The following is a 72089-nucleotide window of genomic DNA, read 5'->3' on the forward strand; positions in this document are numbered from 1 at the left end:
TACAGGTCATTATTTCAGTCTTCTAGAAAGAAAACAGGAAGAAACTATAGATTGGATATACTTGAAATGATTGGAAGGAAGAAGAGAAATATCCTGCAAGGTATACTTAAACTCTATTAAGCTCGAGCAACTCCAGGAAGAAAAAGCAGGGGTGATAGCAGGAGACTGGAAATCTTTGTGCCATTTAAAGCTCTGATTAGCTATTTCTCTTCTGGTAACCCTGAGCTCTTTGTCATCTTTGTGTCAGTATAACATATACGCTGTAGCATTTTCTTCACCAAAATATGATATATACATTGCAATTCCAAAACACCATTGTGATAAAGCTAGTGTAAAAGTAGAGTGATTGGGTGAAACATTCAATAGGTCCTATGCTAAAGATTTGTTTACTTTAAAATAATCTTAAGAGATGATATTCATTACAGTCTAGAAATGCTTTTAAATAATTGCCATGGATTAAATCTTTCCCTTAATAAGTACATGTCAATTACTTCAGTCAATAACAATAGTCAATCAAGCTTTAAATTAGCTTTATTTATGAGATGTAGTAAATTTTAATAACATGTCATAAGAAGCTTTAATTTTTATGCAAAAAAGTTATATAATGTTCATGAAGTTATTTCAAAACAATAAAAGTAAACAAAATTATTTTAATAATTTCTACAATAATTCCAACAGTATATTCAAGAAACTATGGACTATAGAATACAAATCATTTAGCAAATATTTTCTTGCTAAACTTCACCCATGTACTTTAAAGTAAATGGTCTTCATGGACTAGTTCCAATAATTTCAAAATATAACAGGTAAATCATAAAAGGCAACTTAGAACTTCGTTAACACTATTAACATGTAAGACTTCTGCAGAATAACTGTAGATTATTTACCTTCTGTTATCTGCATATATGCATCTTATTATACATTATAAAGTGTCACATACTCTCCCATTTTCTTTATCTAGCAATGTAGATTCACTTATGTCAGTAGTAGTTACAGGAACCAATGGATGAGTGATTTCTTGGTTTAAACATTCTTCCAGGATGGTATCGACATGTTCCAGATTATTTATAACAAGATGCTGAAACAACAGATGGCAAAAATGCATTGCTGTTACAGTAACAGCTCCAGAGAGAATTAAACTTAAATAGCCCTTTTGACTAAAACTATGTATCACAGGCAACTGTCGTATGCAATAGTTTTCTTAGAATGGGATTTTTTTTTTAAAAAAGTCACTGGGAAAAAATAACTTTTATTCAGAAATTTGGTTATGCATAATGTATGCTTGCCCTATCCCCAACCTCTGATACTTCTGTGTTCTATCCTGATCTTGTAATGCTAGATATAAACATTCATTTGGATCTGAATTTTCATTATTAATAGGGCTTAGGGCAGTGATGGCGAACCTTTTAGACACTGAATGCCCAAACTGTGTGCATGTACATGACCAAATTGAGAGGTGCATGCACAAAAATGAACATGCACAAGCATGCAGCAGAGACCCAAAGATCAGCTGCCCGGCAGGAAGCGGGGCATCCCAACGCCGGGCAGTGCAGCAAGAAGTAAGACCTTTTTCTTTCATGAACTTCTGTTTAGTCATTTGCAAGGAAATAGAAGGTCAAGAAAGAAATGCCACAGAGATCTGACCTGGGGCGACGGTGTACATGCCAGCGGAGAGGGCTCTGTGTGCCACCTCTGGCACACATACCATAGGTTCACCATCACGGGCTTAGGGGATAGCAGCTTCATAAATTGTTTCAACTATGTACACAGAATTTACAGAGCGGGACATCACATTCATTTGCATCATGGATTGCATATTTTATTCAGTCTTAAAGTGTAAATAAGGCTAATCTCCATCAGAAAAATAGCAGCAAGGGAAAATATTTTCATCCTCAGCCTCCGTCCTGTTTTGCAAATTATTATTCCTTTTTAGCATAGTATATTGGCCTATATTTGGAGACATATATGTTAAGACCTGTACGTATAGATGTGTTGCATATAATTTATATTGACATTATATAATTTTATATCTTATATTATTATTATTTTATCTTCTAAACAAATATATTAAAATAATTTGTTGTATAATGTCTGTTGTTTCTGTGAAATAATGATGCAGCTTTGGAGCAAAGACTGAATCACCTGTATTAAAAATTCTTATAGAATCAATAGTAATATTCAAATTAAAAGAATTGACTAATCTAGGATTCCATTTTATTTTGTTATACTGTTATATAAAAATAACTATTTAAGTAAGAATTTTAAGGATCAGCTTGTCTAGTGTTTTAAAAATCACTCTATGGATCAATTAATACATAAAGATGGGCATTAGAAGTATCTGCCAATAATTTGGGCAATCATTTAAGTTTTAATTTATATCTCATTGGTTAAATTAAAGTATCCCGCTGATTAGTAAAAAACATTCCTTCTTACTTTAATATTTCAAAGGAAACGGCATTTTCCAAATAAATGGCATCTTTAATATTTTCATTTTCCATTGCTTATAATTCTAAAACATAAATAGTCCATAAACCTTAAAAAAATTTGCTTGGGTTCCTACAAGCCTCATTTGGATTGCAGTCCTGTTGGAAATACTGAAATAAACCATATTTTCTGTGACATTGAATGATAATACTGAAATATAACTTTTGCAGAAATAGAATGAGTTTAATTGCATATAATATTGTACTTACGGGATTCATTCTTGATAGCAATAGGGCTATTTTTTTCCGAAGATGTTCAAGCTTTTTTTGGGTTGCTTTTACTTGTTCTTTGCGTAGATGCATTTTTCTTTCAATGGCATAGACTTTTTGAAAGCAATGTTCCTCTTGACGCTGGAGTTTTTCGGAAAGTTGTCTTTCATACTGTGAGAAATACTGAAATATATGCTTAAATGTTTGCAATTTACTACAAATTCTAAGCAAAATTTTACATTCTACTATGCAACATTCCTCCATCTATTAAGGCAGGGCTGTCAAATTCACAGCCCACAGGCTGGATGCGTCACACGTTGGCCATGCTCACGCCCACGCCCACTTTAGCGAAAGGGGAAATAAGCCTAAAACTGAACAAAGTTAAAATTAAAAGCAGAGATTGTAGCTCTACTTTTGTGTTAAAATGTGTTTTTCATTTTCCATTTTCATACAGTCACATACATATATACTGTGCCTAACCGGGGCCATGCAACATTAAACAATAAACACAGCAATTCCTCTTGTCAACAATACCCCCACAAATAGAAACCCAATATAGCTCTTCGACCATCCATACACCTCTTTCTTTCGCCCCCCTCCAACTTTCCATCTTCCCTCCATCATTCCCCTCTATCCTACTTCTCCTCCCCCTCTACCACTCCTCTCTCCCAGTCCACTCCCTCCCTTCCTTCTCACCCTCCCTCCAATCCTCTCTCCCGCCCTCTCTCCCCCTCTTTCTTCTATCCCGCTACTCCTCCCTTCGGTGTATTTCTACTATATGTCAATATATTCAGCTTGTAGCTCTACTTTTAAGTGAGAATAGGCGGCCATAAATTCTAAGGCTAATGCCCTTACATTAAAAATAAGGAATCCCCAAATGGTTCCAAAAGTTCTTATTGAATTAAATGTTATTAAATTTTGTCCTTAGCCCAGACCTTACCCAACAATATTCAAAAGCCTATAAAATATGCATCCCTGCTTCATGTGATTAGGTTTGAGTGAAATACTACTCTTTGTTCTGTTGTTTGCCTCAATGTCTCAAAAAGATATCTTGCTGCTGAATCTGGAGATTTGATTTATAGCATAATTAGCCTGGCTATATTTTAAAGCCAACTTACTATGTGTCTCTTCATGCTCTGCTCCTGAAGTTAAGCATATACAGAGAATAAAGATATGGGTATTTACTTTCATAAATCTGAAAAACTTTGTTTTAGATTACAAAAATATTATCTGTATTTATAAAACAAGGATCAGTACAAATAAAAGAAGATGGTTTTCAATGGCAAGACTAAGGGAGTAAGAGTTGCACATAATTCCAACAGAATTTGTAACAATTCTAGCAGCTGAATAATAGTCTTACATTGTAATGAGGGCCATTCTTTTTGTATTAATTAAGCATAATATGAAGCAATGCAATCTTATGATTTGCATTTCACTATTTTTTTCAAGAATATATATCTATTACCAATGCTCAATGATGAAAATCAGTTCAGAAAATATTTGTCACATTTTGTTTTACCTGATCAATGGATAAAATGACAGTCTTACTGTGATCCCAATGTCTTTTTAACTATTTCAACAAAAACGAACAAAAAGAAAAATCAGTATAAGAAAATGTTATCAGATAGATTAATCATATAAAGAATCAAATTACAGTGACTTTAATCGTATAGCCTTTCAAAAGTAGAAATATTTCATAAAGAATTAAATTCATATTAGATCCTAATATAGAACGTTTGGTATAGTGATTAAGGTATTAGACTACGAGCTGGGAAACCCAAGTTCTTATCTTGCAGTATCCACAAAAGCCAGAAGATTTTTGGCATCCTTAGAAAGAGATAATGGTAAATCACTTCTAAAAATATTTTCAAGCAAATTGCGTGGATTCCTCTATGTAGTTACCAAGAATCAAAACTTTCTCAAAGTCACCAAATCACGTACAAACAAAAGAAGAAAGATCTAAAAAAGTCTTAGACAAACATGGAACGGAAATAAAATAATAAATGAAATAAAAGTCGGCTTCAAATACTACAGTTACACACATCTTGGTCCCAATCTGAGATCATATCTCCAACCCTGCAATTTGCATTGTTAAGAAGATCCTAGGTATGGTGGGGTACTTAAGATAAGCAAAAAGACAGCTGGGGAATGATATTGCATTGTCTATTAAAGCAATACAAAATAAAACTTAGTATAGGAATCTGAGTTTAGTTAATTTGTCCACATTTTTTAAAATATAAAATCAACATTTGGTTATTACATCAAAAAGAGAGATCAGTATTTCTGTTAAAAGCAAACAACATGGATTTTCAATGACCATGCAACTAAGATTTATCTTTATTTACTGATTTAAATGTAATAAATACACAAGGAGACTTAGAAAAAATTGAAAATTACAATAAAATTAATTATCTTGTTTTAATTACTTGTATTAGGTCTTTATACTTTTTAATACTTTTATATTCTAACCTATACCAAGTATAGTGAATTTGTGGCATATACATTTTTACAAACAAAACAGTTTAGCATTGTTAATTGCTCAATTTCAGCCCCAATTTTGAAGAGACAAATAATTATGTAAAATAAATTATATATGCAACTATTTATGCTCACTAAGCTACCAAACATTTGCCAGTGGAAATTTGCAAGGCAGTCTAAGGAGGGATCCGTAACTAATTTTCCTTCTAAGGTAAGAGTCTAAATTGGAGGGCCTAAGAATGGAAGAAGTATAAGCCTTCCTGACGCCTGGTGCCTTTAGAAACAAAAATGAAGATGATGAAATCTGCAGTTGTGACATGCAATACCCGTAGCAGGTTTGTTCTGCCAAAGAACCTGGCATATATTTGCAGAATCTACAAACTTTGTAGCAATCCTTGAAGAATATGTGAAAGGATGCAGCATAACCAACGTAATGAGAGAATGATTAGTTGAGACAAAGGAGATATTAGAACATAATCTCATAGTGAAAGAAAGGAACTGAGTAAATCAGGAAGCCCAAAGGACAACGGTAACAATTGGAAGGGAAAGGTGCAGATGATTTTCTGCAGTACTAGAATTCAGAAACAATTTTCAGATTCTCTTAAGGCTGTGAATTTTCAGAAGGAGAATAGAAGCAAAACAGGACAGTGAATATCTCGATAAAGGAGTTGTGATAGTGAATTTGAAACCGAAACAAGCATGTTTGAAGCATAAGTCAATTTGACTAGGCTTAGGAGGGCTTTAAATGAATGACTAGCTATGCGCATGATAGGGTCTGTTTCTGAGATAAATGTCTGAGTTTCCTGGTAAGTACTAGCAGGAGATACACTTAAGCCCCTCAGAAAAAAGGAAGAAAAGGCAAAAATGTATTTGGGGAAAGCATAGTGACTGATTAGGGTTAGCAGTACTTTAAATTTAATCTGCATGGATTGGAGATGAAAACCCTGAATTAAGAACTTTAGATAAAGGCTTAAGTGCTAGAAAAAAAGTGGAAATGGAAATAGTGACTATTTAAATATTGAATTAAAAATAAGAAAGAAAATTGGGTCCTAAGGTTCAGGGCATCTGCTGGCTGTGCATTAACTCTTGGAATACAAAACAAGATGAGTCTGAACTCTTTTAAGACAACAAAGCGAATATGATTTTCTAGGTATAATAGAAACTTGGTGCGATGTCAGTGAAATACGGCAGCTCAAGGACATTTGCTTCAAAGGTAGAAGCAATAGAAGAGGAGGTCTTGAACTATATTATGCTAAAAGTACTTACTATGTTAAAAAAAAAACTCAGAATGAATGAACAAGGCAGTGCTGTAAACATATAGATAAAAATGAGGACAAATAAAACTGTTGCTGATGTCTACTTTTAGCTGCCTAATGAAAGTAAAGGTGCGTATGATATGTCTTCCAATAACAAATTATAAATCTTCAAAGAAAAACGGAAAGTTATAGCTATAATCCAGTCTGTATCAGGTCCCTGAACCTTCAGTTTGCACTGTCCAAAACAGTCTTATTCATTTCAACAATGAAGTATGTCTAATTACATTCAAAACTGAAATATACTGGTGTTACCCTCACTGGTCTTACTGACAACTTTCTCCTTTGGAAGGTTGAGGAAAGAAAATAAGACCACATCTTTTACATGATGCTCATTAGAATGGAAGACTTAACTGAAGATGTGGAAATAGCAGGAACACTAGTGGAAATGACCGTGTAATGCTAGCAAAAGCAGCTACTAAGAAAATAAATTTGATAGGTGGAGAAATTAAAAGCATAATTATGAATAATTCCAATGAGAAAAACTGAAAACTAGAAAAAGTCTATAAAAACCTCATTGAACAAAAATTATGGGTCTTGGCTAGAGTTCTTCACAGGTGCCTCATCAAATTAGACAGAGTATCAAATGAAGTCGAATACTTAGTGACATGTTCTTCAATATTTCTATTAAGGATTTGGATGAAAAGATAGCACACTGCTTACCCAATGAGTAGATGGTTCCAAACTTGGTGGGATATCTTAATACAGATAGTCCTTGCGGTACAATGGCAATTGGGACCAGAATTGTTATCAGTGAGCAATATTGTTATAAAGCATTGCATCATATGACTAAATGACCAAGTCAAGGCAATACTGGAAATCCCAGTTCCACTGCAACCCCATGATGTGTGGGTCATTAAGCCAAAGTTCCAGCAAACCCAGTTGCTGCCATTGAATGAATTTCGTGTTGCTATCAAGTAAGAAACACCCAGATCCAAACTATTCTTGTAAAAATGTAAGGGACTGTTTACTTCAACTCTCCTCATCTATCTATTTCCACATCTCTGTCCTTTTGGCTTTCTTTTGCACACTGGCCAAGGCCTCTTTCTCCTTTCATGCGGTAAACACGTTCTTCTAGATAGGGGTCTTCTTTTGTGCCAGCACAGCCAGGGTCTTCTTTTTTATACAGCCAGGTTCTCCTTTCACAAACGGGGGCCTTAGCCAACACGTGGAGGCCCTGGTCAGTTCATCACTGGCTGTGCCAGTGCAAAAGACAGGGTGAATGAAGGCCCCAGCTGATATAGTAGTGGCAAGAGCAGACAATGGCAGCAAGTAGGCAAAAAGTGTTTATGAATGCCTGAATTTTGTTCAGATGTCTACAGTGGTTCTGCAATAGAACTTCAAACTCATAAGCCCTTCATTCATCATCATTGTAACTTTGAATGGTTGCTGAATAAATGATGTTGAGTGAGACTACCAGTAACTATAGGATATTGGCATAGACGTGTTGACACATTTATTTTAATGTAATTTAAATGTTCACTCACATTGAACATAGATAAAACATCTTCCGGGCACATGGATGCAATATGTTCTCTTGATTTATCACATTCAGGTAAAAAATAGAGCAATATTTCTCTGAAAAAACAAACAAACGAAGCATTGCAGCAAAATAAACAGCCATACATAGTTCTAGAAGGTCCATGAAGGGGAAAACCTCATGCACTTTTTAAAGGGAAAATATGTACATACATGCTTTCTTCTTTTTAATGGTAAGAATGGTATTCCGAGGGACTTGATACCATTCATTTTAACTTACAAGAGTCTATTTTATGCAATTGATAAAATAAAAACATTCACAAATGGCGATACCATACAAATCTGTTAGCCTTAAGGAGCTACAGGGTTCTTTATTGAAACATGGATGATAAACATCTACTATATATTTTACTGCCGAGCTTATTCAACTGAAAATATTGCCATTTTTACAACATTCCCAATCCTTAAAACTATACTTCCATGAATTAACATATTAAAGTAATAATGAATTGCTTTTAGAAATCCATTTAACCAATTTGTTTTCTTACTTAAAAGAGTACAAAAATGAATTTCTGAGTTTCTATTCCTGTCCCAAAGAAATTCTGTGTGGTAATTAGCACCTCTGGGAGCAATTAACAGTTCAGGAGGATTTTTTCTCCTAGGAGAAAGATGAATAAGCTCTTAATATTACATTGTGACTGGCTGTATCATAATGCAGTGATGCCTCGTTTGTATGATAGGTTTAAAATAGAGTGGGTAATGCAACAGAGTTTAACAAAAAAGTACAATTGTACTTTTTCAAAAATGTGCTGTTCAAATTATCATGTCTGTCTGAAATATAATTCTTTTGATTACCTACTCAGTAAAATACAAAGGTACAATACCTCCCTCTATCCCAATTTTAATTGTGGTTTTTACTGAAACAAGTCATTGGAGAATTTTATATAGGCTATTCTTCAACACTGATTCCACAGAATGCAACTATACTTATAAGTGGTCATTTTAACTGATGTGAAATGCAGCCTAAAATATGACTTTACACTGTTTACAAGGACACACACTGACTAAAGTAAATTTACATTCCTTTATATGCTTTATAAACTTGAGTCTTTATGACCACTCACTTGATATGAGATGTTAATGTCTGAATCATCTTGGTTTTAGTGATGCTCTGGGAATGTTGAGTTAGGTGCGAAACTTCAACTGACTTCTCTTCCACAATAAAGACTTGATCTTGATCTTCTTTTGCAGCTTCTGTGGATCTACAGAATAGAAACACCATTACAAATATTACATTATAACATTACACCCAATGGAAGCAGATAAGAGCCACATTGAAAACCCAACATTAAATTCTAATTAAAAAGGATCAGATTGTGCAGTTTTAAACCATCTCTATTTAATACTCCAGACAGCTCCTGTTATTCAATGAACACTAAGCCAAAGTAACAAATAATCTGATTGGGTTTAAGTTGCTATATTTATCTCAGTAGGATACTAGGTCTTAAAACAAACCCTGCACTATTCTTTACATTTCTGAGAACTCTGTGAAGATTGTTAGGTCACTTGGATTGGCATTGTGTTGCCTGTTCAAGATTTCTCAGTGAGCTTTGCAACTGCAATTTACAAATCCAGATCATTTTCTCAATCTGTTTACATTTTCAATGCACAATATTTCTTGTCTATATGATGCCAGGTAAATCACAAAAATTTAGCTCTCTATAAAACCAAGCAGGGCATAATAGAAGTTTTCAATTTTTGGGGTACTACTGTTACTAAAAAACCCCCAAAGAAATATCTATATTTTATTGTGCCTCTTATATCGAGAATTAAATTTTTCATTACTTTCAGGCAAGCAGTACAAAAGATCAGGGAGTTTCAACCTCAGCTCTTCGGAGCTTTTCAAAACTGGCTGAAGAATTGTAAGAGTGGAAGATATTTTTTGTTTAAAATTGCCTATAATTATAGTAACTGTGCTGTAATTAAAATTCAATTTAAACTAAAAGGAAAACCAGGTTTTTGCTATGTTTTACCCACTTTGTCTTTTTTTGATCTGACCAATTTTGGGGTCAGTATGGCCTCCAGCCCAGAAAAGCTACACTCTATGACTTTTTAAATAAACAACAACCATCAAAAAGATATCATGTGGGAGGCAAAATAAAATAAAAATTGGAATTAAAATTATTTGAAGAAAAAAATGACTTCATTTATGGTGATGAAATTACTTTTGGTGCCTGGAAGTGAGGAAGACTTAAGGAATTGAAGGTAAAAGAACATAATGCAAAACTGGTTCGCTATAAAACCAACAAACCAAACCCCAAGATTATATCTATATCTAGATTATATCTAATGTCAGACCAAAGCAAGCAAGTAGAGAAGGAGTTATTATTTTATTATATTTTTTAATCTCACATTTATTCCTTTTATAAATAACTCATGATGGCAAACATCTAGTACCATTTCTTCCTCCTATTTTCTCCCGCAAGTACAACCCTGTGAGTTGGGCTGAGAGTGACTAGCCCAAAATAACTAATTTTATCTTTCTAGACTCAAAAATTCATAGATATCATGACTGCAGCCACGAAGAGATATATTTACTGCTTGGGAGAAAGTAAAACTAGACCACAGATGTATTGATAATGAAGCATTAATTAATGAAGCACTAATAATAACTTAGATGTTTTTGATACATCTTTGGAAAAGATTCACTTTTATCTTTTTGGAGTTAGAGTTTGTTATGTGAGGCCTTCACTGTGGCATGAACAGACTTTATATATATATGTATGTATGTATGTATGTATGTATGTATGTATGTATGTATGTATGTATGTATGTAAAGAAAATTATTTTAACCATGTTTATTATATGTAATTAAAACAATGCCTTCACTTTGTTTGGTCTTCCTTGTCATTAAAAATATTGCAATGTTATATATAGAGTATGTATTTCACATTGCATTACATTCTCCTGGTTCCTCCCCCACCCCTCAACAATTCCCTCTATGCAGTAGATTTGGCTGAGTAACAAAAACTATATAGTACAGTTCTATGGCTGAGTTGGACTAGATTGATTCTCCTGAATCCTAGGCTTACACTGAACAGTGCTAATCGCCAGTAATTCAGAATTTGACTACCAAGTGTTCCAGTACACTCACCTTTTTGAGTTTGCTGATGTCATATGTCTTTTTTTAGATTTTCCATGCTTGTTTAGATCAAGGAAACTGTCAGCTGTTTCTTCACACTGTTCTTGTTTTTCTACATGTGGTTTAAACATTTAAGGCAATAATAATAAAGTTATTAATCATGGATTTAACCAGATGAGCAGGATAAGAAAACTGGAGAACTTCCTGGAAGCTGGGGTTTTGAAAAAAAAATGACTGGAAAATATAGTTACATGTTAATTGGCTATATTAGCCAATAAGTGGTACAAGAATTTGGACTTGGTCATGGCTTGACCAACATGAGCTCATTATGATTTCCAGTTATTTAGAACATGAAAAGTCGCATGTGGAAATTCACCTTTTGAAAGAGATTCCATAGTACAATTACAGAATATGCAAACCCCTCCCCCACCCAATTAAATATTACACTACGAGTAGTGTTTAACTGCTGCAGGGCAGAGATTACTGGAAACCCTTTAGCGACGTCTTTCATTCCTGATCACTCACTATTATTAGACAGTAAGAAAAACTTTTCCTTCCTCCTTTAATACCATACAGCAATACTATTTTAAATGCAATGCATATAATATTGGAATATGCCTATAATACCATATATATTATAAGTGTGGTTGCCATATACAATACAGGCATAAAGAGTTCTCTCCAGTTTATTCAGTAAACACATTCTAATGGCCATTTTGATTTTTTTTTAAATTATACAGTATCCTAGCACTTCAATTCTTTTTACCTTTTACTCAGAGAGCATATATTAGCAATGAAACAAAAAAGTGAAAATTCCCAAGTTCATCCTACAACCCCTCTCCCCCTTTCAGTGCGTTTGAAATGTAAAACAATATCTGGAGGTACCTTTAATCCACATACAACAAATTCAGAATTCAACATCAACATTACCTTTTTTCATTAAAACACTTCCTGCAAATAATTCATCCTTTGGCAGATCTTCAGTTTCACTATCAGATGATATCTGCAGTAAAACACTTTGGTTATTATTCATACACTTTAATTTTTGCATTGAAGGAATAACTATATATTTCTTTATCTACTCTCTTGGAGACTATTACAGGTTAGAAACAACTGTTTGCTCCATTTATAAAAACAAGTAAGAGGTGACATATTCATTATACTACAAAAATGTGCTTCCCCGATGCAAGGAACTTTTATGCTTGTAAGCTATTAGTTATTAAGAAGTATTGTAAAAAAAAGAATTTCCCTCCTAATTTGATGCGAGCCAATAAAGAATTGTAATTCTTTCTTCAAGGTTTCCTGGGTGTACTATAAGTAGAAAAACAACAAAGATTTACTATCACATTTACATTTCAAATGGACTCTGGGAATGCAAACATTTATTTTAATCTCTGGTTATTATACATTTTATGATACAAATGATTCTCAAGTTATTCTAAAACGTTTGTTTTGCATTATTTGCCAGTTGTTTTCTTTTTCATAATGCTACTTAACATCAGTCTCCAAAGTGACACTAAAATAGTACCTTCAAATGCTAATATTCTTTTTCCCCCAGTTTGACTAGTTAGCGTAAGTGCAGTAACATAATTATCTGGCAATGGTTAATTCTTTTGAGCATGTGCTAATTACACCAGTGTAATTGTTTAGGGACTGCCTTTTTCTTCATTAGAGACAGAATATACAGTATTTCTGATAAACCAAGCATCAAGACAAATGAGTCATAAGTAATAAAAATAAAGAACATTCCAAAGCAGAATTTTAAAAAGTTGGATGTACCCAACTGAATAACATGCTATATTATCTGTAATGAAAACTTTTTTTGTTGAAAAGATGTAATAAAGACAAGTGACTGAAATGTTTACTTCCAAGTATGTTAAATAAATCTTTAGTAGTATTAAAAACAACAGATCAGTTGTAACTGGCTAGATGCTACCAACCACTATAACATTCTAGAAATTGATAGCATCTAGCCAGTTACTACTGATCTCTTGTTTCTTTCCCCAGAAGTGAAGTGGGACCTTGTCAGTTCTCTAGTGAGGAAAGAGGAAATTCTTTGTTGTAGGCCACTCTGGAAGGTGAACAACAAACATCCAGAGGAAGACAATCATATACAACTTTTGTGTACAAGAAAACTATAAGGACAGTCCAGTTATCAAAATCAAGCTCAGTTTGAGTCTTCATTTATTTGTCAGGGAGTCAATTTATTGCGGCCAATTACCAGTATACAATGAAGCAATTAATAACTATTTAAACATAAAAGAGCAGGACAAACTATAAAACACAAGCTAAAGGAAAAATACACAATCTAACACCTGATTAATCATCTCAAACTGCTCAAATTGTTCACAACACATAATGGCATGTTCTCTGTTCTTTTTGCTATTTAGCTTTTTGCAACAATTCCACTGTGTTCTGGTCTCATTTTATTCAAGTCTGATGTAACTCCAGTGGTCTGTCAGGACACTTCAGATTTTCCCACCACCATCAAAGTTAGCACACAGCAGTGGTCGGTTTCAAAAATTGTTGGAAACTACTCTGTGGGTGTGGCCTCCTTTGTGGGAGTGGCTTGCCACCCATGTGACCAGATGGGAGTGGTTTGCTGCCCATGTGACCGGATATGAAATTATGAATTAGTACTTAGGTCGGTCCAAGTAGCTATTCAGAAACTCTGGCACTGAAGCATGCAAGTCTTAAAGCTGTCAAGTTACAAGATCCTTGCCAGTGGTGGGTTTCAAAAATTTTTGGAACCTCTTCTGTAGGTGTGGCCTGCTTTCCGAGTCCACTAGTGGAACCTCTTCTAACCGGTTCAGTAGATTTGACGAACCGGTTCTACCGAATAGGTGCGAACTGGTAGGAACCCACCTCTGGCACACAGACATCTCCCAATGGTACTTTATGCGGATAATAAAGTCATTCTGTCCCAGACTAGCCTAGGCAAGATCATTCACCACCAACTGCACAGATTATGAAGTAACAATACATAATGAAAACAACCCTGCTATTTCCTAAGTGCCTCAAAAATTACAGGTGACAATAAAATGAGCACAAGTTCAATAGGTCAAAGTTTTCAGATGTCTTGAAATTGAATTTCAGGCTTCAGGTTGGAGAAATGCACATCTGGATTATGTAACTCAGAAGACCCAAAGATCAGCCTCAGCAACTGAAACTTTTTACAGAACAAAAATATCTTTTTATTAGAGCTGTCATAAATATATGCCCAGTTTTGGTACAGAACATAGCTTGGCCTTTATGGTAATTGTTAAAATTAGAAATTGTGCAATCCAAATTTTTAAAAAATATCCTCCAAGTACCATGCTGGCTCTCTAATGTTATCCTGTGCTGTGAAACAGGATCAATTAGAATGAGTTAAAAAATCTGGCTAATCTTCAAGTACTGCTGAAGTTAAATTTTTTCCCTATAGGATTGACGCTTCTGATATAAACAGATTATTTTAGTGTCATGTGAAAGTGAAAGCTTCTTGATAAAATGTACTTTATGGCTTTTCATAGGAAGCTATCCTTCCTCTGAGATATGAACAGACCAAGAGAATTCTAACACAAGTTCTGGATATGGAAAGACAAGACCATCTCTACTGCTAATATTCTCCTAAGCAGCCAGTTATGTTATGTTTAGCCTGGTGAGATACTTACAGTAAACCACATTATACTATCCAAGCTGACAAGGGGCCTTAACACTGGTTAACTGTTTGAGTTACACTCAGTTCAATGTTCTTCAGACAGACACAATATAATGTAACTGGCTAACTTCTGGACAACATTAAATAAGTATATATAGCTAAATAGAAAAGAATTTATATAACTCATATGTAACATAATTCGGAATTGAACTGTGGAGAACTGGTGCTCTCTAAATTTGGTCATTTGCATGCAGATATTTCGTTACCCAATCAAACAGAAAATACCATTCTAATCAAAGAACTACCATGGCAAAAACCATATCTCACTAAATAATACATAAGCTACTGCATATAAAAAGGGAGCAAATCCCAAGCAAACAACCAAGCTAAGGGAGGACAAAAAACTCCACAATTAACACTCTGTTTTTTGGTTCTACAGACACAATTTACACTAGTAACAATAGTGATAATATTTCTATTATAGCAGTTATATACCGCTTCATAGGGCTTTCAGCCCTCTCTAAGCGGTTTACAGAGTCAGCATATCGCCCCCACACAATCTGGGTCCTCATTTTACCCATCTCGGAAGGATGGAAGGCTGAGTCAACCTTGAGCCGGTGAGATTTGAACCGCCGAGCTGCAGATAACAGTCAGCTGAAGTGGCCTGCAGTACAGCACTCTAACCACTGCACCACCTCGCCTTATTTCTCAGCTTATGTTTTATATTAAACTTTGACTAACTGAAGATAATAAGAATAATCATTTGATTATTCAAGAAGTGTGACAGTGGAGTATGTAGATTTTTGTGCACGTTACAAAAATAGTGATTGATTTGTTTCAACCTGGATCTATACAAAGCATACATCAAGATTTAGAGGGGGGGGGGAAGGGGACCCAGAAAATGAACATGATATACTCTTCCGCTCAAGGAGATTCCCTCCCAGTTTTGTTCAGACCAGCTTAATTTAGCTATCAGTATCAATGCAAAGTTATTTCAGGTAGATTCACTAAATCCTCAAATGCCCTCCCGGCATTTGAAAACATCTCTCATTCCTCCTTTGAAACATATTTAAAAGTACTTGTATAGGGTCAGACTGAGGAAAATCAAATCAAATCAAATCAAACAGGTTCTTACATAAATGACTTCTGGCTTGTTCTCTGATTCAATTTTCAATTCAGGCTCTTCAGAATACAACCTTTCAAAATGTACTGAAGGTGGCATCTGTATGAGAATTATTAACAATAATTAATGAAAACCGAAAGACTAAGTATTGGACTCATAAAATAAGAACTGCCTTGCTCAAATTATTCACTAATTTAAATCAATTAAAAACACTAAATAAACAACCTCAACATTTAAGAAAGCTTCCTATGCTAATCTTTTAGGGCATAAACACATTCTTGTTCTGTTAATGAACTCTCCTGCTTTATTTAAAATTAGTAATTTTGTTATTTATTAGCAAATAATAAGATAATACAACAAAAGTATGTTCTCAAATAAGCTTTGAATTTACCAACACCATCCATCGCCCTAGGCATTCCTATGGTCATTGGAGTTGTTTACCCATATTTAAAAATGTAAACAATACAATGTGACATGACAAAAACTATTTGGATATATGATGTTGTCTAACCTGTCACAACTAAATAATTCCCACATATGTGGGACAGAATCACGATGGCACAAAATTAGGATTAGCATGCTACCTATTACCAAAACTAGGTAAATGCATGTTTGCAACTGTATAATGCACAGTATGAGCAGGCTATCCAGACCCAGCAAAAGTAGTTTGAGAGTGAGATGGAAAGCAGGGGGGGAGATGAAAGGAGATATGGAGAGAGAAAGGAGGAAGGAATGAAGAAAGGAAAAACAAGAGTATGATCTACTCAACAGTCTTTGAATCCCAAGAGGAAGGAAAGGTGTGCAACATCTGAAATGCTTGTACCTCTCCTCCATCTCTCACTTCCCATAAGCCACTTCCCTTTGAAGTTTAAAAAAATCTGAAGTTTAAAAAAAGTTATTTTAAAATACTGTTTCAGATAGGTTTATGTTCCATACGACTGCATATTAGATTGGATATAGAATGTGAATTAATTGCACTGAAAAAGCATGAGTTGCAATTGTATATGTAATTTGTAGCTAACTTGCAAGTAAGTGTATAAAGAAATATACCAGTATGTATCTTTAGATCTGGGAAAGCATATCAAACTTGATTTCATTCTAACATTTCCTCTCCCTGTTACCATATTTTTGGAGTATAAAGCGTACCTTTTTCCCTGAAAAAGAGGCTGAAAACCTGGGTGCGTCTTATACACCGAATACAGTATTTTTTTTTGCCTCCTGAAGCTCCGCCCCTTCACCAAAATGGCCATGCATACCCTTATGGAGGCTTTCAGAGAGCTCCTAGGGGCTGGGGAGGGCAGAAATGAGTGAAAAACGGGCCATTTTTTGCTCCCCAGCTCCCAGCAGCACTCTATAAGCCTCCATAAGGTTATGCATGCAATTTTTTTGACAAAAACCAGGCCCGTTTTTGCAAACAACGGGCCGTTTTTTGCTTGTTTTTGCCCCCCCCCATCCTCCAGGAGCACTCTGCAAGCCCCCCAAGGTTATTCATGCCTTTTTTTTAAAAAAATGGGCCCGTTTTTGTGAAAAACAGGCCATTTTTGGGAGGTTTGCAGAGTGTAAAAACTTTTTTTCCCCTTTTGGAAAGCTCTTTAACTGGTTGATGAGAATTTCATTGATCAAGTACTGTGCCAGCCGAAACACCTACCTATCTACTGTATTTCTATCTCTCTCTCTATTTCTCTCTCTCTCCTTACCTATATACTGTATTTCTCTATCTCTTTTTATTTCTCTTTCTCTATCCCTTTACCTGGCTACACACATTCTTTCTCCCTACCTACCTACTGTATTTCTCTCTCTTTCTCACCCTCTCTATCCCTCTATCTACCTACCTACTTAAAAAAAAATTGCTTCTTCTTGGTGCGTCTTATACTCCAGCGCGTCTTATACTCCGAAAAATATGATGTGTTTACACAAGCAGTCTATTGAACAGATTCCCATAATGAAAACAAAAACTCACATTGTATTACAATACAAATGATTAAGCTTATGTTAACTATTGTCAGGCTTTTCTTTTCAGCGTTCTGAAATATATTGTACCTTTGGCATATTGTGATCCTTTCTGTCTGCCACTGAGGATTTTTTTTCATCTTGATAAAAATAATGCCTCCTTTGTGAGCAAGCTGTTTGCCTTGCCAATGCTTTCTTTCGATAATTTGACTGCTGCATATATCCTTTACTTGCATTTTTCATAGCCAGGTTTCTGTGAGCTTGAGGTGAATCTTTATAAAGAGTCTTCTGGCAGACATTCTTCCAGTCATTTATTTATTTATTTTTGAAAACAACAAAACAACAATCCAATATCATCTTTAAACCTGGATATGGCTATTTTCCTCCAAATTTTCAATTCTGTCAGTTCCTTAGCCTGCTTTTTGGGGGAAAATGACCCTAAAATTACATATCTTGCTGGGTTATTTAATGAAGGGTTTCCAAACCCCCAGCCTGCAAATCACTACTGGGCCTTGAGCCATTCAGAACTAGACTGAGGAACTGGTGGGCGAGCATGCACAGGCATGCATCCCCCACTTGTGTGAGTGATGGGCAAACACATGCAATGCATGTGTGAGCCCACTGTTTGTGATGACCTGTCCCCTCTCCCTCCCTGATGGTCTGCAACTCTGATTTAATACACTGAATAGTCTTCTAATTCTATGTTTCTACTGGTTATATTTGCATAGGATGAACATAATCAATTCTTTCCAATTGGATAATTGCTTGTCTAAGTAGAAATTAAAATGTGGATATTCTATTTTTTTGCTTGATTTACCAACTAGGACTGCAAAATGAGGTTCACTCTTGGTTACTAAATTCCAATTTAACTTTGTAGTCCTCAAAAAAGTAAGTTTTCTAACAGATGATTCCTCTTGTGGCTGATGCAGTTTTAGTTACAGGTGAAACTCGAAAAATTAGAATATCGTGCAAAAGTTCATTTATTTCAGTAATGCAACTTAAAAGGTGAAACTAATATATGAGGTAGACTCATTACATGCAAAGATAGTTCAAGCTGTGATTTGTCATAATTGTGATGATTATGGCTTTCAGCTCATGAGAACCCCAATCTCATAAAATTAGAATATTGTGAAAAGGTGCAATATTCTAGGCTCAAAGTGTCCCGCTCTAATCAGCTAATTAAGCCATAACACCTGCAAAGGGTTCCTGAGCCTTTAAATGGTCTCTCAGTCTGGTTCAGTAGGAATCACAATCATGGGAAAGAGTGCTGACCTGACAGTTGTTCAGAAAACCATCATTGACACTCTCCATAAGAAGGGAAAGCCTCAAAAGGTAATTGCAAAAGAAGTTGGATGTTCTCAAAGTGCTGTATCAAAGCACATTAGTAGCAAGTTATGTGGAAGATAAAGTGTGGAAGAAAAAGGTGCACAAGCAGCAGGGATAACCGCAGCCTGGAGAAGATTGTCAGGAAAAGGCCATTGAAAAGTGTTGGGAACTTTCACAAGGAATGGACTGAGGCTGGAGTCAGTGCATCAAGAGCCAGCACACACAGACGGATTCTGGAATGGGCTTCAAATATCGTATTCCTTTTGTCAAGCCGCTCCTGAACAACAAACGTCAGAAGCGTCTTACCTGGGCTAAAGAAAAACAGACCTGGTTTGTTGCTCAGTGGTCCAAAGTCCTCTTTTCTGATTAGAGCAACTTTTGCATCTCATTTGGAAACCAAGGACCCAGAGTATGGAGGACGAATGGAGAGACGCACACTGCAAGATGCTTGCAGTCCAGTTTGGTTTCCACAGTCTGTGTTGATTTGGGGAGCCATGTCATCTGCTGGTGTTGGTCCACTGTGCTTCATTAAGTCCAGGGTCAACGCAGCTGTCTACCAGGAGATTTTGGAGCACTTCATGCTTCCTTCCGCAGATGAGTTTTATGGGGATGCTGACTTCATTTTTCAGCAGGACCTGGCACCTGCCCACACTGCCAAAAGCACCAAAACCTGGTTCAATGACCATGGGATTACTGTGCTTTATTGGCCAGCAAACGTGCCTGACCTGAACCCCATAGAGAATCTAGTTTCACCTTTTAAGTTGCATTAATGAAATAAATGAAATAAATGAACTTTTGCATGATATTCTAATTCTTTGAGTTTCACCTGTACATGAAGACAAAATACATCATTATAGCATACTTTAAATATGTAGAGTAGATCTTGCATTTTCATATGTATATTTGAATTTATGCATACATAAATGAAGGTATCAGTTTTGTTGACTACAGAGTATTTGTTGCACAGGATTGAACTGTGGAATTCTTAGTGTTGTCTGAGCTAAATTGTTGATAGTTGAAAATATTTCTGAAACCCAGTTAATTTTTTTCTACAGCATATTTTTTAATTATTTCCACTTTTAACAACTATCTAATATTTGACTAAGAAATACTGAAATAGATTTATCAAATGGAATATAAAGTGAATAATTATGTATTTTGTACATATTAATATTTATTTTTGTTTTACTTTTTTCCTTCTGAGTTTAATCTAAATAAGGTTTAGATTTTCATTCTCAGCTGCTCTGTTAAATTTTTTAAAAGCATAGGGATGTATTTCCATACAAGATTAAACCATGCATTAGGTTCAGTCCTGAAACCTATCTCTGATTTCCATTGATAGTAATGACATATATTCCCAAGAAAGTTATATATAGAATTGTAGTCCAAATTACTCACATCCTTAGCAGTAGTTTTGCTATCATCTGTATGCTTACAAAGTTTATGTGGTTGAATCAAACGAAGTTGCTGTAAAAATGACACAAAAGTAAGATATCTGTTTTTACTTTTTATTCTTTCAAATAAGAACTTTATTATGAATGGGGAAACTCAGGAGGAAAAGTTCTATTATTTGCCACCTATTATTTGTCATGCTGCCTCGTAGGAAGAGAATGTGTTGTCTAGTTTTTTTGATTTGTGTGAAGTGGGTTAGATCAGTGATCCCAAATCTTTCCGACTTTCTGGACCAGGTGATGGAGCGTGAATGGTTATGTGCAAGCACAAACGGGACTGCGCATGAATTCTCTGTCACAACTTGTGCAAGTGGAGCTATGCACATACATGTGCTCACCTGCCACTTCTGCAGCCTGTTCTGAACAAGCTAAGGCCAGGGGCTGGGGATCCCTGGGTCAGATAATTTTTAGATGATCCTGGCAAATGATCCTTTCTAGCACTTTGATGCATTTGGGATAATACTTCAATTTTGCTTTCAAAATCATCTATCTTCCAAAATACCAAAATTTTAATTATTCAAGATGTATGTAGAGGATTCTATACGATATAATAAAAAATGGTATTATTTAATTCTGCCCAGATAAATTCTTGGAACAAAACATATTCATCTCTGTGATAATTTATATAATAGCTCACCAGTTTTTCTACTTTTCTTTTATTTCTCTGAATGGAATCAATTAGTAGCTGTTCTTTGTCATTCAAATAATGAGTTGGGTTGAATGTGCCCAAAGGGATTCTGGGCAAATTCTCTGGTATACTGCACCTATCAAATTCCAAGAAAAATACATTATTTATAGAAATAATTATGGTCTTCTCTTTATGTTTTATCTTGGAGCTCCTGATTTTGCAAATGACTTGGACACTGATAGCTGAATAGCTTTGCACATGGTTTCATGCTACTCAAAACAAACCCGCAGTCACTGAACATGGTCATTTGTGTTTAGTTTTTTTATATGTGCGTATATATAGTAACAAACAAATGAAAATACAAGTCAAATACGTACTTTACACAGTATTCTGTGTAAAATGTTTCGTACTAATATTTTGTTGTTCTGACCTAGAGTTCCATGAGCTATGTACAATATGGTTCACTTAATATCTTAATGTTGTCTTTCCATGATTTCTAAATCCCCTTGTATTATTACTGTTTGAACAAATATTACGCCAAATATTTTGCTCTACCTTTTCTGGTGGTAGTTAAACATTCAATCAAGAATATTTACTCAATAAAAGGTAAATATTTTGCTAATTACAAAGAATGGAAGCTTCTTTGAACACTTGCTCTTCACCACAATTCCTATAAACTATGTTTATAATAGTAATATTCTTTATCAAAATGACTTTAAGGCATATTTTAAGTGGTTTGCTAGTTGAGTACTGCTTTTGACTTTAGGAACATGCCTATTGTGGACTTAAATAGCTGTGTATTATAAACTATTTATAAATACAACAATCTTGGGAAACATAAAATATAGTTGGTATGAATATAAAAATAATTACAAGTCTGATGTCTTATTAGGATCATGTATACTTAATGGAACAGTGAAGAGGAAAGGAACTCTGCTGCTGGTGAGAATGCAGATTTACTGTAATATCACTACTTACTTATTTTCTAGAGAGTTGGAACTTCTTCCACAGTTCCAGATGTCATGATTAACTTCATTATTTATATCAGTATTAAGTGACAAGAATCTCCATTTGAGGCAAAGATCTAATGAATTAACAGAATTTATCCAAAATTAATTATAAAGTTGATTTTACATGGAGCGTTAAAACTGTATCATTTATTTTATTAGGAACTTAATACCTATATCGCAAATCAGAAAATATTACTTAACAAATAGGTTTTTCCTTCAGAATATTTTTATTATCTGAAATTAGCTTAGAAACATTTGAGTGCATAAAGTATTTTCCTTCAAGTTGAAATCAATACCTGGTAATCACACCTGTGTAATTTCCCTGAAGTCAATACGGAAGCAGTTGTCCTTTTTTTATCTAGCTTCAGCCTGGGATTTCCATCCAAATATTAATCAAAACCTAAGCTGACTAAGTACTATCAAATATGCAATACTACTCACAGCTGAAATCCATATTTAAAGAGCATATTTTCCCAGATCTCTGGATTTCACTTAGTCTTTGAATGACATGCTCTGAGTTACCTCCAATAAAAGTCAGTGGGGAAAAGACCAAAAGAAGGTTAGGACAACCAGAATAAAAACTGCATTCAATTTAAATTTAGATTTTATTAAAAGAAGATTAGAGGTAAACTAAAAGTAGATTAAAAGTAGATTAACTAAATACATTTAATTTAATTAATTACTTCCTCACTTCGTGCTTGTTTATAGACTACAATTGGAACTGATAATATTTTCCCAGATCTGTGGAATGAGCCCACAAACAAACTGGTAACCCTGAAGAGAGATACTATATAACATGTATTATTTTAGAGACACACATAGCTACTTATGCAACTGCATTTGGCATCATCTGAAGTTTCCAGAAATTCTTCAAAACAGCCACATTTAGAGAATATTAGAATAGTCTAATTGGGAGGGGACAAGGTAACTTTGAGCAGAGTTGTCCAATCTAGGATTGGATGCAACTGGTGCACAATGTGAAGTTGTGCAAAGCCTGTTGTAACCACGATTGCCACTTGCTCTTTGAAAAGGAGATGAGAGTACAGGAGGACCCAGCTTCTGTATAATGTCTATTTGGAGCCGCACAACCCTGTCTATCACCAAGGATGGCATATTGCTAGAACTGGCAAGCCCCCAAATCAAAAAACAATCAGTCCTGCCAGGGTTTATCTGAAGCCCATTGTTCATTATCCAGATCCTCATAGCCTCCAGACTCTGGGATGACGTCTAGGGCATAGTTTACTTTGTCAATGGAACTAATATGTAATTGGATATCATCAGCAAACTGATGACATCTTATCCTGTGGTGATAGATGGGGATCACACAATGGCCTATTGTAAAAGTCAAATAGGACCAGAGAGAACATCTAACACTATGACTCCCCACATAGCAGGGAGTGAAAGTGGGACTCTTTTCCCCAATTACCACTGACTTGAATTGACTCCAGAGAAAAGAAGCAAACTAGCCCAATATTGTGTGCTCACTCCCAATCCCTTGAGTTAATCCAGAAGGATACCATGGTTGATGGTATCAAAAACTGCAGAGAGGTCAAGTAGGGCAACAACAGATTTAAAACATACATCCCGCTCTCTTCAGGCATCATCCTTAAGTATGACAGTGTTGCTTCATCCCATATCCAGATATGAATGTTGACTGAAAGAGATTCAGATAATTCACTTCATCCATTCCAAAATTCTCAACCACTTTCTCACTGGCAGCAGTTGACAGGGTCAAATTCCATCCACAATTGGGTTCCCTCAGCTCAGAAAAAATGAAACCACCACTGCCCCTGTTCACTAGCTAAGCCTGGCAGCCAATCAAAACCACTTCTCTGTCTCTCCAACACAACTACTGACAAATCTCACCAAACAGAAAATCCATAGAGAAAAATGCCAGTTGCAAAGAAAACACAATACATATAAGGGCTGCAGGTCCACTACATTACATCTGCACAGCCAGGTTAACACACAAGGACCATCCTATAGCCTGCTCTTCCTGGAATGTAAGAACAGAGCCCGAACAACTGTAATACATTCAAATCCAGGCCCAAACCAAACCCAGCCTTAGTCCAGACCTAAACATTCATTAGCCGCAGTGGCATAATGGTTAGAGTGCAGTACTGTAGGCTACTTCTGCTAATCACTGGCTGCCAGCAATTTGGCAGATCGAATCTCACCAGGCTCAAGGTTGACTCAGCCTTCCATCCTTCCGAGGTTGGTAAAATGAGGACCCAAATTGTTTGGGGCAATATGCGGACTCTGTAAACTGCTCAGAGAGGGCTGTAAAGCACTATGAAACAATATATAAGTCTATGTGCTATTGCTATTAGAAATGCTGTAAATCCTATGACGACAATCCCTCTGTGACTCCTATCTCTGCCACCTTCCAGAAGCAAAGTCTTTTCTTCTAATTCTTCCAGGATATCTTAGTGCTTTGTAACTTTGAATAGTTGCTAAATGAAACAGTTGTTAGGCAAGGTTTACATGCAATGATTTTGCCCTTCTACAGCCTTAAATATTATAATCTTTTGTTGTAATATTTATTTATTTGACTTATATACCGCTTCATAGGACTTTCAGCCCTCTCTAAGTGGTTTACAGATTTTTAGCAAATTGAGTCAGCAAATTGCCCCCCAGTCTGGGTCCTCATTTCACCCACCTTGGAAGGATGGAAGGCTGAGTCAACCTTGAGCCAGTGAGATTTGAACCGCTGAACTGCAGATAACAGTCAGCTGAAGTGGCCTGCAGTACTGCACTCTAACCACTGCGCCACCTCGGCTCTGGGAGTGGTAATACTCTGGGAGTGGAACCCAAGATATTCAAAAGGGATATATGTAATTCTCAGTAGCAATCACATAAATCTCTGTGATACCAAGATCATGTTATGGCACTTCTGATTTCTTTACTGAAGTTTAGTGACCATATCTATATAGTACCCTCCACATGGAAATCAGGAAGGATAATCCTTCTCTACAACAAAATTTCTTGAACTAATTCACAATCCCAGCCAATTAAAATTGTGTTTGTGCCCCCTCCCTCCCCACACAGATGTACTCTAGGGATGTTCCTCCCCCCCCACAAGAGAAGGTAGGATCTAGAGATCTAGATTGCTAAAATATAGGCACATATAAAAATCAGAACCCAAATAAAAATCAGAAGTTGGCAGCAAAACATAAATCTCATGAATTACATAGACTTTAGGTAGGAAAATGAATAGTAAAAAAATCTCAAGCTGCACTTTGAAAAAAATAGAAGACTGAACAAGATCCTGTCAAAATAGATCAAACATTTTTAAAAAAATTCAATTTGTTTGTATATCTCTCTTCCATCTCAACATCCCCAGGAATGCTACCACATGAAGAGATTAAAAGGAAAAAAAAAGGTTTTTTATCTGAGCAGTTCTCAACAAATAGTACACTTGCCTATAATCCTTTTTATTCTACTGTGAGGCCAACAAAGACATTTGTTATATGCTGCTAACTTCACAATAAAACATGAAGGGAATCTTTTACATCTGCTGTCTCATAGTTTGCTTTAAAAGGCAGCAAAAATGAAACAAAGGAAGTGTTTCACAAGAGGACCTTTTAGTGAAAGAGGAAGTGAAAAACACAGCTGTATGCGGCACCTGTGAAAAGGAGAGCTCAAACTCTCTTCTTTGAAGTAAAAGGGAAAAAGAGGCTGTTTAGAAACATTCACTGAATTCTATCTTTACTCCTTTTTTCTCCTTTCAAACTGCCTAGCTATAGAAACTCACCACATTGCACAATGTAAGGAATTTCTGCTGCTCGTCTTCTTTTATATTGAACTGTCTCAGAAGGTCTTTCATTCCATTTATCACCTAGGTATCCAAAATCAATCCAGAACTTTTGTCCTTTTTGACCTTAGAAAATAAATAGTTTCAATATTACATTATATGTTGCAGTGAGAGAACAATCATAATCTCTATCAGATCAATTTGAGTTGGAAAACTATGAAGATTGCTGAGGTTATACTCCGGAACAAGGACAAGAACAGGTCAAAAAGCAGTTTCTCCCAAACACAGTAGTGTAATGGCAACTGGGCAGTTAAATAGAGTTCAAGTTCATAATTTTGCTTTTCTTGAAGATAGTCTTGTTTAGACTAGAAAAAAAAAGCATTTTGAAATTGTTTAACAATGGTTAAAGGGAATCAACATAACTTAACATTTCAATCATACGTATTCTGCTATTTCTTACTTGATCTCACTAATTCTAAACTCTCTTACACAACAAACAAAATGACCACAATCTATCTGTGTTTTATTTATAAATTTCATAGGTATACCAACTTTCCTCTAGAGGCTTAACATGAAATAAGTAAAGGTCTTCTATAATTGCATCTTCACAACAACAATAATCCTGTCACTACAATGAGCTCTTGTTAAGTTAAACCCTGGATCTATCACACTGAATTTACAATGCAAGCCATAAAAAAATGGTGGGGAAGAAGATTGTGCCTTCAAGTCAATTTTGATTCCTGGTGATGGCCAAGGTAAGTCTGGACAGCATTTCTTAGCAGTATTTTTGGAAGTGGTTTTCCAGTGCCTTTTCCTAGTGATGAGAGAAAATGACTAAACCAAGGTCAGCTAGCTAGTTTTATGCCTAAATTTATAGAAGCTTTGTGCCCTTTAACCATTACATCAAATTGTAACTCCATTTCTCTCTTTCTCTATTTCTCTCTCTCTCAAAAATTCTAATTTTTGCCTCTGTTCTTTCTCCCACAGTATACTTCATCCTACACTGATCTTGTAAATTACTGAGAGATCGGTGAATCAAATCTTGGCAGTGTTATGTCTCACTGGTTTCACCAGAAAGGGAACAATATTGCTTGCTTAGCATTATAGGAAACATCTACTGCATGTTAGGACCCAGTGCACTGGATGAGGACGGGGAATGGGGTATGTTAAAACAGGCATTGTGGTGACTGACAGTGTCATCCAAAAGGATAGACACCAGATCCTTTATTTGTGACTCACCTATCTCAATACTATCTAGCAATCACCAAAAGTGTTTCCTATTTTTATCATAACCAGTTATGATATTAACAGTTCAGCCTAATAGAAATAGTGGAGCCACAGACTACTGGCTGTAAAGGAGCCAAAATAAGTGATCTTTTGGAAGAAACGTTATTCTACCCCTGCCTATTCCACATAACTGAGTAATATAAGTCTGAATAATACTAACAAAATAGATATTCCACGAAGTAATTTTTATATTACATTACTGGTATACTGTATTATCTACATTCAAGGAGACATTATATATGCATATTACCTGAATATTACTTACATATCATTTCTGCCTTGCCCACCCTTCATTTCCCCACACCGAGGGGGCAAAATCAGAAATAGTTTTTCTTTTCTGCCTTATTCATTTTCCCCATCCTTTAAGGGTTCCTACTTGCCTTCGAGTGAATTACAAGTAAAAGTGCTCTTTGATAAATGTGGAAAAGGAGTGAAAAGTTGTCATCAGGGCGTGTGTGCATGACTGTTTCATTCAGGCCCTCAGGTGTGTCACTGAGGCAGAATGTCTTAACAGAAATAACATGAGGCTATGGTGTGCAAATCATCTTCAATCTGACTACTTACCCATCCCCATGTCTTTCCAGTATTGAAAAAGATAATTTTCCATTGATTTCAGCAAGTGCCTGTATTCCTTAATGTTAGCAAAAGCCTGCTTGTTGTGGGTGGGTTCCATAACGTCTAATGGTACATCTATAATTCCCACAGCTCCAGCACCAAAACTGCGGAGATGAAAATGGGTTTTAAATATGAAACAATGGATCATGACTTTATCCCTAAATGCTTTTCTTTATAAAAAATTTCAGAAATTATGTGCTCAGTTTTTTTTAAAAAAAAATACTTTCTAATTTTTATTTATAATCAGAATTTTGTATATAAACTATCCAATGAAATCAAATAAATGCATTTGATTTTTTAAAATCAAATTTAAAAAAGTATTTTTAGCAATAATACAGGAAAGTGATTCTTACATGTTAAAGAAGAAAACTTACAATTGTCCTATGTTTTTCTGTGATCCCAATTTCTCGAACATTCTGATCAAGCGATTATTGCTATAAATAAGCATTCCATCTTGACTTCTGTTTTGAATGTTCATTCCAAATATTATAAATAGTCTTTTTGGTCTTTTCAGATTTCTAAAGAGAAACAAAATAAAGAAGGGGGGGGGATTCTCCTTTTAATACACACCCATGGACTTGCACCCCCTCTTTCTTTCTATATACATACATACATACATACATACATACATACATACATACATACATACATACATACAATATATATAGTGAAACATCAATGGCAGAGAATCTAGCTTGGCCCAGGAGTCTCTTGCTATCTTCAGCAGTATTGGAAACACTGGAATTAAGACGTGTGAAGCCATAGATTAACGATGGATTAACTGGTATACTAGTTCTCTACCATTTGGAAAGAGTGCTGGAATACTGTACCAATGTGTCAACTGTAGGAATGGAGGAAAACCAAACACTAGGTAAATGACATTTAAGAAACTGAGGAGTCTAGTCCAGCTTTAGGCATGAAAGCCGGCTGCTCACGAAAGTCATTTTGCTCCACTAATGTCACAGAGTTGTTGTTGTTGTAGGAAAAATAGAAGGAAGGAGTACTACAAAGGTTCAATGCCTTGAGTTATTTATAAAAATAATAAAGACTTAATTAAAAATAATCTGAAAAATATGCTGAACAGGCAGGTCCCATATCTAGATGGTGTGGAACACATAATGATTGTGCTCCCATCAATTACAATTGTGTAAACTAAAAGATTTCAAACAGGTGCTAAAAAGTCACATTATCGATGTGTGAATTACAAAAACTGAAATAAAGAAATTGAGGCTATTTTTAACACTTAATCCGAATAATTATTGGTCTCAGATGTACTGCAATATCTGCAAAATTATGAAAATTCAATAAAGCTATGATAACTAGTTCGGCTCTAAGAACTAATTTTTACTCTAATTTGTGATATAAGGTAAACTATTTTGATTTTCTTCAGTTGCAATCAATACCTTTTCAAAAAAGTAAATTATTATGTTTCTTAACTTGCCTTTTTTTCTCTTCATTTTTTTCTCTTACTCTCTTTTCTTCCTCCAGAGCTTCTCGTAATGCAACTTGCAAATACTTTCCCCCACAATATCAGAAAGGAAAAAGAAGTTATTCCATTGTTTATGACTGAATGTGGTTATTTTGAAGAACATTTTGAGGATAAAGAAGGGATAGGAAAGCTACAGCCGTCAGTCATACATCGATGATCCAGTTCCTGTCTTTTGTGGTTTGGATATACATAAAAAATAAAATCCAAAACCTAAAATAAACAGACCTAGTCCCTCAAATTCTACCAGCAAACCGTTGTTGTCTCTTTAGTTTGTCAGCTTCAAAAAGGTTTTCTGCTCTGGGCTACACTAAAGGACATATAGATAACATTTCGTTCTACTTTAGCATGTAAGTTAAGGAACAAATTAGGGAAATTTCATTCTTAGATGTTGCCTTGAATTTGTAGAATGCAACCTATAAATTAAATTAGAACCTCATTCTATTTTGGAGGAAGCATACACAATATATAGTCTATAACAATCAATGAAGAAAAATAGCAATTTTTTAGGACTTAAGAATTCTCATGCACTTCACCCCTTTTTGGGATGCAAGAGTGACTGACGGTAGTTTTATGGCTGGGGATGCATAGGACTTTAAAAAATTGCTAGAGAGAGATCTTGAAAGCTGCTGTTTTGTTTTTCATGTGTAGAGAAATTAGGAAAAAATCCAGATACAACAATGTAGCCAAAGTTTCTTCCTCTGTCCTACCTCTCAAAGGGCTTCGTTTATTTCCTATTTCTCTTCTAAAGCTACGGCATTTGGTAGCAACCACTTACCGTATTTTTCGGAGTATGATGCACCTTTTTCCCTCAAAAAAGAGGCTGAAAATCTGAGTGCATCTTATACACTAAATACAGCATTTTTTACCTCCTGAAACCCCGCCCCTTCACCAAAATGGCCGTGCATAGCTTGTAGGAAGCTTTTAGAGAGCTCTTGGGGGCTGGGGAGGGTAGAAATGAGCAAAAAACAGCCCGTTTTTACTCAATTTTATACCCCCCCCCCGGAGCACTCTGCAAGCTCCCTAAAGGCTATTCGTGCCATTTTGGGTGGGGGGGGGGGAAACAGGCTCGTTTTTGGGAGGTTTGCAGAGTGCAAAAACTTTTTTTAAATTTGCCTCTTCAAAACCTTGGTGAGTCTTATACTCCAAAAAATATGGTACTCTGCTTTTTACCTACCAATTTTCCATCTCCTCTTTCCCCATTTTCCCCACCCTCTTCCAGCTTTTGACAATGGGTAGTCCTTGACTTACAACTACAAATGAGCCCAGAATTTTGGTCATAAAACATTGTGATTGTAATGTGACTGGACTTGATTTTATGACTGTTTTATGATAGTTAAGTAAGTCACCATGGCTGTTAAGTGAACATGGTGGTCATAAATGAGAATCCAACTTATCCAGTGGGTACTTTTTAACTGCAAAGTGGCAAAAAATAATAATAAGCAAAGGTAATCACATGACTGTGGAATGCTGTAACTTGTCATAAGTGTGAACTGATTACCAAGGGCCCAAAATTCAATCATGTGACTGTGGGGGGAGGAGAGGTAGGAGAGGCAATTGAAACTTCAAGGAAAGGTCGTAAATAACATTTTTCAAGTCTATAGTAACTTTAAATAATCACTGAGCAATTGGTTGTAAGTCTTGGGCTTAAACCTTTATCTATCCCTTTTTAAATCTCAACAGCTTGTTGCTGGACATACTTCCCTCCATGTCTTCTTCCCTGACCATTTTTGGTTCAAGGTTTCCTGGAGGGCTCCAGCATCTCTCTGTTCGCTTCTACCTTGGTTTTGGGGTAAAGTACATTCCTCTGTCTGGTTCTTCATTTATCTTCTCCCTGGGAAGCCTTCAGCTAAAATATTCTGCTTCTTGGATCAGGAAACAGCAATTGCCCTCTCAGTGACCCAGCATAATCACACAATGTCTTTCCAGCCACCAATTTCCCTCATAGTCACTTCAAAGCACTTAACTGCCTTCAGAGTAGCACAGGTTCAAATGTAGCAACATGTATTTCCATCTTTCCCCTCTTTCTGGCTCATACCAGTCTCATTTCCTTCAGTAATAAAGGAGGAAAACTAGCCCACACTTTTAAATTCCAAAGTCTGTTGAGAATGCTGCCTGCATCTATTCTACAAAAATCTTGGCTAGCATAGTTGTCCTCCAAGGCTGTACCTGAGCTTGTTCTTCAGAATCCTTTCCTCTATCCTACCCAGGGGTGGGATCCTACCGGTTTAATAACCGGTTTGCTGAACTGAATGTGCACTTTGTGCAGTTTACAGAGAAATCACCTTCTGCATTTCACCTTCAGCTGAGGTACGGCAATTACTCTGCCACCCATCAGCTGAGCTTCAGAAAAGGGAATCTAGGTGAGTATAGCACAGGGGTGGGGCAGGCTGAAAGTTGGAGAGAAACGGTTCGCTCCTAGCCGATAGTCAGAGCTACCGGTTTGCCCGAAGCAGTAGAATCCCACCCCTGATCCTACTCTATCTGGCTGGGAGAAGATGTTGTCAGTACTCATCCCTAAAGAGACTAGAAGAAGGGCAATTTTGAAAATTACATTCTCAGAAGTAGCTTCCTCACAAGGAACAGCTTATCCTGTTTTCTATTTTCCACAATGCTTTGGAAAGCTGAATTTGGAAAAACTACAGAAATTTTTTGAAAATACTAGGATGCAACGTTTTAAGGCATTATAACTAATATTTTAAGGATTTGGAGTTGCTTAAGTAGATTACGTACATATAATTGCTACGAATGCATAAATACAAAATCAATCCATGCTGCAAATGGATGTATGATGTTAGCACTAATAATCTAGCTAAAGAATCCCTTTATCCTTTTAATTGAAGATGAAAGGGACTGTATTTGGCATTTCCTCATATAAAACTGTCAAAGAGCAATGGAAATTCCACTATATTAAAATAATATTTCTAATAGACTGGCCACCAGAAAGGTTCATAAGACATTTTAGTTGTTAATTAACAGAAGTATTTTATTTTCTTGGCTTGGAATATTTAAGACTATTTAAGTATAGCACCCAGTACATGGTGAACACTACATATATTTAGCTGAAAGCTTTGAATTATTAGAAGTCATAGCCCTTTAAGCATAAAAATTCAGCACAGTAGGGATTAATAACAGGATTATTCCCAAAGAATATAAATAATGAGTTAGAGAGGTATAATTAGGCTTCAATTACCATGATGAAATCCAAAATGAAAACTGATTTCTTAACATTGTTTAAAAATAAATGAACTTAAAGCTAAGATAGGTTAGTGAAAACTTGGCAGTAGTAAAAAGGTAATTAACAAGATGTGAAAGATTTTCCTACTGTTTAAAGGTCATGCCAGGCACACTTTCAATAAACTAGAATTAACAATGTTAATAGCCTTTATTTTTCAGCAACTAACCTATCTAACTATCTTAACTAACCCGATCAGGAAGCGAGGATGAATGTAGTTTATGTTGATGTTTTACACTGTTTTAAAGTTTTGGCCCTATTTCTCTTAGAATTTGTATTACATAATGTTTTTAATGCAAACAGAAATTGTGTTAGATATTGTAGGGCCATGATGGCGAACCTATGACATAGGTGCCAGAGGTGGCACGCAGAGCTCTTTCTGCTAGCTCGCGAGCAGTCTCCCCAGGTCAGATCTCCGTGGCATTTCTTTTGTGAGCTTCTGTTTCCCTGCAAACGACGAAACAGAAGCTCACAAAAGAAAAAGATCTTACCTCTTGCCACACTGCCGGTGTTGGGATGCCCCGCCTCCCACCAGCCAGCTGATTTTTGGGTCTCTGCTGCACATGCACACATCTACGTGAGCACATCTGCGCATGCCCATGTGCACGTCTATGCATGTGCTTGTACCTCAGCAATGCGCACATTTGTGCATGTGTGCACCTTTCAGTTTGGCCATGGCAAACAGTTTGGGCACTCAGTGTTGAAAAGGTTCACCATCACTGTTGTAGGGCATAGATTAAAAACTAATCCAAGTCCTGCCATATTTTGAAAGGTAGTTGCAACAATACTGATTCAGAATATCAAGCCCTTTAATTAGATGCATATAGTTTTAAAAATAATGCTTCCCCCCAACCCATTCCATCCTCTGCTTTCTATTCAAACTGCTGGCTTCTTAGATTGTGTAACAAGCATGGTGGAGAAATCAGTTATGTATTACTTGTAAAGAGAAATCTGCTCCAGTGACACACATATAATTCCTCCAAAATTGGATTACTGCAACATGGTGTTTGCGCACAGCCTTTGCACCGGAGCTAAACATAGCAGACCTATATAGTGAATAAAACTGCTCAGAGATGTCATTTGTAGAGTACTACTACATTGAACTGATTATTTCCCAAGCAAATCAAAGTATTTACTTTAGTGTAAACTTCCTTATATGATTTAATTACCTGGAGCCATATAATCTGCTCCATGCCTCAAGTCTTCAAAAGAGTAACTTTTCTATACCTCATGCACCTAATATTGATAGTAAATTCTCTTTTATATTTCAGGGTAGTCTTCTCTAGTAAATATAAAATCTCCTTATCACCACTTTACTTTATCTAGGCCTTTTTGAGTTTATAGAAAGTTAGAGGTTTATGCATTATTATTATTATTTTATTTATGTGATCAGCTGCCCAAAACCATTCGGGAATTAGCAGCATATTTGTAAATAAAAGGTAAATATAAAATTAAAAAAATATATAGAATCATTTAATTATACCTTTTTGACTGAAACTCAATTAAACCCTTAAATTCATAGTTCTATTAAGTTTGCAATACAGTTTTTCAAATAAAAATTTATACATTTTATAGATAACATATATGTATCCGCATATATGATGGTCGGATTCCGAAAGGTCTCCTGTATGGAGAATTAGTGCAGGGAAAGCACCCCAGAGGGAAACCACAGCTGAGATATAAGGATATCTGCAAGAGGGATCTAAAGGCCTTGGGAATGGACATTAACAGCTGGGAAACCTTGACCTCTGATTGTTCAGCTTAGAGGCTAAAGACGCAGCATAGCCTTCTCCAATTCAAAGAGACACTTGTTCAGCAGGCTGAGGCAAAGAGGCAGTCCCGGAACCAGCGAAATCTGGGGGCTGGGCAGGGGACAGAATGTATCTGACCTTGGTGTGGAAGGGATTGCCACTCCTAAATTGGACTTTTTAGCCACACCAGATGCTGTGTTAGGACCTCTTTCCAGAGCACGATACTATAACCTTTTGAGACTGAAGGATGCCAATGCCAATATGTATTCAAAAACATATCAGAATCTTGCTTGCAAAAAATGCATTTAAAGAAGCAATACATGCAAGTATACTGAAAACCAGAAAATATTTTTCGGCATAGAAAATATTTTTTGGAATATGGCCATCTACAAGCCAATGTAATACTGAGAAGAGTTCGTTTCACTTTTCCAATTCCATATTTATCATTTCAATTCATTTCAGTGAACCTTATACTGTGGAAACAAAAAGGATACCGATCTCTGAAAAGAAAACTTTAGACAAATATAATATCAATGTTATTCCTGATTCAATACCTCACTATCTTCAGACAAGGAAGGTTGTTTTAGTCTGCCTTTTACTTCAGTCACAGCATTTTCGGCTACAAGCATAAGCAAAATAATTTGTTAAACTATTTGGGAGAAATGCTTCTTCAATCTATGTGACATACAAAGCAAAACTATTGAAGTTGACTCTAGTTGGCACCTGATTTATGATCATTTCATGAACAGGGATAGCACAAAACATCTCACTGCATTGCGATTGATCTCTGAACATGCCTAGATTCAATTCAAAGTTAGTTTTGTAAGGGTGAGAAGCCGAAGGAAAACAGATGAAACTTTTTCATTTTGCATATTTTGTGATGCACTTGCCATTCTGCCTTATTTGCAACTTATTTTTTAAAAGTAACATTTTTGTATTCTATTATTGCAGAGGTATTAGCTACTGATTTCCCAAAAGATGCAGTGATTTCTCTTTAGCCGATACTGTTCCCCCCCCCCCCAGGGTAAAAATTAGGTAAGTTTCAAAGAACTAAGGGATTAAAGAAGTTCCTGAGTTTTTAAAAGCTTATCCCAGTAGCTGCAAAGGGTCTCCTCACAATGGAAAAATGTCTGTCAACTATTTTTCTTTGTTACAGAAGAAATAATGCTGTTAAAAATCCCAAGTTAAACATTAAAAAAACCTGTGTGTGTATATGTGAGTGTGTGTGTGAGAGAATAATGAATACTGCATACCAGCCTTCAGTTCCATTTGTGCCTTCTGTAATTCCTGAGTGGCAATTTGTTTGAATGAAGATGATATATATGGATACATCCTATTAAAACATAAATTTCACAGAATTAGCATGCATACCAGGACCAGTCTTATGTTAAGGCACCTGGCTAGAAACCAGGACTATGAGTGCTTGTCCTGTTTTAGGCACAGAGCCAGCTGGATAACTTTGAGCCAATCCTTCTCAGTCTTAGGAGGCAGGAATGCCAACTACTTCCAAAATCTTGTCAAAAAAATTGTAGGCACCAGAAAATTGCCAGGAGTCAAAAGCACACACACACAAAAGCATGTATCTTATTTACAACAATTCTGTAAATTAAACCTTGATTATTTGCATTATACAGGTGAAGGTATTTATGGCTTCCTATGCAGTTAGAAAACATTGCCTTATTTATTCCTTTTCCCAATATTTCTATACTTTTTACTTATTGCCTGGGATATATGCACAATAGCAATAGCGCTTGACTTTTATACTGCCCCATGGTGCTTTATAGCAGACTTTGGGCGGTTTACAATATCAGCATATTGCTTCCCACAATCTGGATCCTCATTTTACTGACTTCGGAAGGATGGAAGACTCAGTCAATCTGAGGCCCATCAGGATCGAAAACAGGCTATGGGCAGAGATGGCCTGCAATAGTGTACTCTAACCACTGTGCATCAGAGCTCTAAATAAATGATAATATAAAATAAATGAAGGTATCTGTAGAACTCTGTCCACAGATGTGCTATATACATAATTGTTTAGAGGAGAATGAAGACAGGTTTCCTACAGTAAGCCAAATTTCTGAGGAATTTCTAGAAGCCTTCAAAAGCGAGCCTCATAGTCCATAACTGGAGCAGGATTTGAAACTAAGAAATATTGTTAAGTGTGCTTCAGTTTTTTTCTCTCTCTAAAATGACTATATCTGCAAAACATACAAGTGGAACTCGAAAAATTAGAATATCGTGCAAAAGTTCATTTATTTCAGTAATGCAACTTAAAAGGGGAAACTAATATATGAGATAGACTCATTACATGCAAAGATAGTTCAAGCCGTGATTTGTCATAATTGTGATGATTATGGTTTACAGCTCATGAAAACCCCAAATCCACAATCTCAGAAAATTAGAATATTGTGAAAAGTGCAATATTCTAGGCTCAAAGTGTCCCACTCTAATCAGCTAATTAAGCCATAACACTTGCAAAGGGTTCCTGAGCCTTTAAATGGTCTCTCAGTCTGGTTCAGTAGGAATCACAATCATGGGAAAGATTGCTGACCTAATAGTTGTGCAGAAAACCATCATTGACACCTTCCATGAGGAGGGAAAGCCTCAAAAGGTTAATTGCAAAAGAAGTTGGATGTTCCCAAAGTACTCTATCAAAGCACATTAATAGAGAGTTATATGGAAGGGAAAAGTGTGGAAGAAAAAGGTGCACAAGCAGCAGGGATGACCACAGCCTTTAGAGGATTGTAAGGAAAAGGCCATTCAAAAGTGTTGGGGACTTTCACAAGGAGTGGACTGAGGCTGGAGTCAGTGCATCAAGAGCCATCACACACAGATGGATCCTGGACATGGGTTTCAAATGTCGTATCCCTCGTCAAACTGTTCCTGAACCATAAACAACGTCAGAAGTGTCTTGCCTCGGCTAAAGAAAAACAGACCTGGTCTGTTGCTCAATGGTCCAAAGTCCTCTTTTCTGATGAGAGCAACTTTTGCATCTCATTTGGAAACCAAGGACCCAGAGTATGGAGAAAGAATGGAGAGGCACACACTGCAAGATGCTTGCAGTCCAGTGTGAAGTTTCCACATCTGTGTTGATTTAGGGAGTCATGTCATCTGCTGGTGTTGGTCCACTGTGCTTCATTAAGTCCAGGGTCAACGCAGCTGTCTACCAGGAGATTTTGGAGCACTTCATGCTTCCTTCCGCAGACAAGCTTTATGGGGATGTTGACTTCATTTTCCAGCAGGACTTGGCATCTGCCCACACTGCCATAGCACCATAGTTCAATGACCGTGGGATTACTGTGCTTGATTGGCCAGCAAACTTGCCTGACCTGAACCCCATAGAGAATCTATGGGGCATTGCCAAGAGAAAGATGAGAGACATGAGACCGAACAATGCAGAAGAGCTGACGGCTGCTATTGAAGCATCCTGGTCTTCCATAACACCTCAGCAGTGCCACAGGCTGATGGCTTCCATGACACGCCGCATTGAGGTAGTAATTGCTGCAAAAGGGGCCCAAATCAAGTACTGAGTACATATGCATGCTTATACTTTTCAGAGGTCCGATATTGTTCTATGTACAATCCTTGTTTTATTGATTGCATGTAATATTCTATTTCTGAGATTGTGGATTTGGGGTTTTCATGAGCTGTAAGCCATGATCATCATAATTATGACAAAACATGGCTTAAACTATCTTGCTTTGCATGTAATGAAATGAGTTTCACTTTTTAAGTTGCATTACTGAAATCAATGAACTCACAATATTCTAATTTTTCGAGTTTCACCTGTAGAAGTCAGCCTGGCCAGGTACCATGGAATTAGTTGAAATATTGTAATTTGTTGTTCCCCCATAAGATTAAATGATTATTTTTCACAGGCAGATCTGAGATAGTGGGATAGTTTATCTTCTATCCTTGAAGTTCATAATATCAATAAATCATGACTTCAAGTACATGTGTATGATTATGTTTCATTGAGTCAGATCATACACAAGCTTTTTGTAGTTCTGGATATATGATCACTCTTAGACATTAATGTCCAGAAGGTATGGAAAATATTATAATTTTAGTGATTATCAATGCGTGTATCACCTGTCTAAGGAAACATTAAACATAAGACCAGACTGACAGCTAACAATAAAGACATTTATACTATTACTTATCAAGACATGTCACCACGAACATACAAAAGTGCTTTTACAGCACTAAAGGCCAATTGTGTCTGGATTTGGAAGCTAAGAAATGCTAAACTAGTATTATTGTCGAAACTATTATATGGAAATTATCATGTAACTATTATATGGAAATTATCATGTATCATGACAATAATAGTATTATTGTCGAAACTATTATATGGAAATTATCATGATATAGGTGACGTTTCAACTGATGGCAGTTCTGGGTGCACCAAGATTTCCCCTGATGCACTGCTGCCTTGTGTCCCAGTATGCTTAGTGATATGATTCAAATTGCTGATTATATTATATAGCACATACTTCTCTTTTCACTTTATAGTTTTCAGCCCCAAGATTAATCAGAACTGAACCAGTTTTTAGCCTCTGTTGTGGCTTGTCAGCAACCAGGAGAGCTGGTGGGAGACTCAGACAGCGGGAGGTTGGGGAGAAACATGGGCCAATCCTGGAGTCTGGGGAAGGCTCTGATGAGTGATCTGCGTCAGAGGCAGAGATGGGGCTAGACCCATCCAACAGTTATGAGCTACCTTCAGAATCGGATATCAGTGAGGCAGAAGAACCTGTTCCCAATGTGTGAATGCGCAGAGGTGCCAGGAGAAGGGAACAGCTAAGGAACAAGGCCAACTTGGGAGTAAAGGCACAGGTGGATGCTGAATAGCCCCTGCCACAGGGAATAAAGAGGAGCAAAGATGAGGGGATTTTGCAGAAGACAATTTAGTTCAATTCATTAGGGTGAAGTGTTCCTGACTTCTTGCCAACTAATTGCTGCTCCAGTGTGGCGTTTGGAAGATATCGGCCTGGCAACTCTCCAACCCTGATAAAGATCTGTAGTTGTGAAATCTCATGAAAAAACTGTTTGCTGGGATTTTGATGGAGAGTAATTCCCTTTAACCTAAATAAAAGAGGTTTTATCGGGACGAGGAGTCTCCTTCATGATCTTGGGAAGCCTAGGTCAGAACAACCTCACCATAATCAGTTCCAGGATATTAATTACTAAACTTCCAAATCCATGCTGTATTTGTAATGGTTAAATGAGAAAGACCTTGAGAGAGAAGCTGAAGAAATGATGCGTAGGGAATAGATAGCTAAGAGTTACAGCTACTTAATGGGCAGACAGAGACTCAGAAAGGAGATACCCTACCTTCTCAGATTTGTAAAGAGCCTGAGATTTGTACTTTGAGATTTTCAAGATTCTGATAATGTAGCTTTAAGTAAGATAAAATTAGTTAATCTGTTCATGTTTCCAGTATTATATTATAATACTGTCACAAAAAAGTGACAGTATTATAATATTAGAGATTCATTAGAAAATAAAACAAAATATGAAATTTACATTATTCAGCAGTATTCTTTCAGAAACATTTCTAAACCACATTCAGTAAAATAGAATCCAAAGCAATAAGAGTAAACCAAATAAAGCCTATCCGTGTTGCTTAAACTGATTATCTGATTTAAAGTGTTAAAGCCTATCCCTGTTGCTAAAGTGATTATCTGATTTAAAGTGTTCCAAATTGTAGGTCACAGTTGATTTACTGTTAAGAATGATTTTAGTTTGTCTTAGATTATGAATTATTCCAAATCAAAATCAGTTTGTCACTGGGGCTAAAGAAGTCAATCAATCAGAATAGACCAGAAGGGACCTTGGAGGACACTATACCATTTCAAATAGATGGCCTTACAGCCTCTTAAAAACCTCCAGTGATGGAGCACCTACAAGCTGTTCCATTGGTTAATTGTCCTCACTGTTAGGAAGTTTATTCTTAATTCAAGGTTGCTTCTTTCCTTGATTAGTTTCCATCCATTGTTTCTTGTCTTGCCTTCTGATGCTTTGGAAAATAAATTGACCCCCTGTTCTTTGTGGCAGCCCCTCAAATACTGGAATACTGCTATGTTACCCCTAGTCCCTTTTTCTAGACTGGCCAATCTAATTCCTACAATCGTTCTTCATACGTTTTTGTTTCCAGGACTTTAATCATCTTAGTTCACTTTGCATTTTTTTTTTCCAGAGTCTCAACATCTTTTCTGTAATGTGGTGATCTAATGCTTTCAAGCACATTGCTTTGATGTATTCCTTTATAACTGTAAGCAAAGCTCACTCACCTTGGCCTGTAAAAACAGAAAAGCAAATGCTTGGTTTTGACTTTCTCAGCTTGAATGAATATCCTCATTCGTGGATTGAGATACAATATAGCTGTATAAGATCTTAGTGATTTTTCTTCTGGATAGCTGGTGTAGAAAACATTTAAGGCCAAATAAATTTCAATTAGAGAATGGTACTAGATAGAGACAATATAGTGCATTACCAATGTGAAAGAAAACATACAAAGCAGTGAGAAAAACTGCAATTCCTTTCCAAGAGAGGCATATAAAACATCTTTTTGGATTTTGGAAAGGACATACTGGAGGCAACTAAGAACAAAAATATTCTTCATATGCTTGGCTAAACAGCAAGGTGCAACACGGCCAAGAATTTGAGATTTCGTTTATTTTTCCAAGATAATAAAAATTGGTTAGTGAATATATTTTCCAAAAATGTATAGTACTATGAAGGGCAGAAACTTGAATTTAGGAATCTACCTTTCAAATAGATATGTAATACATATGTGATCTCTAGATATCAGATTTCATAATAAATTTGTTTGCTTATAAAAAAAATAATTTGCACAATATTAAGTCATACCTTTTTTCATAATAACTTACTTCTCTGGGATCCTATCAGTTAATATATCCTTCTCATCTGTTAGAATATCTAGTTCTGGCTCCCCATTCAATGCGAGTTTCAGATTGTATATCACAAGCAGAGTTCCTAGGTGTGAATATGTAAATAACAGATTGTATCAGGTTCCCCCCCCCCCCAAATCTTACAATGTCAGATTCACTATAACGGATAACTACAATAACTTATCTTTTTTCCGAACTATCTATGTCTAGGTACATAGTACTCTACATTAACATTCCTCTCTTCGGGCGCAACTCAATTTTTAAGAATATATAATAGAACAGGGGTCTCTAATCTTGACAATTTTAAGACTTCTGAACTTCAACTCCTAAAGGTGGTTCCTATTTTTCTACTTGCATTTTTACATGCTTTTGACCTGCTAGGTTGGCAGAAGCTGGGACAAGTAATGGGAGCTCACCCTGTTACGTGGCACTGGGGATACATACAGGCTGACTAATGGTTAAAATTTCTCAAGATACTGATGAACTCAGAATAAGCAAAATGCCTTCTCTCTGATTCTGAAGCCTATATTCCATTCTAAGGAGATGCAAATTCAGCTGGATTACAAATTCAAGAGCATAATTTATGAGTAAGAGTTCCAGAGAGGTATCTGTCAAGTTCTGAACTTCAAGATGCTTAACATTCTTTATTACACTTGCTAATTGCTAGAAAAATATCTATCTACTAGTTGCAGCCATTGTCTATTTCAGTGTTGAAACAATAATGCCTCTATCTTTAGTCTATTGGTTTTTTTGTTTTGTTGCTAATTGCTACAATCTCAATTGACCCATATTAATTCTGCTGCTGCGTGCCTTGGTCTCGTTTATAGTACTCATGCTACTGTTTAAGGCAACAATCTGCAGAAGACAGAGCAATATTGGTATATGTGGATTTAATATTTAAATTTAAGTGGTAAACTCACCTGTTTTTCCATAAATGGCATTAAACTGCTTCATCAATTCATCTTCATTATTAAAAGGAGAATATTTGCAAATTATGGACAACTGTGTAGGAAATTTCTCAGGATCATCTATTACTGGAGTCTTTGTGTCACTTGACCATGAAAGAATTGGCACTATGACCTATAACCAAGAACATTAGAGTACAGGTTGACCTAGACAACAGTTCATTTTGTGAGTGTTCAAAGTTACAACAGCACTGAACAAAGTGACTTATGACCGTTTTTCACAGTTACAACCTTTGCAGCATCCCCATGATCATGTAATCAAAATTCAGATGCTTGACAATTGTTTCATACTTATGACCACTGCAGTGCGCTGGAGACATTTGATCATCTTTTGCAACTTTATGGAAAGCAAAGTCAAGGGGGAAGCCAGATTCACTTAACAACCACATTACTAACTTATCATCTGCACTGATTCACTTAACAACTGTGGCAAGAAATGTCATAAAAAGGGGCAAAACTCACTTAACAAATTCTCACTTAACAACAGAAATTTTGGGTTCAATTGTGATCATAAGTCGAGGACTACCTGTAATTGACCCTGTTCAAATACTAAAAACAGTAAGCTTCCCCTTGTGAGGTGCCCAGCCTTTTTGTTAATTCTTTAGATAGGGTCTCTAGCAATGATACAATTAGGTGGAAAGGTATATTAGGCTTATATATTTTGTGTCATCCATAGAAATGTGAGAGGATGGGTCCATTGCTTCTCATCTGCCACTGTTCCTGCTTGGTAATTTGGCCTTTCTTGGTGAGGTCATTGAGAGTTCTCTTAATGTGGTTATCTGTTTCTACTATTATGTGGTGTGCTCTGGGATGTAAGCGAAACAAGCTAACAGTAAACAGCCAAACCAAAGAACCTCCAAGACCACTTCCACAAACATCAATAGGGCAAGCCACCAGACTACAAACTGAGAGAAAACCCCAGCTCTCAGTTTAGCACTAATGATGTTACCTAGTTTGGGTAATGAAACATCTACAAGAAAACAACCAAGTTCAGAGAGCACTAAAAACCCCTCATATTTGGTTCTATTTAGCAATTAAAATTCTGTGGCTATTGGGCATATAACTGTTCCATAATAAGAAGTACAAGTATTTTCCCAGAAAATCTGGGGATCTTATTATTGGTAATGACATATTTATGATTTCTCTGACTTTAAAAAAGTCTTTAACTTGTCGTAAATGCCTTAAAGAGTTTTTGTTCAATTAAAACATTATTTTCTCAGAGAAGAACTGCTGTGTGGGTATCCTTGGCACTTCATTTTTAATTAACTTTTAATTATCCAATTAAACAGTTCAGCAAATTTATATGACTATATTTAGAGGCTAAAACTATTCAGTATATTAGTCACCTGTAGATGAGATGGATGGCACACCAGTCAAACAAACAAACAAATAAACAAGTAAGTAAACATTAACAATTTTAAAGTTAACAAAAATTTAGGAATAGAAACAGGAGGTTCGAGTTCTAACAAATCAGTTAACGAAAAACATTTCTTAAACTCTTAGAATGAAATGACTTTTAAGATTCCCTTTTAGGTCTACTGGAGTCAATCATTTTTTTTTAATGAATGTGTGGTTTGTCTATTTTTCTCTAGAAAATAGTTAAGATTTAAATATGTTAAAATGTTACTACAGGTTTTCCTTCAAAGTTACGAAGGACTCAAAAGAAGTTACTCATCACCTGTTCTCAAAGTTAGACTGCCACACATCCACCCCCTTTTCCCCAGTCATGAGACTGCATTCTGATTGTTTGGCAACTGGATTATATATATAACCAACTGCATTGTTCTATAGTCAAGTGATCCCCATTTGTGACTTTTAGGGTGTTTTCTGGCAGAAAATGGAAAAAGTACCCACTGGATATGTTGAATTTGCTTAATGACCACATGGTTTGCTTTCACAGTTCACTTAACAGCCATGGTGACTTGGCTTACAGCCATCCTCAAAACAGTTGTAAAAATTAAGTCAGGTCATGTGGTGACCCGAATCGAAATGACCAGATGGGGACAACTGCAACGATCTGTAATCAAAAGTTTGTTTGGAGAAACAAGCTAAAAGGCAACAACCTCAACAATCACCGGCCATCGATCAAGGAGCTACAGTAACAAGTCTGGAAGCAGTGGGAGGAGCTAGGCCTAAGGTTAAACAGGCCATGCAGGAAGCTCTAAAAAAGCTTCAGCCAACCAAAGATGACAACTAAGATCTTAACATGGAATGTCAATGGATTGAATTCTCCACAGAAGAGAAAGAAAATATTTCACTATCTCAAACAGTTTAAGAATGACATAATTTGTTTGCAAGAAACTCATATCAAATCAACTGATCAAAAATATCTGATTAACTCAAAACTTGGTCAACATTTTGTAGCTTCTGCTATGAAAAGAAGAATGGTATAGTTGTATACTTAAGAAAAGACATGAAAGCTGAATTAATTGAAGCAGATCCCTTGGGAAGATATATCGCGTTAGACTTAATCCTAGAAGGGAAAAAGACATTACTTTTGGGGATTTATGCTCCTAATCAACAGCAAGACGGATTCTATAGAAATCTTCATGCCAAATTAGTACAGTGGGACTATAGGTCCTGTATACTATTGGGTGATTGGAATGGTGTGATAGACACTAAGAGAGATAAGAAGACTTCTCGCCCAAATACTAAGATGCGAGTAAAGCTACCCAAACCTTTTTTTGACATGATGGACGACTTTGAATTGAGAGATCTGTAATCAAAAGTTCAGGCCCAGTTATGATTATTAACTGATACCATTAACATCTGGAAATAAAGAGAGCTTCACTTCAAATAAGCAATCACACATGTGGATACTATAGATCAGTGTTTCTCAACCTTGGCAACTTGAAGATGTCTGGACTTTGCCCAGGTTCGCCTGGTGCGCCAGTTGCGACCCTACCTGAACCGGGAGGCTCTCACAACAGTCACTCCTGCCCTTGTGACCTCTAGGCTGGAATACTGCTCTACATGGGGCTGCCCTTGAAGAGCATCCGGCGACTTCAGCTAGTCCAGAATGCGGCCGCGCGAGTGATTGTGGGTGCACCTCGGTTCGCCCACATAACACCTATCCTCCGCGAGCTGCGCTGGCTACCTGTTGATCTCCGGGTGCGCTTCAAGGTGCTACTTACCACCTATAAAGCCCTCCATGGTAGTGGATCTGGGTACTTGAGAGACCGCCTCCTGCCAATTACCTCCCTGCGACCTATTAGATCTCACAGATTAGGCCTCCTCTGAGTTCCATCCGCCAGTCAGTGCCGACTGGCAACTACGCGGAGGAGAGCCTTTTCAGTAGTAGCTCCGACCCTTTGGAACGATCTCCCTGTGGAGATTCGTACCCTCACCACCCTCCAGACCTTCCGCACAGCCCTCAAGATCTGGCTATCCCGTCAGGCCTGGGGTTAAAGATCATAATCTGTCCCCACCCGAATGATGAATGAATGTTGCTTTTTATTTTTAAATTATGTGTTGTTCTCTTTTAACTGTCATTGTGTGTATTCCCTCCCTATATGTTGTAAGCCGCCCTGAGTCCCCCTAGGGAAAAGGGCGGCCTATAAATAAATTTAAACTCAAACTTCAACTCCCAGAATTCCCCAGCCAGTGAATGCTGGCTGGGGAATTCTGGGAGTTGAAGTCCGGACATCTTCAAGTTGCCTAGGTTGAGAAACACTGCTATAGATATTTCCTCTTTTTTCTCTTGAGAGTTTATTTCAAATCTTTTGGGTTTACTTTACAGTTTTTGTCTGTAATGCCTCAAAATGTTTATCAACCATGTGTTCCACGTGTAATAATTATACTGTTCGAACACAGTAGTAGCAAGAGGGGCATGAAAAATATGCTTTGGGAACTGTTTGCAACCTGGGCCATAGATGGCTACTTTCAATACTAAGAACCTGACCTATATTTGTGTGCTCAGCCTTCTCTTTCCCACATTTCTTCAATGGGTTAAAATTAGGTCCTCAGGCAAAACATTATTTCTAAATGGGAACATGATTTTCTGCCCTAGAATCAGATGTATGTTCAAAACATCCCATCAATCACTGTCACAGCAGAGTGGCCAGGCAGAAATAACAGACACACCATCTTCAGAGAAGCACATACTTAGTCATTATCCACTCCTCCATTGTCATCTGTTTAATGAGAAACGAAGGGGCAAGACTTATGACAGTAGCCGTCATTTATAATCATTACAGCAATTTGTTCTAAAACTTTCATACAAGTTTCCTTATATTAAGGAACTGCTCCTTCTGGATAGGATATGGGACATAGATATTCTAGTATAATGACACTGTCTTCCCCAGCGCAGAGATATTTTTTTTAAAAAGTTGCACATATTGAGGTGAGAGCACAAGGCAGGGTTAAAGATAGAAAAAACTGAAACTGTTAGGTTCCTTTCTTAAAATCTTACCCATTTAAGTAGTTTGCAAAACCAGATTTTTAATGGTAGATTTTAATTAAAATGTTGAAGGCAGAAAAATGACTCTTTTGTCTAATTCTGGAGCAAACTATTGCCTTAATTAAGATTCAATTGCTGATTCCATGTGATAAAGTCGGTTATTTTAAACTTGCCAGGACAGAAAAGTATCTAAAATAAAATGAAACAGAATCTAGAAGCATATTTTACTATATCTACCTATTCATTCAAAAGTATTTCTCAATTATAGGAAATGACAAGAATAGAGTACAGATTTATAGAGCAGTATTTGTACTTCTGTTCGATGCTGCCTGGAGTTATATTTTAATCAATTTTCAATATAAGGCTAATGGTATATGCAAATAGCACGTTTTATAAAACGATCTCTGCTGAGGCTGATCCTTGAATTCTGATATATTTAAATTATTCTGATATATCTATTTTTGCAGCTAAGACTGGTAACCAACACAGCATATTTGGGGCATAAATGTGTCTTGAAAATCTTATTGCCAGATTCGCTGCTCTTTTTGTGATGGGTGAAAATACACACAATAATGCTTAGAAATACAACTGGGTGTTGAGGGTTAAATATCAGTATCATCTTTATCTTTTAACACCTAAGACCATGATGTCAAACCTATGGCACACGTGCCACAGGTGGCATGCAGAATCCTCTCTGCGGGCATGCCAACTGTCACCTCAGCCCAGATCCACTGTGCATGTGCTCACACCTCTTGCCAGCCAGCTGGTCTTCAGGTCTCTGCTATGTATGCGCGGGGGGAGCGAGGCACATGCAGGGATGTGCATGCCCAAGGGGTGAGGCACATGCACGGGGGGGGGGCACTTACGCGGCACCCCTGCACCACGTTTTGGCTTCCAGTTGGTGCAGGAGGCCTTCTGGGCCCAAAACGAGGCATGGTTGGGGCACGCATTCCCCCCGCATCCTGAATGGGTTTCCAGGGTGGTGCAGAAAGCCTTCCAGGCTCAAAACGGGGCATGGGGAGTTGTACGCACATGCGTGGGGGTCATGCAGACATCTGCGGGGAGAAGGGCACATATGTGGAGGTTGCACATGCATGCACGGGGAGGTGGGGTGCACAGGGGAGTCACACAGACATTGCATTATGAGTGCAAGCACGTATGTGCGCTTTCGTGCACGTGCATTTGGCACACGACAACAAAAAGGTTAGCCATCACTTACCTAAGACATATATAAACCCATAAATATTCTTATAACATAAAGAATAAGCATGGGTGATGCCTGGATTCTATCCCAAATTGTCCAGTGGACATGGCTTAATCCATTTTATCTCCTGGTAACTGCAAGTTTTAAGTCAAGCTGCCTCCACAATTACATCCAATTTATGATTTATCCAATTCCCTAATCAGGTAGTCATTTTTGTAAAAATACATGAGCGTGCTACTCACATTCCCATATGCAATAAATAATTTTTATAAGCTTATTTTAAGTATTATGTGGGATTGGGAAAAAAGAATCAGCTGACTTGAAAGGATCAAAGCCCATGAATGAAACATACAAAGTGGTTGCATGTTACAGAGACTCTTTTTTTGGATACAAGTTAATTCATATATTTTGTGGTGGAGGATTCATTGGGATTTTAAAGCATTTTTCATTTATATAAAAATGACTTGGAAAAGTAACACAAAGGCAACATGAATAGACACTGCATTTTTATGTAAGTAGGAAGGAATGACAAAAATATAAATACAATATATAATATTTCTTTGGGTTTCTTTGCATTTCAGTGTTAGTGCTATTTCAGTCTATACACAGTCATGTTTTAACTACATAACAATATCTGAACCAACTTGATGTTCTTACCAGGATATAAAAATGGGAAATAAATACTTCAAAATGTAGTTATGAATAAACATACCTCACTGAGACCTTCTGTTTCACAGAATGTCTGAGAGAAAAGAAGACACGTCATTGTATTCTCTTTTTTGGTAAATAATATCAAGTCATTCCCTATACGCATTGATCCTCTGTAGTAAAAATATAGGGGAGGGGGGAGAAATCATTTTTAAAATATGGATTATTGAATCGGAACAATGAATCTGAATAGTTTTCTTTTTTTCTTTACCTTCTTGATTTAAAAAATGGATAATACCAGACAGATTCATGTAAGATATAAATGCAAGAGTCAGAATTTAATAATATATTTAGTTAGCTTCCTTTACTGTCTCCTTTTTCTCACATACCCCTTTCTGACTGTTTTATTTTCTCTGCTGCTGTTCAGAATCCAGGGTGGAATATCAGGATTATCCTTTTCAAATTGTAGCTTTGAATTGTATCCTACTCTTTTCTGTGCATTTCCCCATCTAACAACTGCTTAATTAGCCATTCAGTCTCCTTCTCATCACCTATCTACTCACATACGGCAGAATCTGAATAAGAATGAAGGTTGTTTCATCGTGATTTTAGATTGTAGCCACTTACTACAAAAATGTACACCCATCCTATCCACACACATGGCAAGGTTCTACCTCAGTATTTATGATAAACTGGCCTTGGATTTTGTTTTTTTTTAAAACCAAATTAGTATATCTATTAATGCTCCCCCCCCATTATTTATGGAACAATGAAAATTATGTTTTGCTTTGTTGATGTTGTCAAGGTTATCATCTTATTTTGCAGCAATGTAACATAAAATCTATTTTGCTTTCACACTGACTGCAACTTTCTTTTATGTACATAAATACATTTGTTACCTATTTTAAATAAAACATTTTTCCAAATATAACAGCATTGCTTATATATTGCTTCACGAGTTTGCATAGGTTTGTATGTAATATATGTATGTAATAAAGATATTATCAGTGATAGTAGTTACTGTCAGATTTGGTGCAAAAGTTTATTTTTCTAGCACTTAACCTGCAAAACTTTGGCATTGTATATATTTCTTCCTGAACTTTAAGACAACCAGAATAAAAATGATATAATAAAATGTTGAAAGAAGTCAGTCTTACGATTTCAGTCCATTGCCATAACGTCCAATCATTTTAGGGTCTTTTCTCTTAGAAGATCTTCCAAAATATACAATATCTGTAGCTTCATCTAAAATAAGTTCATGACATAGTATCAAATGTTCAAATTTCCTGTTAGTGCATATTTTTTTTAAAAAAACCATATTCTAATATTTAAAATTTGGTTAGATTGTATAATATACTTCATTAATTGTCTAAACTAGATATTATCTATATATGTTATAGGTCCATACTTAAAAGATTATGTCTTATTTCAAATTACTTACCCAGTGGCTATAATATGTGACATTCAAACCCAATATATGACAATCTGAACTTAATATCTTGGTCCTTCATCACTATGGTCTTTAGCAACTTTTTCTAGTCCAAGAAATGTGTCAAAAACTATTGGTTTACAAAGTTAGATTTCTTATATTCAGTATGCCTTCACATAGCAGATTTATCTCTATTTCTTTTAAAAATATATTTTTATTGTATTATATCATTCATTAGTTTTCTATGTTGAGCATAGCAAAGCATACAAACATCATCATTGTTTATTTATTTATATATATATATATATATGTGTGTGTGTGTGTGTGTGTGTGTGTGTGTGTGTTTATTTGTGCTGATAATGTTGGAAGCAGTTAGCTTCCTCCCATAATTGGGGCTTACCAGGGGTTGTGACACACACACACACACACACACACACACACATATATATATATATACACATACACATACACATACACACACACACACACACACACACACACATATATATATATAATGTGCAGTAATATATAAACAAATATATTATCTCCCATTATTTTATAGATTATATAACCGTCAAAAATATTTACTCCTGTTTTTTTTCTCCTATAAACCATATTTCACCTAATTCCACTCCTCTAGCCTCAATATTTGTCATTTAACCATTTATAGAATACCGTATTTTCACGACTATAAGCCGCACTGAAAATCCTAAAATTTGATCCAAAATCGGCAGTGCGGCTTATAACCCGGTGCGCTTTATATGTGGAAAAAGATCTCCCAGCTGCTTTGCTCCTCGCGACTGCAATAGATGTCCAGAAGCGGCTTTTGGGGCTAATGGGGATTGGATTTCCAGCTCGATAGCCCCTGCCGCTTCTGGACGTCTATTGAAGTTGTGAGGAGCCGAGGAGAGTGTGGAGAAGAGCGCGCGACGGTTCTTGGCGCTCCGGGAAGCGGGAGAGGCGCGCGGTTTGGTTTCTCCTCCCTGGACGTCGCAGCAGCAGCCCCAAGCGCACCGATCTCTGTGTTTTTCGCATCGGGGCATGCTCTTGCAGCACACCCCGATGCGAAAAACACAGGGATCGGTGCGCTTGGGGCTGCTGCTGCGACGTCCAGGGAGGAGAAACCAAACCGCACGCCTCTCCCGCTTCCCGGAGCGCCAAGAACCGTCGCGCGCTCTTCTCCACACTCTCCTCGGCTCCTCACAACTTCAATAGACGTCCAGAAGCGGCAGGGGCTATCGAGCTGGAAATCCAATCCCCATTAGCCCCAAAAGCCGCTTCTGGACATCTGTTGCAGTCGCGAGGAGCGGCTCCAGGAAGCCCCGAAAGCAGCTGGGAGAGGCGCGCGGTTTGGTTTCTCCTCCCTGGACGTCGCAGCAGCAGCCCCAAACTCACCGATCCCTGTGTTTTTCGCATCGGGGTGTGCTGCAAGAGCATGCCCCGATGCGAAAAACACAGAGATCGGTGCGCTTGGGGCTGCTGCTGCGACGTCCAGGGAGGAGAAACCAAGCCGTGCGCCTCTCCCAGCTGCTTCCTGGAGCGCCAAGAACCTTCGTGCCGCTCCTCGCGACTGCAACAGATGTCCAGAAGCGTCGGGAAACGTGCGGCTTATAACCCGGTGCGCTTTATATGTGGAAAAAGTTTGAAAAATTAACGTTAATTGATACTGCGGCTTATAATCCAGTGCGGCTTTTGGTCGTGAAAATACGGTAGTCCCCTTGTTATGAAATAGTCTAAATCTATTTAGAGGAGGATAATGGCCTCCCCCCACCCTCCGGAATGCTGAAAATCAGCTGGTCAGCAAGCGCATGCGCGCTGGAGCTGACATAGGGCAATGCCTTGCGTGCCCTCAGATATGGCTTTGTGTGCCACCTGTGGCACGCGTGCCATAGGTTCGCCATCACCTTGCATAGAACATGACAGAGTCAGATGAAACTGAAAAATGGGATTCTGTATGACTGTTATTAAGTATTTTGTGCACCATGCCTTGCAAAGATATTATAAAGGCAGAAAGAGCTATCAGACTGATCTGGGGACTAGAAAAATATCTGTGACAAAAATAAAAAATGAGCTTTATCTTTAACATGTTTAGAAATGTTAAGGCTCCCTTTGAACACTGCCTCCGCCATATTTTTTTTCAAATTTGAACTTCCATAAATAGAAGAAAGTTCCTATAAATACAGGTAGTCACCAACTTAGAACAGTTTTAGTGACCATTCAAAGTTACAGCAGCACCAAATATGTGACTTATGACCATTTTTCAAACTTATGACCGTTGTAGCATCCTCATGGTCATGTGATTTACATTTGGATGCTTGACAACTGACTCACATTTATGACGGTTGCAATGTCCCATGGTCATGTGATCTCCTTTTGTAACCTTCTGACAAGCGAAGTCAATGTGGAAACCAAATTCACTTAACAACCCTGTTACTAATTTAACAATTACAGTGAATCACTTAAGAAATGTGGCAGGAAGAAGGCGGGGCTTAGCAGTGAGAAGACGGAGTTTCAGGCTACTCCTGAAATTCCCCTATTCCGAAGGAATTTTGGACGGGTCGTTGGACCCTAGCTGTCCCGGAGAGACAGTGAAAGGTGAGGGGAGATCCAGCGACCTCAGAGATGTTCGCAAAGTCTCTGGGGGGCTTGGAATTAACCCCTCCTGCCAACTCCTTTCTGGATTAGCTGTATGCTAATCGAAACTGCAGGTTGCCCCTAAGAATGGTGAAAGTGGATTCAACTGGTAAGCTGATTTTATTACTCAAGGAGAGACGGTCCGCACTAAAATTTAAGCTAATTGAAACCAAAGAACAGAAGAATTAGCGGCGAATTGGTTTTTTTTTTAATGGATTTATGGCCGGTGGTTACCCTATTTCTTAAACGCTTTAAGGAATTCTTCAACACTCCCCCCTGACTCTTTCTAAGTGGGTTGTAAAACTAACCTACTACAAATTGGCCCTTCACAATCCGACACTTTTATTGCTTGGCTGTGTTGGTCTAAGATCAGATAAGATCGCACAGCTCCCAGCGTGTTTTTACTTGCAAATATCTTAGAGTCTCTAACTGCATCACAACATGGCGATCTATATTCCCAAGGGCTCATTTCAAATACTTTTTTCTGCATTTCAAAAGCTGTTTGATTCACATCAAAGATTTGAAAAAAAACTGGATTATTTGACATTAAAATATGAAGGAAAAGGTGAGAACATTGAATGTTTGAATGTTCCTGAAATACAAATGAAAAATGTGAGAAATGACGTCTGGTCTATCTCGGAGGAAGAAAGAAATGCAATGCTGGAAAGGGGGGCAGTACAGAAGATCCATTTTAAGAGACAGAGCGCAGGAGAAATGAGAAGTATTAAAGAATCTACTTTATGAAACATCATTGGCAGATTTCTTAATTCCACCCTTGAGAATTAAAGTCAATTTGAAAAGTTTAACAAGCCTGGGACAACAGTATTATCTCATCAGAGACATCCTGAGCAAAAAGTTGCGAAGATATCCCTGTTTGGACTTGCTTATAAAAACATTTGGTAAATCTATTCAACGAATGGCAATAGGACTGAGAAGGTTTTGTTATTGGAGAGACATAGGCTGACAGATGGAAGAATACAACTTAAAATTAGCTAAATCTAATTACTCTTATTTGTAATAGATATAGCTGAATAATAATTGATATTGATGGTAATGTATATAATGTGGAGTTGATATGATAAATAATAATTGGGTATGAGAAAGGAAGGTTGGAAATACTTTTGGACTTTTATAAAGGTTATTAATTACAATAATTATCACTATTAAAAAATAAAATAAAATATATACAGTGAAATGTTAATTAATGTGGGGAAAATGTTATGATATACGATATAACTACATAAAGAAGGGAGAATGATAATAAATTATACTGCATGGAAGATGGAATTTTTGGTATTAAATATTATGGATGTTCAGCTAAAATAGGATATGAGGATTTGATGTTAATAGAGGATTTTACAAACAAGTAAATGAAATGTCAGCATGTGGTTATGGATTAACTCTTTGGCATAGTTAAGGTTGAAGGATGTTTAAATAACTGTAGTTAACTAAAAGTGGAGGTATAATGATGTCAATATGGTAAACATTTGAGTTAAGATATTTGAATTAATATGAATTAATGGAAGAGATGCACCAAAACATGCTGTAACCAGCTGATATACTTTTTTTTAAATAATATATACCTGTATTCTTTTTTTTCCTTTTTTTTTCTTTTTTCTTCCCTGCCTTGTTTTTTGTTCTTTTTGTCTTTTTTTATTTATTTTTTTCTTTTCCCACTGGTGTGGGCATGTATTGTTTAAGAGTATTACTATTATCAATATTTTTAAATAATAATTACAGTCAAATGAAAATGGATATATGATGATGGTGATATGTATGAATATCTGAGTTAAAATGCCTGAGCTAACATGAGTTATGTTTGTTGACTGTGGAGGAGATGTACGAAAGTTTATTTGTGACCGACTGATACACTTTCTATAGCATGTAAAGAAAGATGTTGTGCTTGTTTTAAATTAAAATTAAAAAAAAATTAATAAAAAAAAGAAAGAAATGTGGCAAAAACGTCATAAAATGGGGCAAAAGTCACTTAACAAATTTCTCACTTAACAACATAAAGTTTGGGCTCAATTGTGGTCATAAGTTGAGGACTATCTGCAACCCCTCTCTGGAACTGAGCAGGTTGCTTTTTAAGACATTTACTGATGATGTGTAATGTGTCTTTATAAAAATGCTTATAATTAAACTTGTGATTTTTATTGTCAGAGCAAAGGAATCTGCAGGATTGGAAGCTTTCATTAGATTGAAAGCAACATTGCTACAAATCAGTGCTGCTTTCATTATTTGCTCCCTGTCTCTTCTATTTCAGTGAGATTTTCTTCCCTTCAGATGATGATCTCTAAGAATCATGGGATCATGTAGCTGCGGTTGTGGCCATCCACAGCTCTATTTTTTTTAAAAAGGATTATTTTTACACTTGTGCTAAGATTATAATGTCTAAATAAGGTTCCGCTCATTTAGAGCATAAAAAATAACAATATTTTTCTTTTTAAGTTGTTTCATAGCGAAATCCAGAAATGAGCCATGGGAATACCATCTGGAGTTGCAGAGAGAGTTTTCTCTTGTTCAAGTCTGTTTGTGAGTCTTTAGTCAAATTTGTAGGCTGAAAAGAACTACTTTTCATATGCAAATCCTATCTTTCATTCCACAACTTAAGGTAATGTACCTGTCTTTTTATTCACAATATTATTGAGGAAGGCGGCTATGGTTAAAAACCATGTCTAGGCCAACATGTCCAATCAAAATTATGGCTGAATTGATAGCAGAACATGGATCTTTCTTTCCCATTTCCCATGAGTCCACAAACCAAATATGACTCTGAAACCATGACACCACACTCATGTTCAAGGATATAGTACTTACAAGGGGACATGCCACATCCATCATCTAGAAAGCACAGGATAAATCCTCCCCGCAGGTTATCATTTTTCACTGAAAGAGAACACATGGAAAAGAGAAGTTTTGTTCTTAGTTCCCTCCACAGTAGTATCTGTAGTGGATTTTTTCAACTTTAAGGCATGTAAACTTCAACCCCAACAATTCCCCAGCCAGATAATTGAGTGAGGAATTCTGGAAGTTGAAATCCATGTCTTACAGTTGCCACGGTTGAAAAATCGTTTTTTAGAGAAAGCCAACCAGGCATATAGAAAAGGTAAGTGGTACGTCGCCTTACCTGCACACTTCTCTGCCTCCTTCAGAAGTGGCAGAGCTTATATGAAAAAAAAAAAAAACAACAACATGGGAGGAGGGAATCAGAGGGAAGGGAAATCCAAGGAACTTATTGATTGATCCAAGGAACTTATTGCTCTCTTCCCTATTTTTTATAACTTTATGCTGAAGGTTGTAATAATTTCCATTTCTTCTTATTGATCTCTTCCCTATTTTTTATAACTTTATGCTGAAGTTTGCAATAAAGTTATTTCCATTTCTTCAGCAATGGCTTAAATTTAAATAAATTAAATTTTGTTCTGGCCAGTATTGCATATCTATTTAATGTCTAGGTCAACATATCCAAATAAGATGCAGCAAACTCTATGCATCTCTACAAAGCCTAGGCTATACCACCCTTCACCACCATCACCACCCCGGCAACCATCTAAAAGTTGATATAAAATTATAAATTGGCAGAGGGAAAAAAACACATGAGGAATATATCTAACAAATAAGTTTAGTTAGTTTAATTATAATGATGCCCAAGGTAAATGAAATGGAGCTATTTCTGGTAATGCCCACTTTATGGAATTAACACACTACTCAAAAGAATAAAGTCCTCAGAGAATAAAAAGCTGTACATTCCTCTCATATTTAGCCAAAACATGCTTATTAATAAATAAAACATACCATCAAATTCAGTATGATTTTTTCTTTCCCTCATCCCCATATATGTAAGATCTTTACCTTCTCTTTCTTCCAGTTGATAAAACAAACCAACAAGTGTCAGATTAGTTTTATCATGTTTACATTTGTATGTATTACCGTTTAATAAACGATTATGTATTTATAAGCCAATCTCTCTCTCTCTCTCTCTCTCTCTCTGGGTGTATGTGTTTGTGTGTATACCAGTGATGGTGAACTTTTTCAGCACTCAGTGCCCAAACTGGAACGTGCATGCATGCATGCGTGCCGGAGTGCCGGAAAACGGAAGAAAATGTGCACCTGGCCGGCGCACGCATGCCTGTTTTTTGACCATTTTGGGGGCTGTTTTCAGGCCATTTTGAGGGGCATTTCCAGGCAGTTTTTCAGGTAGTTTTCAGGTCATTTCCCAACCAGCACTCCAGTGCCCACGAAGACCAACTTGCCCGAAAATGCCCCAGAAAACAGCCCAAAAAATCCCCCGGTTTTTGGATGTATTTCAGGGCAGTTTCAGACTGGTTTTAGGGCTGGTTTCAGGCCAGCTGCTCTTTGCAGGCGCCAACAGCCCGAACACCAGCCTAAAACCAGCCTGAAAATGGCCTTCAAAATGGCCAGAAACTGCCCCCAAACCAGCCTGATTTTTGGCCATTTTTCAGGTTGTTTTCTGGCACTCTGATGCCCATGAAGACTAGCTGGCTGGCATGCATGTGTGCACCAGAAACCAGAGGAGCAGCTGATGATGGCACGCGTGCCCACAGAGAAGGCTCTGCATGCCACTTCTGGCAGGCGTGCCATACGTTCACCATCACAGGTGTATACAGTGCATTCATAAAGTATTCAGATCCTCTTCACTTTTGCCAATTTTGTTATGCTGCAGCCTGATTGTACAATTGAAATTCATTTTTTTCTCATTAATCTATACTCAGTAAATGTGTGCCTGCATGTGTATGTGTACATGTATGTATGTGTATATAAAAAGATATATGCTACCAGATCTTTAGGTTAAAGACAGGAACATCATTATAACTTCTACCCAGCTATAGGATAGATCTTTGCCTTGTTAAATAGGAAGAAAGAAATCTTCCAAATCACAAGGGAGCTAATGTAACTTTAATGCAGTATTCAATAAAACAATGCAATCAAGGAAAGAAGTCACTGAAAAGTACATATTTAATATCTAGAGTATTTATATAGAACTCACCAGTATAAATGTCAAGTCTTGTGGCACCAGCATCTCTGAAAATATTGTTTAGATATTCAAAGTATTAAAAGCAAAACACAAGAGTAATAATAAGTATTACCTTTTTACTTAGAATTTATGTCCTGTAAATGCAGAAAACTCTAGTTTAAATTGTATCAACTCATATTAATATGAATTGCCACTGAACGGCAAAATAAAAACACAATAAAATTTAATTGAAAAGCTACAATAAAGTGTAAGTTATAAGCCCACCAAACCAGTGAATTAAACATACAGAAAGGCAAAAGAATTGGAGTATTGGGACTGCGCTATAGACTGAATTCTCCCATCTACATCTGGAATTCTAGTTCAAACCCCAGAAAAAGAGGCCAAAATATTTTTTCCCCTCAGCCCTCCATTTTCCCAATCTGGAGAAATTAAATGATTGTTTAAAAAAAAAAACTATGCTAAGACAGTGAGCAAGCAAACCAAAAAGAGAGCTATCTTCCTCTTGCATCTATTTACCCTGCCCAACTGTATCACAAGAACTTGACTATGTTGAGATATACTGAAAGGGGTACTGGTTTGCTCTGCCAAACTCAAAGGTAGTTTTTAAAGAAATGTCAGTGCACTTGGCACATAATGTGAGCAGTTCTATGGTGAAAACAACCACACAAAAAATAGCATTGGGGAAGTGAACTTGCAGTTAATTTGACATGAACTCCCATTCCTACAATTTATAAGGGCATTGAAAAATAAGAATGATGTTTTGTTTACTATCATCCTCATGGCTGATTATTTTATCTTGCCTATTGTGCCTTTTCTGGGTTAGTTTCATGTTCAATAATAGTTTTTACTAGTTTGTACATCAGCCAGAAACTGCAGTTAGAAGCGTAGTAAATAAGCCTTAAGAAGGTTCACTATATACAAGAGAGATATACAAGACTAAAGCTGATTTCTTAAATAACAGAATTTAATTAAATGAAGCAAAAGAAACAACCAATTAGATTTTTTTTGTCAGCCCATACCACCTTGGCCAGAAGCTCCATTATCAGGGTTGGAAGGATCCAGTCCCTGAATTCCTGACTCAGTGAGAAGGTCCAGCCTTCAGGTGTACAGTAAGTAGCTACTATTACAGTAGAGCAAGATTCCCACTACAGGCATGGTGGAATGTCAATTGCTAGAACTCCCACCCAGCCAAAATAATATTGGATATTTTTAAAAAAACCTAACCTATCTAAATGCAAAGTATTGGAGAAGACTATAGAAGATATCGGTTTTATTCAGTTTTTCAGCCATCGCTGTTCTGTTGATGCAAAATCTGAATGAAGCTGGTCTAAGAATCCATATTATTGTCTAAATTGGGGGAAAAAATAAAATAGCAAAAAACAGGCCACTGGGAAAGGCCCTCAGGTACCAGAATGAAAAGTGTAGCTTATTATAAAACATGGACTTTAAAAGCAACATATTTACCGTGAATTGTCAATCAATTCAGCTATTGCTCCAAAAACGAAGTCGTGTGTTGTGCTAGAAAGAAGCATTAAGGTAATTTTAACACAAAAGAAGCAAGAAAACACAGGGATGAATTACACATGCAGAAAATGGCAATACAAAAAAAGCATTTGGAGTGTGTTAGAACCCCACAGTTTTTGAAATATGAAAAAGTCAAAAGGGAAGGTGGGGGGAGATAAATACTGCTTTGAGAGATATTGGTGCATACGTGGGAAAGTAATAGCAATGAATTTTCTATATGCCATAGCAAAATAGAATTCTTTATTGGCCAAGCGTGATTGGATGCACAAGGAATTTGTCTCCTGTGCATAAGCTCTCAGTGTATCTAAAAGCAACAAGTGATAAATCATGATCATAATCATAAAATATGATCATCATAAATTGTAAGATACACCCCTAACTAGCAGACAAGAACAGGGACCACATGCTTAGTTCAAACACTAAGTTTAGGACAGGGGGAAAGGCATGCCTTTTTAATTGAACCTTATAGATCTTCAACATTTCTTTTAATGTTTCTGGTTTATTCTTGATCTTTATTTATTCGTGATTGATCTTACTTCTTTCATTTTCAGATTTACTGTTAGATTTGTTTCTAACCAATCTGATTAATGATTACAATGCAGATTGACTGGGTTCCCTAGGATGTCATTGCCTAAAATTAAAAACCTGTTCCTAGTTACCTGAGAATTACCACCAAAGGCAAGAGGACTTACCGTTGACCCGAGTAGTAGTACTTAATAATCTTAATGTATAAAACATGCAACTCTGTTCGGTATTAAGACACAACTTCTTAAAGCATTTATTATCATGAAATATCGCGGGCCTAAAAGATGTAATCCCCAAAAGTTTTGTGTGCTGGCGAAAGTACCCATCTATAGGATAACACAAGTTCGGGAACTTTTATTCCATCGAAACCAGTAGGACTCATTCCCAAGCAAACCCCTCATGCGGAACGGTACAGAAACAACTCCCTGCCCTCTGTTTGTCTAGTTAAAAGTGTTTTCCATTCTTGGGACATTTTAAAGATGTGTGGACTTCCAACTCCCTGGATTTCCCAGTTTGAAAAACTCTTGGACAACCGTTTGACCCGCGCTTTTGTAATGTCATTATTCCTCGGGTTTAAGGAATGGAAGATTTTTTATAGAAAAGGGAGCCGTCCTGCAGTTATCCGTATTATTCAAGAAAACGGACTCCCCGCCCCTTACTGCCCATTGAAGGCAGAGCCTAATGAAGGTACCGACGCCCCAAAAAGTGGCTGCCTCTTGTCTCACTCACGAGTTTGCATGCAAAAAATCCAGCGTTAACTCCGCCCTACAGAGACTCCCATAAAGAGCCGCCTCGGCCATCGGCGCTGCCAAGGAGAAGCAGCCCCGAACAGAGTCAACAACAGAACCAACTCCTTCTTTCGCCGCCCACGCACAACGCAGCGCGACCAGGGCGTGGCTGCGAAAGGGCTACGGCACAAGGAAGGGCAAGAGAGAGAGAGAGTGAGAGACGGACTGTAGGCGCCCTCTTGTGGAGATAGCGATTTGAACAACCTTGCGAGCAACGTGCGGCCGGCGAAACTTTAGGAGTCCAAACTACAGTACGGGACGACTTATTCATTACTATGTACAGTAATTCTCATCAACCACAATCACTTTTAGCGGGCGTAAATAATCGTTATACTCTTATCACAGAGAGCAAGTTTAGTGTAGTGGTTAAGGCGCTAGGCTGCTATCTGGGAGTCTGATTTAGGCACAATGCCAACTTAGTGACTCTCTTTCAACCTTAAGGAGGCAGTAGTAAACTGCGTCCAAAACGCTTGCCAAGAAAACGGCAGGGATTTCTTCAGACAGGCGGCCAGGGGTCGAGTGACTCGAAGCTCGCGTTCACAACAACCCGCCCCTGCCCCGCCATCCCATCATATCTGTAGTAAGGTGCATTGGAACTTGGGTGGTTTGTAAATAAGACTGAACGACATTGTAGCCAAACCCGTCGTTTCAAATGGCAGCTTCAGAGATGATGGCTTGCAGTTAAGAGAATTGCAGCTGCTCTGAAAAAAGCATACATATTGGAAGATTTAACAGTTAGGAATTGTAATTGCCACTCTCTAGATTCAATTATCTAGAGCAGTGTTCCCCAACCTTGGCAACTTGAAGATGTCTGGACTGGCTGGGGAATTCTGGGAGTTGAAATCTGGAAATCTTCAAGTTGCCAAGGTTGGGGATCACTGATCTAGAGAAACAGCTCCTCTTTCAAACAGTGAAGGAAAAGCCATCCATCAATCTTTCTTTGATTCAGATTCCTTTGGTGAGAAACATGTTGTATTTGGTGGCTGAAACGACCCCTTTCATCTCCACTTTTATGTAATAAAGAAAACAACTATTATTTGCTGGCAAATGAATGCATTTGCAGTGCAAAGTAACACTTGAGATTTGCTTGTTTATTTTTTATTTTTTGTATGATGAAAGAAGACTTCCATTTGTATCTTGTCAATGCAAAAGGCTAACAGACTCCCATACTGGTACCATAGCATATCTTTCCTAAGAATTGAGAATTTTTAGGACTATTTCAGACATCAGATTCATGTAGCAGAATGCGAGATCCTTCTCGCATATTTTCCATAACCTGTGTGGAATTTCTTTCACAATATTCAGTGAGAGAGAAAAAGACGCCTGGTATGGATACATATATACTTTGAAAATGATTCAAAAGAGGATTTTTGAAAAGAGCAGAGATATGCCTGAAGCATCCTTTCAAAGCAGATTCAAAAACCATGGCTGCTTTGAAGAGCTCCGGAAGCTCCACACTGACAAGGGCCAAGGCCAATTTTCTGTATTATTTTCAAAGCATTCACAATTGTAATATCTATAACAATTGCTATATTCTGACCTATTTTAATAGGTTTTTTTTCCTATACATGACCTATATTACTCAGGATAATTTGCTGAGTAATCCTTGGTAAATGGATTTAATCAAAGGTGGGGTCAAACACCAAAATACATAAGAACATCCTTTTTCCTCTGACTTTGGCCTTGTCTTGTCTGAGGCAAGGTCTAGATTAGTGTTCCTTAATGTAGCATGTGTGGACTTCAACTCCCAGAATTCCCTAGCCAGGATAGCTGGTTGTTGAATGATCTAGATCTGAGCTCAAGGAATTCTGGGAATCAATCTACAAATCATAAAAGGACCATAGTTCTGATACCCCTGGTCTAAATATTAAAGATCATGGAAGGGTTGCTTCCTTTTGATAAATGCTTGGATTCGAAGCACCCATTTGGTAAAGAGCCATAATGTCCAGCTTCTGCCGACCCACCCAGATGCTTCTGCGCATGCACAGAAGAGTCATGTGCGCATGGGCACTAGCAAACCGGAAGTAAAATAAATTGAAACACACTACTGTAAGTAGGACAGCGGAAGTGTAGAAGCCAGTTGTATTAATGCAAACTGGTTGAAAGAAGTGATTAGTTCTGACAAAATCCTTTCATGAATCTTGGTGAGGAAGCTAAAATTACCCAAGGATTACAAGATGTCTTAAAGCTACAAGTTGCCCTCCCCAATTTACCACATGAAAAAAAACCTCAAAAATATTCAAGCCATTGTTTTAAAATATTTTTTTTTAATGGCATGCTCTTAATAGCTTGATTGTAAACTTCTCCACTCCATGCTTGCTTAATATCTCATCCATATTGGCTTAGTATGTAGTTGCACAATAATAAATTTGGAAGGCAGATGACAGGTAGAGATGCTGATAGAAATCTGCCTGCACATCCTCAGGTAGTGGAATGATGATCAGGTAGGAGGATATGGAAAGAAGATTCCTTAAGTTATCCTAACCTAATCTAACCTAGGTAGCTGTAGAAGAGAAGCACCAACACTGAAGGATGTTGTCTATGGTTTCCTTACATTGGGGAACAGAAAAAGGGGACCATATTGGTCTTCATTTCAAGAAGGAATGTAGTTTCTCCCAGCTTTGCTCACAAGGCAAAAATACTGGAAACGTGTTTGCAATAAAGTTTAAAGTTTAATGGGTCCAGTGTCCATTCAAAGAAGGGGAAAAACATGTCTTATGTGAATCAAAACTTCCATGTAAGAAAGTCTAAAGGGCACAGAGAGGTCGATGGAACATGAAAATGTAACAATGGACTCTGCCCTCTTTCTGCACAACTGTTCAGACACAGAGTAAATGATTGATAAAGCAAAGGGAATCAAATGGTCAAAAGGATACAATTTTTACTATTCCAAGCCAGAGAAGTCGCCATGAGTATTATAACGCTTTATGTGGTGACCTGTGTTGCTTTGCTTACAGGTAAGCTTTTAAAACACATTATACTTGTTCTTGAGATATGCATATTAATTTTGGTTGAATGAATTACTGAGATTCAGGAAGAACTGCATGAAAGTGCTCTTAAACCTATAAAATTCAATGGTTATAATTGATTGCAACTGGAAGTTATGGTGACTCAGATGAGATGCATTTTTTTCTTTCAAAATAATGTTTGTTTTGAGGTTGGAATGCTAATAGGATTATAAAAGGCAATCTAATAAATATAAGTATAAGTATAATCTTTATTGTCATTGTACTTAAATATTGATATTGACATTTCTTCCAACAATATCATGCTTAGTAATATTAAAATATTGAAAACTTTTTCCTTCGCATGGTACTCTGGAATATAACTAACATGAAGTATAACTACATTTTTCATTATGTTATGTGATAATTTGGTCAGACCATTAGCTGGTGTGACCAAAAGATATGAGTAGGATCTAGCATCCAGGAAAAGGCCCAATGAGGGGATATTTATTATGGCATTACCTATGATTGATGGAACATACATAATTCATGTCATTTGTGTGATGACCCCTACATGACACATATGTCAATTGCCTCCATGCAGATGCCGTGGTAGAGCATATCTGAAGATCATCAGATTAGAGAAATCTGGCATACAGCAGAATATTTTAGATTTTGTTTATGCTCCAAACCCATAACTGTCAAACCTGTGGCTTTGTCGTTTCAGAAGCTTGGGGACTACCATTTTTCTCTCAAGAAGAAGATAATGAATTTTTAGGACTTAAAAGGATACCCTACCCAGCCAATTGGCATGCAGTTACAGTGTCTGAACAGGTACCAACCTTTTTTTAACATCTTTAAAATCTATGTTTATTACTCAATTTCTAATTCACTTTTTCCCTGGGGGAGCTTAAGGCTGGATGCTGGCCTAAAACCTTGTGATGAAGACTTGACCAGAAAAAAAAAACCTCATCTAAAATAATGCAGGCAGTTCAAGGGCTGGCTGGGATTTGAAACACAACACCATACTCCTGTGGTGGGATTCAATTATTTTTTACTACCAGTTCTGTGGCCGTGACTTTGTGGGCGTGGTGTGGCTTTGTGGGTGTGGCAGGGGAAGGATACTGCAAAATCCCTATTCCCTCCCAACCCCACTGACCTGCTTTCCAGCTCCATTCTCCTGTTCAGGGCAACAAAAGAAGATCAGCTGGGAGGCTAGGAGGCAGCAGGGGTAGGGCCAGTCTATTTGCTGCTACTTCGAACGACTCAAAATTTCTGCTACCGGTTCTCTAGAACCTGTCAGAACTAGCTGAATACCATCACTGACATACTCCCATTCACAATCAAATTTTCCTGAGATACTAGCATGATTTAAAAAGTAGAGTTCATCAGAGATTATTTATAGGACTTTGGATCTACTTAATTTTTCTCTTCCATGATATCCAGAAATATCAAAATAATAAGTTTTTTAGGCAGAATTGTAAAAACATTTCAGAACTCTCAGTCTGAAGATCATGTTTTATAACCAGAATTTATCTAGGATGGGTCTGGTACCAAGGGATTTAAATTATGATGCTTATGTTTAACTAGTTAATGCTTTTTGGGGTGTATAAGAATGGTTTCTCCAGTCTTAAGCTGTGCAAAAAAGAAAACGATCATATATTCACTTTCAGTAATTGAGTAGAAAATGAGGGTTTCTAAAAAAATCAGAAATCAGAAAGAAATCAGAATATAGTGCAATCTAATTTGGTGAATGTAAAGCCTTTATTTTATATATACATATACATATACATATACATATACATATACATATACACATACACACACACACACACACACACACACACACACACACACATATGAATATGAATATGAATATGAATAATTTGTTAACCTTCTCACCCCTGTAATTTTTTATTTATTTCTCACTGGCATTAAGAAATAGTTTCCCCTAATATAGCAATTATAGAAATATCTTTCTGGGGATGAAATATTAAGAAGCATGTTCACCCAGAAAGAAAAGTAGACTTAGTCTCTGTTGCCCCAGGGCACAGGAGTAGAACAGATGAATTAAAACTATGTGGAAATAGAATTAGAGTAGAAGTCAGGAGAAAGTTTCTGATTGTACGAGTTGTCAGCCAGAAGAAAAGATTGTCACATTGTGTGGTGCATTTGCTTTTCATGGAAACAGACATGTAATGGCCATTTATCAGAAATGCTATATTTATTCATTCAATTCAATTTTGCAGGGAATCTTGCTAAGCATGGAGATCAGAGTAGCAATCTTTAAGTTCCTTTTCTACTCTGATTCTATGAAAATGTTGTATTTTACTTAAATGTTAAGCTTAGTTGTATGCGGTCTCTGTGTTTTTTCTCCATACTTCCATGCAAAATCAGAATTAGCTTTGCAATGCTGTGCTCTGGGATATTGTGTCTTCCCTTTTCTTCCATATTGGGTTGATGTTAATTCTGTTTTATAATAAAAAAAATAACTAAATTAAACTAAGACCAGATTCATCCTCTGAAAGACAAACAGACAAACAGACAGACAGACAGAAAGAAAGAAAGAAAGAAAGAAAAGGAAAAAAAGGAAAATAGAAGAAAGAAAAATAAAAATAATACTGCAAAATTGCAGAAAGATAAATGCAGTCCTGCCAGTCATACTGGTTGAGAATTATATTTACCATACTAGGATGGCATTAATTGCAGAAGACAATGTGCTTCTTTGGAGGTGCTGGAAGGTGTCCAAGTTGTTGTTATTATTTTTTCAGTTTATATCATGCCTTTCTGTTCAGAGCTACATACCTGACGTATAATCTTTAGCCTCTCTGAGATTGTCAATATTCATAAATATCCCTAGAACATTTTTCCTTGTTAAACTAAATGATATTTTTATTCTAATCAGGTGAGTGAATACTGGTTATTACTGAAGAGAACATCACAGTATTCCATGGACACAGTCAGGTAATTCATGGAATTGGAAACTTTTGAAAGGGTTTCTGTATTTACAGCATTTAATGGGATGTATATTAATGGAATGGATTATATGAAACCGGATTAATAGAATGGATTATATGAAAAAAACCCCACAATATTTAATAATATTTTTGAAATGTGTAATTTAGAAATGATTGCTATCTGAACCAACTATTGCTAAGTAGTCTAATAAATAGCTGTATAAGTACATGGGGAATTTTAAAATTCTTGTTTACACTGATGAATCCTTATATGAAGAACTGTGGGTGTTACATGATGCCATGCAAGATGATGATTTGGCACTGTGGGATAAGAGTTGGCAGGGCATTCCTGAAGAAGAAATTCCCAATGATTTGTCTATGGCAAGACTTCTGTACTGTTGGCATGAAATCTTGGAAAGAGTTTCATTATGATGTAGAAGGCTATGGATTCACAGACTTTCTTTTAGCCAAATAATTGTGAAAACACCTTTTTTTAGAGCACTGAATTTTTTGGGAATTTTTTGTTAGCTTTAAAATGATTTTTGAAGCAAATTATTTTTTATTAGATTGAATAATAACAATAATGAATAAAGGTAAAGGTAACAGTTCCCCTTGCACATATGTGCTAGTCATTCCCAATTCTAAGGGGCGGTGCTCATCTCCATTTCAAAGCTGAAGAGCCAGCACTCTCCAAAGTTGTCTCCTTGGTCATGTGGCCAGCATGACTAAATGCCAAAGGTGCACTGAATGCTGTTACGTTCCCACCAAAAGTGGTTCCTATTTTTCTACTTGCATTTTTACGTGCTTTCGAACTGCTAAGTTGGCAGAAGCTGGGACAAATAATGGAAGCTCATTCCGTTATGCGGTGCTAGGGATTCGAACCGCTGAACTGCCAACCTTTCTGATTGACAAGCTCTGCGTCTTAGCCACTGAGCCATTGCGTCCCTTGGAATAATAAATACTATACAATTATTTTATATGAAATTATTTTGTATGGCAGAGTTAAGCTTTTTCCATTTGTTATGATTTCCACCATGAACTAAAGCAAATTGGACACAATAGTCTTTATGTTAATGGAAAAAGCTTGTTCAAAATTCCCAGTTGTCAAAGGCTGGATCATGGTCACAATTAGCTTTTCACCTATTCTTAGGACCAATGGAAGCAAACACCGTTTTAAAAAGTATTCCGTCGTTCAATATGATTTTTAACAAAGCAATTTTGTTTTTTTACAGGGACTACATTAGTTTTTACAAGAATATGTTATGGCAACAGGAAGAACATAAAGCTTGATCTGTGACTCCAAAAATTTATGTATCTATGTCCATGGTATTAATCAACATGATTCTTCCTGGAATATCAGTGTGTGAGACAAATGCTATTATGTCTAATTGACAAGGATCCAACATAAATGTCTTCATCCTGTCCTGGAATAGATAAGGTTATATCCTGTGAAAAAAGTGCCCAGGCCTTCAGCTACTATCCTGTATGAAAGAAATTACTTTTAAGTTGTCTTGAATAGCATTTGTTGTCCAACTGGCGCTGCATGAGAAATATACCTATTGTCATATGTAAATCAAAAGTAGTTGTTATGGTTTTTCAATGTGAGGAATGTCCTAGTGAATGTAATATTGATTTTGGAATCTTGTTTGTGAACTGGATTATTCTTAGGAATTGTTCACCACAAATTAGATTCAACTTGAAATTGTCCATATGCCAGAAGCAATATGGGAGTGCAATGTTAACAAAGCACTGCTGCTTGTTTCTGCATTGTTTAATTGAGAAATTGAGGGATGTAGACAACACAGACTTTACCTATCATTTCATTTATAACTCCTTCACTTTTGTGAACATATAAAAATCCAGTTACATATATAGTACCACTTGGCCTATTCTGATGCCTGTAATTCAAAGCAAGAAGAAATCTGTATATTGAAAACATTCATTCATCACTGAATCTTGACCCTATTTTTCCATGGTTTACCCTATAACTTTTGAAAGTACCCTATTTGAATTTCATTCAGTTTACATTTATGCTTTTCCTAACATACCAAATTTTCCACTTCTGTGTAACTAAGTGAGAAAAAAATACCCTCTTACATACAGCTATTTTTGCTTCTTTCAAGAGCCATTGATTCCATACTACAGACCTGATATTACTTTAGCTTCTAGGAAGGGAACTGTATTAAACTATGGAAGCAGAAAAAAGTGATATGGTACATACATGTTTTTAAAGACATAAACTTTGTGATTTGTAGTTCACAACAAATATAAAATAACTTTTAAAAAATATATGTCAAAAATAGCAACCATATCCCTGTTTTATTTCCCTTTTCTTCAAGATGTCCCTTGTCTTAATATTTCTTTATCTATTTTCCTCATCTTTAGTGACTGTTCTGCCAAGGTATATACATTTATCCACTTTTTCTAGTTTTAACATGTATGTATAACTTTTAATTGCTCCCATGCATTTTCTCTGCCAAACATGTTATTTATCCTTGACAAATTAATTTTTAGATCCTTGCATGTTTAACTAGTGTATAGAATGATTCTACCTTCTGTGTTTCCAACAACAACACATTGTGAGATGGGTTGGGCTGAGACAGAGTGACTTGCCCAAAGTACTGAGATGGCTGCTTTCTACTCACAATTGCTGCTAATCACATGAGTCAACAATTTGGCAACATTTGCATATGAAGTAGATGTACATTCATATCCTCAATCAACCAAATTCAATTCAATTTGGCAACATTTGCATATGAAGTAGATGTTCATTCATGTCCTCAATCAACCAAATTCTAACACCTCCAAAATCATTTTTGTATGTTTATAGGTTTCTTAAATAATCAAGGAAATATACACATTCTTATCTTATTCCCTGGTTAATGTTGAACCATTCATTAAGCATTTTTTCTCCTTAGGTACACTTTTGTTCCATCATATATAATTCTTAATACATTCAGCAACTAACCTTTGTGCAAATATTGCCTACTCATTCCGTCATAGATTAATTAGATTAATCAGTGTGCAACCTTTATTTATCTATCTGGGAATATTAATCTTTCACAAAAATAGATGTCGCGTAGCAGAATCTATAAAGTTTGAAATGACACTGAAACAACAGAGAAATCAAACAATCTCTTTGAAAATTCAATTACACACAGTAGGCACTCCACTAAGCAGGTGTTCAGTTAAAAAAAAAAGAATGACAGAATCCTTCTACATTTTCATCAGTATGTGATGTTTGCATAATCCTTTTGAACAGTTCTGGTAAACTACTTCAAGAGCAAGTTACCTCATTAAACAGAGAGGAAGAATGGGGACAGGTAGATTCATTCCCTACCCTTCTGTCACTGTTTCCATCACTCTCCAAGAACTGAGTAGTGTAATATATCATTTTCCTTGCAATTCACAATTCTAGACAATAATTCCTTAAGACATCTGCTGGGCTAGTATCTTCAAATTTATTTGTATTTACTAATTCATTTGCACAATGTCAAAGAAAACTTATTTTGCTCTGGACTAAGTTTGCGGTCTTAGATCTCCTTTTACCTGGGAACAAGATAAACTAATTTAGTAAGACTTCATTTGAGCAGTTATGAATACATAATTCTAACAGTTCCTGGCACATCTTCCTCTTTATCTACAGAGAAACCAACCTACCTTTGTTCTCCTATTTTTCTATTATCCCATCAATATCATTTTGTTTTGTTTCAAAAGATGATGTTATTTTTTTTAACCATAGGCTGGAATTGTAAATCATAATTTTCTATTAGCAATAATATATGATTTTTAAAAAGATTTTAAGTGTCATGAAAGTAATTGCTTAAGTTTTTATCAACAAAGTAAAGGTAAAAGTTTCCCTTACACATATGTGCTAGTCATTCCCGATTCTAGGGGTCGATGCTCATCTCCATTTCAAAGCCAAAGAGCCAGCGCTGTCTGGAAATGTCTCCGGGGTCATGTGGCTGGCATGACTAAATGCCAAAGGTGCACGGAATACGGTTAACCTTCCCACCAAAGGTGGTTCCTATTTTTCTACTTACATTTTTACATACTTTCGAACTGCTAGGTTGGCAGAAGCTGGGATAAGTAATGCGAGCTCACTCTACATGGTGCTAGGGATTTAAACCACTGAACTGGCAACCTTTCTGATCGACAAGCTCAGTGTCTTAGCCATTAAGCCACAGCGCCACCGTGTCCCTTTATCAACATACCTTAATGGCAAATCCAATTTTTATCCCAAACATTATGGGGCATACACAGATACAGGTTAAAAAAATATACCAACTGTCCCAATTGTGATAGCAGAGGGGAATGCTATCAATTCTCTTAAGATGCATATCTTAATAGTTGGATCTAGGGAACAGCAATACATTCTGAATGTTCTTACACATTATCCTTTGCAAGACAGTTATATGACGTGTATTTTTCCTATTTTTAGTTATGTAAATAGTACTTTGATTCCCTGGCTCTATTCATAAGAAAAGATCTGCCTATCTAAAATAATTTCTGACTATTAGGAAGTACAACTAAGAAATAAAAATACTGATAGTTTAGATCAGCCAGTATCAACCTTATGATACTTCCTCCTTCCGCTGAGGTGTGTTGGAGTTCAGTTCCAACACATCCAAAGGGCACAAGGTTGAACAACAGGTTTTTAATCAGTCCATTGCAATCAGTCAATTAAAATATTATTTAAAATACATCTAAATGAAAATGGCAGCACACATCTTTTTCATATGTATCTTTTTTTTCTGAAGCCTTCTAGACAAAGCAAAAGATACTATCTTCTTAAAAGATATGCCGCCTCCTGCTGCTCAGTCCAACAGGCACATGAATCATCTAAAAACAAATAAAAAGCTGCTGCCTCCTTCATAATGATTTATAGTCTAAAGCTCACCTGGAACTTGGCTTAAACAGATGCAGTTGTAAGAAAGATATGCTATTCCCTGCTTAATACCAGCCTCTCCTCCCCTTCTAATGATCTCTTTCGGTGGAATTGCAAACTAATAAGAGGCTGGGATCTGATCTGTCAAACACCAGGTACTTTGAGAGGACATGTGCAAATGTATGTCTAATCTGTCAAAAAAGATTCCTGTAACTGGATGACACATGTTAAAAAATAAGTTGTCTTGTTGAAGATAATTTGCCATCTAAATTTGGAACGAGTAACCTGAAACCTAGAGCTGCTGCTGGACACCTTCTGTTCACAACTGCCAAAAAGATGGGACAGGAAACACAAAACTATTACTAACGGGCCATGCTATATATTTATTGTGGCAAAAAACAAAGACAGAAAGAACTTCAAACCTCCTACAGAGCGTCTCATCCCCTATACGCATGTAAACTTAGTGTCAGATAAATGGTGCCAGATATATTGCACAGGTAACACCACTCCAGCATGAAATGCACTGGTTACCAGTGCATTTCCAGGTGGAATTCTGGGTGGAATTCAAGGTGCTGCTGGTTACCAATAAAGCCCTACATAGCTTGGGACCAGGCTACCTGAAAGATCACCATTTTTCAAGAGTCTACCTGTCTCACTAGGAGTACCATTTCCCCCAAAATAAGACAGTGTCTAATTTTCTTTTGACCCCCAAAATAAGACTTTGGCCTTATTTTCTTATTATTTTTGAGGTACAGGAAGCAATGAGCATGGTCACCTCATGGCTGCTGCTGTGTTACAACGCTTTTGGGGAAGGTCCAACGTTTTTGGGGAAGGTATCTGGGGAGGTCTTATTTTCAGGGAAACAGGATAGGTCAAACAGAATGGGCATGTTCAGGGGTAGACTTCAAT

The 72089-nt window shown here is 36.7% G+C and overlaps 2 protein-coding genes across 3 annotated transcripts; one reads left to right on the plus strand and one right to left on the minus strand.

Annotated features, from left to right (window-relative positions):
* Positions 1–513: 513 nt before the first annotated feature.
* On the minus strand, positions 514–60402 carry MORC1 (MORC family CW-type zinc finger 1). The gene is made up of 27 exons (XM_014062151.2): positions 60332–60402; positions 59018–59071; positions 57566–57600; positions 55375–55443; positions 49649–49736; positions 48556–48664; positions 42196–42355; positions 41255–41360; positions 40655–40780; positions 35615–35694; positions 34916–34980; positions 29331–29404; positions 28264–28407; positions 27839–27993; positions 25988–26113; positions 22202–22307; positions 21233–21359; positions 20543–20611; positions 17909–18118; positions 15881–15967; positions 12036–12108; positions 11118–11217; positions 9088–9225; positions 7972–8062; positions 4213–4263; positions 2694–2876; positions 514–1078 (listed from the first exon to the last, which is right to left on the minus strand). Exons 1-27 carry the CDS (start codon positions 60400–60402, stop codon positions 923–925), a joined length of 2853 nt encoding a protein of 950 aa, XP_013917626.2. The 3' UTR covers positions 514–922.
* A 2840-nt stretch (positions 60403–63242) lies between these two features.
* Positions 63243–68367, plus strand: CUNH3orf85 (chromosome unknown C3orf85 homolog). Of its 2 annotated transcripts, none has more exons than XM_087721437.1 (4): positions 63243–63347; positions 64063–64169; positions 66241–66299; positions 67525–68367. In XM_087721437.1, exons 1-4 carry the CDS (start codon positions 63251–63253, stop codon positions 67580–67582), a joined length of 321 nt encoding a protein of 106 aa, XP_087577563.1. In that variant the 5' UTR covers positions 63243–63250; the 3' UTR covers positions 67583–68367. The 2 variants fall into 2 exon arrangements, with proteins under 2 accessions (XP_087577563.1, XP_087577564.1); XM_087721438.1 differs by having other exon boundaries at positions 63264–63347; positions 64066–64169.
* Positions 68368–72089: the final 3722 nt, after the last annotated feature.

The sequence above is a fragment of the Thamnophis sirtalis genome, unplaced genomic scaffold (assembly GCF_051295495.1).
Source record: "Thamnophis sirtalis isolate CommonGarterSnake01/CBP01778 unplaced genomic scaffold, rThaSir2_p1.2 scaffold_8, whole genome shotgun sequence".
Lineage (NCBI taxonomy): Eukaryota > Metazoa > Chordata > Lepidosauria > Squamata > Natricidae > Thamnophis > Thamnophis sirtalis.

What these genes read in the sequence shown, in the direction of transcription:
- MORC1 (XM_014062151.2), bottom strand. Translation starts at nt 60,402, where the DNA reads ATGGCCGAGGCGGCTCTTTATGGGAGTCTCTGTAGGGCGGAGTTAACG. An exon ending in ACAAGCCAGAAGTCATTTAT is followed by an intron (nt 12,109 to 15,880) that starts GTAAGAACCTGT and finishes GTTTTACTGCAG; the next exon opens with ATATCATCTGATAGTGAAAC. An exon ending in TGCTATCAAGAATGAATCCC is followed by an intron (nt 1,079 to 2,693) that starts GTAAGTACAATA and finishes CTGTTGTTTCAG; the next exon opens with CATCTTGTTATAAATAATCT.
- CUNH3orf85 (XM_087721437.1), top strand. Translation starts at nt 63,251, where the DNA reads ATGGTCAAAAGGATACAATTTTTACTATTCCAAGCCAGAGAAGTCGCC. An exon ending in CAGTTACAGTGTCTGAACAG is followed by an intron (nt 64,170 to 66,240) that starts GTACCAACCTTT and finishes TATTCTAATCAG; the next exon opens with GTGAGTGAATACTGGTTATT. An exon ending in TATTCCATGGACACAGTCAG is followed by an intron (nt 66,300 to 67,524) that starts GTAATTCATGGA and finishes GTTTTTTTACAG; the next exon opens with GGACTACATTAGTTTTTACA.